The sequence below is a fragment of the Monodon monoceros genome, unplaced genomic scaffold (genome assembly GCF_005190385.1).
Source record: "Monodon monoceros isolate NGI ecotype Baffin Bay Population unplaced genomic scaffold, NGI_Narwhal_1 Super_Scaffold_9, whole genome shotgun sequence".
In the NCBI taxonomy this organism is placed as follows: Eukaryota; Metazoa; Chordata; class Mammalia; order Artiodactyla; family Monodontidae; genus Monodon; species Monodon monoceros.
Window position 1 is genome coordinate 54,999,778 of NW_021703786.1, and position 72,089 is coordinate 55,071,866.

The 72,089-nt window shown below is 37.4% G+C and overlaps 2 protein-coding genes across 6 annotated transcripts in view; one reads left to right on the plus strand and one right to left on the minus strand.

Annotated features, from left to right (window-relative positions):
• Nucleotides 1-19,156: 19,156 nt before the first annotated feature.
• SUZ12 (SUZ12 polycomb repressive complex 2 subunit) lies at nt 19,157-58,453 on the plus strand. Of its 3 annotated transcripts, XM_029210673.1 has the most exons (17): nt 19,157-19,503; nt 19,764-19,850; nt 22,172-22,218; nt 22,303-22,367; nt 26,892-26,960; nt 35,867-35,916; nt 39,576-39,661; nt 41,442-41,673; nt 42,788-42,881; nt 47,096-47,201; nt 50,605-50,782; nt 52,268-52,359; nt 52,583-52,726; nt 53,212-53,369; nt 53,753-53,951; nt 54,430-54,509; nt 56,156-58,453. In XM_029210673.1, exons 2-17 carry the CDS (start codon nt 19,802-19,804, stop codon nt 56,499-56,501), a joined length of 1,995 nt encoding a protein of 664 aa, XP_029066506.1. In that variant the 5' UTR covers nt 19,157-19,503; nt 19,764-19,801; the 3' UTR covers nt 56,502-58,453. The 3 variants fall into 3 exon arrangements, with proteins under 3 accessions (XP_029066506.1, XP_029066504.1, XP_029066505.1); XM_029210671.1 differs by having other exon boundaries at nt 19,157-19,850; XM_029210672.1 differs by lacking the exon at nt 26,892-26,960 and having other exon boundaries at nt 19,157-19,850.
• A 5,996-nt stretch (nt 58,454-64,449) lies between these two features.
• Nucleotides 64,450-72,089, minus strand: part of CRLF3 (cytokine receptor like factor 3) — a 36,697-nt gene continuing 29,057 nt past the window's right edge. For all 3 annotated transcript variants that reach the window (XM_029210674.1, XM_029210676.1, XM_029210675.1), the window contains exons 7-8: nt 67,025-67,137; nt 64,450-66,150 (exon numbers count right to left, since the gene is read on the minus strand). In XM_029210674.1, coding sequence (XP_029066507.1) covers nt 65,894-66,150; nt 67,025-67,137 — 370 coding nt within the window. In that variant the 3' untranslated portion in view covers nt 64,450-65,893. The remainder of the gene's footprint in view (nt 66,151-67,024; nt 67,138-72,089) is intronic.

Here is a 72,089-nt window from a genome sequence, read left to right on the forward strand (position 1 = left end):
GACTCAAGAACAACCCATCCATTGGCTGGCCAAAAACCTATAATGTACCCTGGCATGAAAAGATGAACTGAACTAACTTAACTCTCCCTCTTTGGATTCTGAATTAAGAAGTAAAAAGAGAATTACATGGGGCTTCCCTGGTGGCGCAGTGGTTGAGAGTCTGCCTGCCAATGCAGGGGAAACGGGTTCGAGCCCTGGTCTGGGAGGATCCCACATGCCGCGGAGCAACTGGGCCCGTGAGCCACAACTACTGAGCCTGCGCGTCTGGAGCCTGTGCTCCGCGACAAGAGAGGCCGCGACAATGAGAGGCCCGCGCACCGCGATGAAGAGTGGCTCTGCTCGCTACAGCTAGAGAAAGCTCGCGCACAGAAACGAAGACCCAACACAGCCATAAATAGATAAATAAATAAATAAATTTTAAAAAAATAAAAAAGAATTACGTGATGGGAACATGTGAGTTCAAACAAAAGAGAATCCAAGAATTAAAGTTGGAGCTTGAGGAGCCTGGCAAGGCAAAGTTGTAAGGAAGCAGAAACTGCATTAAGTAGAAACTATGAAATATAGAAAAGGCGGGGGCTTCCCTGGTGGCGCAGTGGTTGAGAGTCCGCCTGCCGATGCAGGAGACACGGGTTCGTGCCCCGGTCCGGGAAGATCCCACATGCTGCGGAGCGGCCGGGCCCATGAGTCATGGCCGCTGAGCCTGCGCGTCTGGAGCCTGTGCTCCGCAACGGGAGAGGCCACAACAGTGAGAGGCCCGCGTACCGCAAAAAGAAAAGAAAAGAAAAGAAAAGGCATACAGAGTAAAAGGGGATGGGGGAAGGAACACAGTACCTAAGAGAGAGTCACTGAATCCCATTAATAAGAGCACCCTGGAATGAGGATCCACAGACTCCGGCAGCTGAAGTCCCATTTGAACTGTTTTGAATCCAGTACTCTTGAAATTCTGGGCCCCTTCTTGCTCTCTGTGTCACTGACGATAATGCCCAATTGCTTGAGGTGCCTTAAAGAGATTGTCTCTGTAATTTACAACCCTCAACCTAACTAAAATACCATTCTTGGTTCATACAGTTGCTGTCACCTGTCAAAGAGTGAGAGTATTGCGTTTTCGTATTTTCTACTAAATGATACACTTGAGATGTTCTTCAGAGCCTTTGGCCATTGACCCTGTGAGCTTTGAACCTTTATTAGGAGGCACAGGGACGAATGTTCTCCTCAGAGCTGTTTGGCTTCCCTTAAAGTCACCCTCCTGTGGCAAGCCAGGAGCCACTTACACTGTGAATGTATCTTGCTTTAAACAGATTTGAAACTCTGGATTTACAGCAATAGATTATTATGGGGTCACTTTTAACAATCTTTTATTTATTTATTTTATCAGAAAAATCACATACTGTTAGAAATTCAAAGGCCATATTCTTTTCAATAGTGAGGATTTATGAACCACAAGAGAGCCACAAACCTCAGGTTCCCCTTGCTAACGTTTCAGGGACTACCATTGGCTTGGGTACACACAAAGCACCCAAGCAAAGGTGCTTTCTGCTTCCAAGACTTGGTCACAATCTTTCCCTTTTTCCTTCTCCATGAGTAGCCCTCCCCCATGGGTCCACACAGCTGCCACTACCCAAGGAAGCCACCTATTTCAAAATGCATTCACTACTTTGCTCAAGGGGCAGTGGGGCATCACTGTTAAGACAACCAGCTCTATTCTGAGTACATTTTGGCAGTATCTACCAACATTTTAAACATGTATGCTTAAGGCCCAGCCATTGATGCCACTCTGACAACTACAAATCTATCCTACAGAAACACTAACGAAAACACACGAACTGAAGCAATGTTTGTAATAGAAAAACATTGGAAAGATCCTACATTGTCTATCAGGCAAGTGGTTAAATGAATTAGAATACGTCCATACAATGGTATACTATGCAACTATTAAAGAGAATGAGGAGTGTGTTATGTAATGAGATGGAAATAGGCCTATGACACGTTGTTAAATCTAAAAGGCAAGTTGCAGAACAGCAGTTATTGTATAAGCCATTTTAAATGTGTGTACATGCATGTTAGGAGCAAAATAAAAAGTTAGGAGGATTGCCCATCAAATCATTCACACATTGGTCCTCTGAGAAGTGGAATGGGGACTTTCTACCATACTATATTGTTGAGCAATATAACAAAGGTGTATTATTTTTGTCATTTTTATTTAAATAAAACATTTCAATAGAGGGAAATGAAAGAAGAGGCTTCAGAATCAAACTCTGGTTCAAATTCCAGCTGTATCATCTTTTTTGGGTTATTTGGGATATTAAAACGAAAACATGCTTTATCTTAACTTCTGATTGACTTCACAGCAATTGCTTGAAATACCTCAACTTTTACTTTACACATTGTTGTTTTTAAACATCAGAGAAGATTCTGCCTTAAGGGACTTAGGATCCGTTCTTCATGTGAGGAATACTTTTTGTAAGGTGAGTAATTTCACTCCTTAAGTTATCTGTTTGCTAATAAGGTACTCATAATAAAGAGGGCAGGGTCTTCCCTGGTGGCGCAGTGGTTAAGAGTCCACCTGCCGATGCTAGGGGACATGGGTTCGTGCCCTGGTCCGGGAAGATCCCACATGCCGCGGAGCAGCTGGGGCCATGAGCCATGGCCGCTGAGCCTGCGCGTCTGGAGCCTGGGCCCCGCAATGGGAGAGGCCACAACAGTGAGAGGCCCGCGTACCACAGAAATAAATAAATAAATAAATAAATAAATAAAGAGGGCATATTCTGTGGCTTTCGAAAATCCAGCTCCCTTTTCTCCCCTTCTCACCCCAAGCCTCCACAACCTGGGAGCTGTCCAGGTACAAATTAACATGTAAAAAGACCTCTACTTGTTCACACAAGCAGCTCTATTGTTGCTCTCTCCTTTACAGCCTTGGTCTGCTCAAAAACCCACATTCAAATTGGATCACATCCACTCCAGTCCTTCCGCACACAGGTATTGTGGCAGAGAGGCTGCTTTTGGCTACAAACCCCTTTATTCATTCTAAAATAACTTCATTCATAAGGGTCATTGAACAACTAGCTTGTGCCCATCACAGAATCTGACAAAGCATTTTTGCCTACCTGTCACACTAATCCTTACTGAAACTCTGTGGGTGGGTGAAGCTTCATTTCACAGATGAGCAAACCAAGATTCCAGAAGGTGAAGTGACTTGCCCAAGTTCACACAGCTAGTAAGTGGGGGAGTCTGCTGGGAAATCTAGGCTTACTAAAGGTCACCAATGGTTCTTTATCTTTTTTCTTTTTTTGAACTAACTAGTTTTAAAAGTCAAATAGTACTCTAAAACATGTAAAGGAAAACAGCCTTCCCCTACCCCACACGTCCCCTCTCTCCTATTCTAACGCGCCTGTGCAACCACGTGCAACTTTTTCAGCTCTGTCTACTGGTTTACCGCCAGATTTCTAAATAAACGCATGACCCGTGTGTTGCACAGATTTAACCACCGTATAACCAAAACGCCACTCTACCGTCCACTCACTCTGCTCGCTCTTGGTTCCCGGGTTCACCCACCCCGCCCAGCTTGGAAATTCTATCGGGGTCCCTCTCTTCGCTCACTTAGTCTCCAGCACCTCCGCTGCGGTAACTAGGCTGGCCAGGGCCAAGGGACCACCATCGGGACACGGACCGGGGTGCGGGCTGAGCTGTCAGCCTCCTCTGGCCCCGCCCAGGCTCACCCGAGACCCCTCGAGGGCTGCGGACTGGGCTCCGGGCGGCGGTCGGTGTCTGTGAGCGAGGATCGGGCGGGGGCGAGGGCTGGGGTCGCAGGAGAGGGTCAGGGTCGGAGGCCCAGTGCCTGGCCCGGGGGACGAGGATCCGGGTCAGCGGGCGAAGAAGGTCTGGGTGGGGGGACGAGGGCCGGGGTCAGGGGACAAGGATCAGAGTCAGGGATGGAGGGCCCGGCGGGCGCGGCGGCGGAGGCGGGCGCTGGAAGCAAGGCGGAGCGGAGCGGGCGCCTCCCCGCCCGGCCGCGGTGGCCCTCGGGGGGCTCCTGCCGGCCGTCGATAGCGCGGCCGCAGCCCGGCGGACAGGACGCCGCCTTCCGCTCCCGTCCGGTCCCCGCGGCTACTCGGCGCCGCAGCCCGGGCCCAACTCGCCGGCCCTCCCCTGCCGCCCGCAGGCCGTTGGCCTCCCAGGCCACGGATTCCCCGCGGGAGGCGGCCCGGGTCGCAGCCGGCGCGGGGCAGGCACCGGGGCTCCGGATTTCCCGGCCACTCGGCCCGAAGGTCGCCCCCGAGTTCGGGGTCGAGGGTTGCACCCCTGTCCCTTCCTCGGGGGACGAGGGGGTCCACAATCCCGCAGCCTTGCTCCAAAGAACCGCTCCAACCAAGCCCTCCAGTTTTCCCTTCTGGCCCCGTTTGTATGTCCTTTCTCAGACTAAGGGGGTCCAAGACTTGAGCAGTTTCTGAGGGAAATGTCCTTTGTTTATGGAGGGGGCAGTCTATTTCCCGTTCAATGTGGTATCCTCTTACCAGTCTCTCACCAACTCTGTCCCCTTTTCTCCACACACACTCGTCCTCTCCACACTGTGGGTTAAATCAATTTTTAATTTACATTAGTATGCATTGAAAATACTTCTCACAGTGGGTCTGAGTAATATACTATGACTGTATCTCCTGTCTAGTCCCTGGAGTTAATCACTGTCTTCAGTTCTTTGTTAAGCATTCTACATGCCGTATCTCACTCATTTTTCCCAAACTGTAAATCCCCATTCATTCATCAGGTAAAATACATCTATTTTGTTTTTTCTCGGGAATCTTCCCCCCATTCCAATCTTAACTGTTGCTCACTAAGCCAATTGCACAGCTGTTGTTCTGGGCTTTCCCTTCATCGTCATCCTGGGAATTTTCCTTACCTTTTTGTGTGAGTCCCCTGTGTCCTGGATCCCATGTCTTGTTTTTCTCCCTCGTTTTGGTGCAGCACATCTTCTGCTAGCTTCCTGAGAAGGAGTGTAAAGGAGGTAATCTTTTTTTGAGATCTTGCATGTCTGAAAATATCTTTATTTGACCTCCTCACTTGATTGAAGTGATAATTTGTCTGGGTATATAATTCTAGGTTGGAATTCATTTTTCCTTACAACTATGAACTGTCTTCTAGCTTCCAGTTATCTCAACAGTTATTGTTGAGAAGTCTAATGAAATTCTTACTTTTGTACATGACCCATAGTCCTTTGTGTATTACTGTATTTTATTTCTGGAAGCTTTGATTATCTTCTATCTTTGGTGTTCTGAAAATGCCCAATGATATACCTTGATATACATCTTTTCATTCATTGTGTTAAACACTCAAGGGCCCTTTCAATTTAGAAATTCTTGCCCTTTAGTTCTGGAAAATTTCTCACTTAACTTTTTTTTTTTTCCTTGCATTACTCATTAGATCGCTCCCCTCCACACACACATACTCTGCTCCACTCCATCCACGTGTCTTCTCTGTTCTTACTTTCTCAAATTTCTGTTATCTGTGCATCAGAATCTCCAAATAATTCTAATTCTCTCATCTTTTCTCTTCCACTTCTCATGTCTTTTTTTCCCCTACTGTCTGCAGATTTCTTCAACTCTATTTTCCAAACTTTTCATTACCCTTTGGTCAATTTTGCCTTCTAAACAATGGTGTGCTATTAAATGACTAACAACCAACTCTCCAAAGGCGGGGTGTGTGTGGGGGGGTGGAGCCTTGATTGGTAGTGCTTGCCCATTTTCAAAGTGTAAATATTTGCACAGTGGCTGATTTTAAGCTACCAACATTATACCACTGAATGCAGAATTGGGAAGAGAAGTGCAATAGTATATCATTATACTAGTATTTCTATAATATAGATACAAGAGACAATCTCAAGAGCATAGGTGATAATAAAATATCAATAATAAAATAATTTGGAAGTGATGGGTTTTGAGTATTACTTTTATTTTTAATATCTTTAATTTTAACTGTATATAACCTAATTTTAAATAACAACTGTGTTTAACAAATGGCTTACAAAATTCCTCAAGATCCACCAGTTGGCTCTTGCAAGCTGGTATGAGCCAGCTCCTGCAAATTATTGTTTCAAAATAAAGGGCTCCCCTGGTGGCGCAGTGGTTGAGAGTCCGCCTGCCGATGCAGGGGACATGGGTTCGTGCCCCGGTCCGGGAAGATGCCACATGCCACGGAGCGGCTGGGCCTGTGAGCCATGGCCGCTGAGCCTGCGCGTCTGGAGCCTGTGCTCCGCAACGGGAGAGGCCACAACAGTGAGAGGCCTGCGTACTGCAAAAAAATAAATAAATAAAATAAAATATTAAATAAATTAATTAATTAAATTAAATTAAAAACCATGGTCTCTAATGTAATAAAATTAAATCAGAGTAATCCTCCATATGCAGCTCTGATCACATCACTCCCCTGAGTGAAACTCTTTATTGCTTCTCTGCCTTCTGACACCCTCAAGTCAAGGCTCAATTCACACTCTACCTTTCTTATTTGTTCATCAAACAAATATTGATCAGGTATCTGCTAAGTTCTAAATCAAAAGAGGCTGAGGATCCAAGGATGAATAATATAACACTACTACATATAACATAGATAATTAATGAGAACCTACTGTATAGCACAGGGAACTCTACTCAATGTTCTGTGGTCACCTAAATGGGAAGGAAATCTGAAAAAGAGTGGATATATGTATACGTATAACTGATTCACTTTGCTGTACAGCAGAAACTAACACAACATTGTAAAGCCAGTATACTCCAATAAAAATTAATTTTTAGGGCTTCCCTGGTGGCGCAGTGGTTGAGAGTCCGCCTGCCGATGCAGGGGACACGGGTTCGTGCCCCGGTCCGGGAAGATCCCATATGCCACGGAGTGGCTAGGCCCACGAGCCATGGCCACTGAGCCTGCGCATCCGGAGCCTGTGCTCTGCAACGGGAGAGACCACAACAGTGAGAGGCCCGCGTACCACAAAAAAAAAAAAAAAAAAAAAGGTATGTACAATGTACTATAGGAATGTCTAGCAAATGACTAATTCAGCCTGGGGGATCTACCAAGAAAAAACTCAGCGTGTTTTTCCTTGTCTGCAAGTGGGTCAGGTTTTTAAATTTTATTCAGCATTATATACTTTTCTCATCACAAGCCCTAAAGGTAAAGTGGAGTTTTCATTTTGAAAAGTGCTAGTGTATTTTTTTTTTTTTTTTAGCTACAAGAGATGTCCTCAGAAGAAACTGCTGGTTAATTCAGTTAAGTGCACAAATTTTAGACTGAACTAATAGAGGATTTCTTAAAGCTATCTATGTATGGGAAAGATAGGAATATTAAAGTATATGATGCTAAGTTTCTGGACCGTATTTACATGTATGAATAGAAGAAATGTCATAGAAATAATGTAAAACATAAATGGAAGTAATAGAATATAAGGCAGTGGATGAAATACACTTAAAAGTTGTAACTGAGCTATAAGAAGCTTTCCAGAAATCATACAGGTAGAATTTCATAGGACTAGCAATCTTCTTAGCAGAGGATCACAAAGATTTTTCTGACCCAAAATATTTGAGGCTATGATCTCATTCCAGAATAACTGATCCAGCGGAATCTTCTAATTGTGTAAAGAAATAGGCCCAGAAAGTTGAAGTGACTTTTCTAAGGCTATGTAGCTGTTGGTTGAGCAAGGATCAGAGAAGCTAGGTGACTTGGCTCCCACTTCAGTGTATCTTTCCCTTTAAACACTTTCAATATTTACCTAGGGGCAAGCTCTGATGTCCACCAAGCAGCACTGAAGCAACTTTATGTAGATATATTCATTTTTTGTTAATTAGTTCAACAAACATTTATTGAATGCCTTTTCAGCAATAGGCTTTAAAGATACACAGATGAATTAGATGTTAGCTAATAGGGTAGACAAGTACATACACTATGGGTAATTTATTCTATCTGGCAAGATTAGGCAGTATTTTCATGTCAGAGATGACATCTAAGTGAAAATGATAAATGTGCAGAACTTTGATGAGGGAAGGGGGGAAGGCATTCCAAGCACAGTAAGAAAGTATAGAAGTGTTCATGGAATAATGCTGAAACCAGTATGACTGGAGAGCAGGCAGTAGAGCCAGGAATAGAAAGAGATGAAATTCGAAAGTAGGAAGTGTTATAGACCAGGGTTCTTGGCCTACCCCAATCAACAGAAATTGACCAGAGGCCAGACAGGAAATTCAGGCAAGGCTTTATTGGGACCCCTGCTGCACCAGGGGGGAGTGAAAACAAGTAACAGGTTAGCTTGCTTGCTGGCTCCCTGAAGGGGGGCAAGCTTGTTCCTTATACAGGGTGAGGGTAGGGGTGTGTCCAGGAGTCGGGCCACAGGGGTGGCTTAGGTGTTTTGCTCACCCCTTAAGTGGTGTTGTGTGCAGAGGGCATGCACAGTACCTGGCTTTTGCTCCCAAACCTGTTTTTGCTCCAGGCTCTTCAAAAGTGGTAGTTGGGTTTTTTGGTCTCTTTGTATCTTTTGGATCCAGAATTTGCCCCAGCTGTGCCTGCATGCAGTCCCCATATAGTTTCTTTGTATTTTATTGCTCGAGGAGAGGTGTGTCCATGTGCAAGCACTGCAGCACTGCAGCAAAGGGTTCCAGGTCCCAGCCTGTCTCAGAAGGACTCTGATTTTGCAAGCCATTTTCCTGAGAAATTAGGGATATTTATTAACTTTGCAAAAGGCTCTATCATAGTGTTGTTTGAAGCAGGATTCAGTAGCTTAGGCACTTGAAAAAGTCTTCAAGACTCATGACCTTCCAGACTACTTGCTATATACCATACTCCTCGCTGAGATACTCTTGAATTCACAGTGTCAGGAGACATTTATCCCAGAATAAAATAAGTTCCCCAACTCTGTTTGGGATTTCATGGTGAAGTTCCCTCTGTTCAAGACATATTCTGTTCTCCCTTCTTCTGCTCAGACACTTCAGTAAAATTTTAAGATTTCCAAGAAATGAAAACTAGCTTCTAATAAGAAAAAAAAGGAACTCTTGAGTATATAAGAAACATAATTAGAATCAGAAAGATATAACTGATACTACAATTTTCCAGGAGCCCTTAACGTGAGAAACCTGAAACATGCCCCTTATGATGGGGACTCACGTTAAAGTAAAGAGAAAGCCCCCAGTCTGGAGAGTGAGCTCTGCCAGGAAAGAGGAAGGATAACTGAGAAGTAGACCTTCAACTAGTTTGCTGTCCCCACTGCCTCTTTCTCTCAGTGTTTGCTGGGAAGGGCAATGAGCCGTGCCACCCTTCCTTTTACTGGGGGATTTGGTTGTCATCTCTCTCCTCTGTAACATTTCAAGTTTCCTGGGAAAATGAAATTAGTTCTTTCTCCAGCATATGGCTGATTTGCTTTGTTGTGCAACAGAAACTAACACAGTATTGTGAAACAATTATACTCCAATAAAGATTTATTTAAAAAATGAATATAATGTTATATGTCAATTATATCTCAATTAAAAAATAAATTAAAACCTGCATGTTGCAAAAAAAAAAAAAGGTGGTAACACCTGTTAAACACATAAGTAATTATATTAACAGCACCATCTGGGGCTTCTTGGGGTAAGTGCTCAGGAAAGGGAGAGAGATTGAAAAGAACGTGACTACTACTATTGAAAAGCAAATATTAAAATAAAAGAAATAGAGTCAGAGACATCAGTACAAACTCAAGTTTAGCTTAATGTAATAGAGATGACAGGCAGAAATAATTACAGATTTGTGTGTATGCACGTGCTAGAATACATACACATATATCCTATCCACTGAGAGGGCCTAGAAGAAATGACACCTCAGAAGCTATGAGCATACCCAGCACCCACATCTTGGTTTCTCCATCATTTTATCATAATGAAAGGAACCAGAGCTCCTTGGAGAAATGGCTGCTCTAGGACTGGGGTAGGGAATATACAAGATGAGGCTGGCACTTGTCATAGTACAAGAAAGTAAGAAATTGCTAAAAGCAAAACACAAATGATGGTGCTATGTCAAAGGGGCAGATCTCCCCAATGGCCAAAGCAGCAACGATCTGAACAACAAATTAAATGATGTAGTACTGGATATAGCCCAAAGTATCCAAGTAAATATCCATAAATAAATGATTAAATAAATACAAAAATGAGGGAGAAAAGTCTTCTATACAGAGGAATTGTAAATAACTTACAAAGCTACTCCCCCATCAAGGAAGTGAAGCTTAATTCACCACCACAACCTCTATCACCACACCTGAGCGTGGGCTTCACGTGGGGACTTGCTTCCAAAGAGTAGAATGGAGAAGGCTGTGAAATACTTAGTTGTTCTGGTGGCTAAGGTTAACATCATCATCAATGACAATCATGTTGATAGCAGGTACCCTGGATATGAAGTGAAGAAAATGGCACTTCATCTCTGGGATCTTCCTCCCCAAGACCCATAACCCCACTCTATTAGAAAAACATCAGACAAGTCCAAACTGAGGAACATTATACAAAATACAAGTACTCTTTAAAACTGTCAAGGTCATCAAAAACAAGGGAAGTCTGAGAGCTGTCACAGGCCACAGACCAGAGGAGACTAAGGAGCATGAGGACCAAAAGTAACGTGGTATCTTGGATGACGATAGATGGATTGATAGGCAGACAGACACAGATGATTAACTTTATTTGTGTGTGTGTGTGTGTGTGTGTTTTCTTTTTCTTTCTTTCTTTTCTTTCTCTTTTTTTTTGCCACAAGTGGCTTCCGGGGATCTTAGTTCCCCGACCAGGGATTGAACCCAGGCCCCTGCAGTGAAAGCATTGAGTCCTAACCACTGGCCAGCCAGGGAATTCCCTAGATGATTAACTTTGGACACAACAGAAAATATCCATATTATTGAAACATCCATTGAACATTACAAATAATTGACCATTTGGGGCCCTGAAAAAAAGACTGGGGACTTCCCTGGTGGCACAGTGGTTAAGAATTTGCCTGCCAGGGCTTCCCTGGTGGCGCAGTGGTTGAGAGTCCGCCTGCCGATGCAGGGGACACGGGTTCGTGCCCCGGTCCAGGAAGATCCCACATGCCGCGGAGCGGCTGGGCCCGTGAGCCATGGCCGTTGAGCCGGCGCATCCAGAGCCTCTGCTCCGCAACGGGAGAGACCACAACAGTGAGAGGCCCACATACTGCAAAAAAAAAAAAAAAGAATTTGCCTGCCAATGCAGAGGACATGTGTTCCATCCCTGGTCCGGGAAGATCGCACATGCCATCATGGGGCAGCTAAGCCCGCATGCCCTAGAGCCCACGTGCCGCAACTACTGAGCTCGTGTGCTGCAACTACTGAGGCCTGCGTGCTGCAACTACCGAAGCCTGTACGCCTGGAGCCCGTGCTCTGCAACAAGAGAAGCCACTGCAATGAGAAGCCTGAGCACCGCAATGAAGAGTAGCCCCCGCTCGCCACAACTAGAGAAAGCTTGTGTGCAGCAACACAGGCCTAATTAATTAATTAATTAATTTAAAAAGAAAAAGAAGTAAAGGTAATTAAAAACAAAAAGATTTAACAAATTCCCAAAAGCAATTTATACAGGCCTTTTTTTTCTTCTTACCATAGTGTAACACAGAATTGATAGAAGATTGGTTGAATAAATTATTGAATATTTTTTAAAACGCCTAACAACTTATTTTTTAACATTCCTGTCTGTGGGCAATTCAGACTGCTCAGATCCTTCTGTATCCTCAGCATTTTTTCAGATATTTTTGTCTTAATCTGTGAAAGAGAATTTTTATATTCTTGCATGATAAGTACAATATAAACTTTCCTTTTTCATTTCCCATTCTAAATATTGTGCAGTTCACCTTCTTACCGGGCACTCTTCTACATCATTTGACATGTTTTGAGCTGAATTTGTAACCCTTTTTTGCTCCATTGGAGAAAAGATAACACTATTTGCCTTTTGTTTATTCATCATTCAGGAACCAAAAATAGAACCCAAGTTTTATGATTTTTACAGAAAAGGAACATTAGGATGAATTTAACTTTTTTTTTTTGAATTTAACTTTGGTATAGCACACTAGAAAGTGATTTCTGTGATTTTCTTGAATTAAAGAACGGGGATAACTTTAACAATAACCTATATCAGTGTTTCTTGATTTTTTTTCCTCAATATCTAATTTGATTTTTTTTAAAAATTCCTATTCCCCTACCCCTGTAATCCATGTCTATCTTTCTAGGGAGATGTGCCTTAAGAACACTGATATATGGAAAACTGTCTACCTCTTCATGTACCCACTGATAAAGAACTTTATTTTCACTGATTATAGGGTAAAAACTGCAGATAGCTTTGTTTTTGCGTTCCAAAAATAAAATTATAATGTTGAACATGATTTTCCACATTACACATGATCTACGTTCAACTTCCAGGGATTCTGTTATGGACAAAAATCACTGGTCTAAATCAATCCTTAATTTTATATTTGAGAAAAGAAAGACCAGAGAACTTAAATAACTTTCTCAAACTCACACTGTGAAATAATGACCAAGTCAAGTCTTGATTGATAGTATAATGTTCTTTCTCCCAAGTTTATTGCAAAGTGGAACTTGAGGAAAAACATAGATTTCAAAAATAGAAATAGAGCCAGAAGCATTTCTCTCCTATTAAGAAAACTCTCTTAGAAGAATACTCTCTGAAGAAAGCCCAACCAAATTAAAATTCGCCTCTGCGTGTTAATTTTGACCCTGATACACTAAAAGTACAGAAACAATTTATCTTGATATGAAGTTGAAGTCCTACTCCCCCAATCGCTCTCTCTCGTCACTTACAATGCCTCTGTGATAGAAAATGGTTACAGAATTCTGAAATCTATTGTCAAATGCTTTTATGATCTCAAGGAATTTTTTCCAGGCACGGAGAGTACTATCCCAGTGGCAACATGTAAGGTCTGTGTTGTTCTATCAAAAACAGCTGCTAAAGCACTCTGTGGTGTCTTCAGTACACCTCTTATTCAGCTCAACCATGAGGGTGGCAACTTTCTCAAATTAGTCACGTGAATAAGTTATTGTAGGGAGCCATGAGTATGAAGAAAAAAAGTAGTTCAACCAGGAATAATAGCAATGTTTCCCCAGGGTCTAGTTCCACTGAATAGTGTGCAAGCAGAAATAAAATTCTGAGTAGAGTAAGATGGATGAGGGCTTTTTTTTTTATGGAGTACATAAAAAACATCCTAAAGAACACTGAATGTATAAGCTAAGAGGCAGCTTTTCCACAAATATTTAGCCCTATAGATTCTCTCTCAGCATATACTTAAATCTCCTGTGTGATCTTGGCAAATTAAACTGTGGAACTCAGTTTCCTCAGGTGTATGAAAAGAGGCTTAACTTTGTGATCGCCTAGAGGGGTGGGATAGGGAGGGTGGGAGGGAGGGAGACGCAAGAGGGAAGAGATATGGGAACATATGTATATATATAACTGATTCATTTTGTTGCAAACCAGAAACTAACACACCATTGTAAAGCAATTATACTCCAATAAAGATGTTAAATAAATAAATAAATAAATAAATAAAAAGAGGCTTAAGCTAGATACTATCTAAGTTTCCTCTAGCTATAAAATCTGTTTTCATATAATAAATTAATTTATAAACAGTAATTCCTAAATGTATCCTTCAAACAAAAACCATATCACGGAAAGAAGAACAATATTTGTAAAACAACAACTAGCTAAAAATAAAGACCTGTATCTCTTAATTTGTTCTGATTAAAAGTAGTAATCAGCAATTGTAAAATGAAGGTTAACTTATAAACTTTAAATGGAAATCCAGACTATACCATTATTATGGAAGTGGTATAATACCTAGTTTTGTTGATATTATTTATGAAGAATGGTGACATAGTAATGCTCTTTTTCCTCAGAAAATGAAGGAAACATTTAGTTTGGAAACAATCAGTTCACACAAAGATAAGGGGTAACAACAGCAAGGCTGAATTTTTTTTTTCCGGGCAGGGCATGCATGAGATATACACAGAGTTTTTTCATCTATATTTCATTACTATTAAAGTAATCTTCATTACTCTTAGCATACTCTTGTTTTTAATGGTGTCAAATTTTGAGGTGAGTATAGCCCAGAATACATTTTTAGTGTCATTTTAGCTCATTGTTTCTCATTATCAGGTTTGGGAAGGTAGCTGAGTGTAATGCGATGGTTTTCAAAAAATATTTTTTCAGCAAGTAGATCCATTATCTTCAAACAAATTATACAACACATAAAAGCAGAACAGCTCTGACTGAAGATGAACGAAAGGGGAAGCAGAGTCCACACTGTTTCCCTTGAGGTAGCTTTTTGAAACTCTGGGGCTTCCAAAATGCTTCCTAGATACCTTTGTTATACTGAAAAACACATGGGGTTTTGAGTCCCCTGTAACTGGGTTCAAATCTCAGCTCACCCACTTAAAAGCTGTGAGATGGGGAGAGAGTTACTGAATCTCTCTGAGATTCAGTTACTCGTGTGTGAGAGGCTAACAATAGTAAATAACATAACTGTTTATGATTGTTGTATGGATAGAATGCTCAATAAATATCAATTCACTCCTGCCTTTGTTTAAAATTAAAGATAAAACCACCTGTCCTATAGTTTTAAAAATGGGCATAGTAGCTATCTCCAGATGTAGGCCTCCCAAAATTCAGGTTTAGATATTTCCAATTTGTCTCAGGTGGTTTTTCCTCCCTCAAGTTATCAGTGTCAAGTTTCTTTTTGTTTCAGGGGTTCTAACTGTGCCTTCCTAGCACCCTTATTATATCTAGTTAAACCTAGCTAAACACACACGCAAAAATCAGGGGTTTATTATGAAAACCCCATAATACACAGTGAACGTTCCATGGTTCTCATGTTTTTCTTTTCTAGACAAAGGAAACAAAAATGTGCAAGCTTTTGATTTTAAATTTCAAATAGAACTCTTAAAATTGTTCTTTCACACTAACTTTTATTAGTAGGCTATTAGTATTTTTACTTTGGAGGCTGTTCCTTTTGAAAAATCAAATTTGATTATATCTCTCCAATAATTTATCAGCAAATATAACTTCAGTTCCCTCAAAGCAAGACTTAAACATATATTTTTTCTGATATAGCTTTTGTTGGCTTAGACTCAGTGCTTAATCTTAAGGTGATGGGAGTGGATGGAGGATAAAAAGACACTATACAAGTAAAAAGGAAAACTGGGGCTTCCCTGGTGGCGCAGTGGTTGAGAGTCCGCCTGCTGATGCTGGGGACACGGGTTCGTGCCCCGGTCCGGGAAGATCCCACATGACGTGGAGCGACTGGGCCTGTGAGCCATGGCCGCTGGGCCTGCGCGTCCGGAGCCTGTGCTCCGCAATGGGAGAGGCCACAACAGTGAAAGGCCAACGTACCGCAAAAAAAAAAAAAAAAAAAAAAAAAGGAAAACTGATACCTAGGTTATTTTTCAGCAAATGCATTCAATACTGATGATCATTCATTCCAGTGCATCAGAGGCAATATTTACTAATCTTTCTTGACCTAGAAATGACACGTGCAATATTTTATATCTCTAAAGCTCTCCAGTTTTATGGCATGATGGTCAAGAGTGAGGGCTCTGGAAGCAGATTGTTTGGGTTAGAATACCAGCTCCATTACTTATCTTGTGCAAGTTACTTAACAAGGCTTGCCTTTGTTTCTTCATCTGTAAAATGGGAAAAATAATAGTTACCAACATCAGAGGGTCGGTGGGAGGTCTGAATGAGTTGGAATTGTTAAAAGCTTAAAATACTGCCTGGCACATAGTAAGTACTTAATTATTATTATCAGTATTTATATTTACGCACTGGTGTCCATTCCTATTTACCAAAACTCATTGGATGAGCCCCTATTCTATGCCAGGCACAGTGACAGACATCTCAGTTGCTAAAACAAATCACCCATCATCCCTGCCCCCAAGAGCTTACAGCCAAGTAGAAAGAAAAAGACTTGATGCTGTGACACCAAGTTGTAAATCTGTATCAAATTCAGGGAGTCTCCGAATTCAGAGGAGAAAATAAATTACATCTTTATGTACATTAACCTCTAACTGAAACTTAGCATTTCCTTCAACTACTAATATAGGTGACAAATCACAGTAGTGTTAGCAATGCCTGCGGCTTTGTTTCCAAGAGAAGTTACAGATATTTTCATATCACATTACACTTCTTGCAGTTACCTCAAAATATTATTTGCCCTCATCACTGCTTTGAAATTATGATAGTCATAAGACTGACCTGCTGCTAGATCTTATTTAGTAAATTTAAAAAGAAGCACCTATATTAACACATCACAACTTTTTTGGTTTCCCTTATAATCCAATACATTTTATATTTGTGCATTTACAAAACAAACATTTCATAGGCTTCATCAGACTGCCAAAGGGGTCCATGGCACAAGAAAGGTTAAAAATCCCAGCACAGAAGTCTGTGTAAGGCCAAGTGGGGACATTGATGAAAAAGGGCACAATAGGAAGGAGTAAAAAATGATTTTTTTTTGGTAAGAGAAGCTAAGTAGTCCTCAGTTTTTAAAACATACTTAACAGTCAACTTGAAGTACTCAAGATAACTTTATTCTGATTGCAAAAGTGCATAGAAATTGAATTTTAAAAACCTGGGTCCAGGGACTTCCCTGGTGGTCCAGGGAAGTGGTTAAGACTCCGTGCTCCCAATGCAGGGGGCACGGATTCGATCTCTGGTCAGGGAACTAAGATCCCGTATGCTGCATGGTGCAGCCAAAACCAAAAGCCAAAAACAAAAACCTGGGTCCAACTCACAGCTCTGCCACTAAATGAGCAAATCACTTAACCTCTCTGAGACTATGTTCTCTTCTGTAAAATGAAAATAGTGCCAATTTCATAGGATCATTATGACAAAGTGAGGTAATATATATAAAAGCATACTCACAACTATAAAGGTCAAAACGATTGCTCTTCTTCTTTCCTTGCACGTATATTTAGTCCTGTGCTAGGAAATATAAAAGAAATGAACAGTGGCCTTTGCTTTTTAGGAGTTTACCAATTCCAAATATGCATGAAGGCAGAAACAAACAAAACCCTGGAAAGCAATTCAAATTCAGTGGGAGTTAGGGGACTAAACATACACCTGTCTTTGACAGTGAATTGGCATTGAAAGTCTCAAAAACTGTTACCACACCAAACTTAAAAATAACAACACAAAATAAATAAGCTGGCCACAGAAGTGACCAATACTGAGGTGATATACAGACATTTTACCTATAGGACAGAGTCTGATTAAGAATACTGTAATGTAACCAAGAAAACCCCTCAATTAATTCTAATTTGTCCTAGGGTATAAGGATTTTTTTTAGTGTTCTACATACATTCTCCACAGAGGAGAATACAAAAAGGGAGAATTTGTTACTATGCCCCTCCCATAGAATGGATGGGTTTGATTCTCATGACCAGTACTGGTAAGCGACTGTACGTTAAAACCATGTCCGTGCTGAAGCCTAGAACGCTACCATGGCATTCCTAAAGGAAATACCCTTTAAGAACATCCCAACTCCTTTGGCTCCATTTTTCTGTTCATCAAAGATTTATGATAACCTGTGACTCGGTCTTTTTCTTTGACTGTACCTGTATCTCCACCCTCCCTTCACCCCAAAGAAGAACCCTGTATAAATGACGAAGACTGGTAATTCTGCCAGTTACATTTACTGTTAATTAATAAATTAGCATTCTGGTTTATAATTTGATATCTTGTGATTTGCTTAGTGCGCTTTAGTTCTCCAGACCTTGACTGAATTGATGAAACTTCATTTTCTAACCCTGTAAAGCTAAAGATGAGCAGTTTAGCAAGATCTAACACCCCACAAGCCTCTAGGGGTGGCACTAATCAGAGAAGGCTTATTTGACAAATCTAAAGAACAAAACAAAACCTCTTTTTTTTTTTCTTGGTAGGGGGGAATTTTTTTTAAAATATTGAGTACAGAACAGTATAACAAATAAGAGAGTATTCTGAACTTTTTGTCTGACTAAAAATATAGACTGTACTTAAAAATCAGCAACAGGTATACTTAATTTCAGATGTGTTCCTGAAATGCCAAATTTTATACTACAAGGCATCATTTGTAGAGCTCACTTTCTTATGTAGCAAATGCATTGTAAAATCAGCACTTTGGTTATTTAAATAACCATTCCAAAGATGCTTGCTTTGTAAACAGCGTTTTGAAGTGAACTATAAAGGGCTCAAAGCAGGCATTTAAAAAATATTATTGAAAGTATGAAACGGCTCTGTGTTTACAGATTGGAATTTTTGAAGATAATGTTTCATTTTAATGTAACACAAGATTACAGGATTTGATTTGGAAGAACATCCTTAGAGATCATCTTGTCCGACCTGAAATTCAAATCTTGAAGAGTATTAGCTCAACTCCAAACCCGTCCGGGCCTATGCATCTCTCTTTTTAAGCGAGACCGGCTAAAACACCGCATCCCCTCTCCAGTTTTTGAGCGCAAAATGGGCAGGTTCTCAAGATGGGTGTAGGTACTTCTAAGAAATCATCCAGTTTGTCCCTCTGGCCACTCCTGTGGTGTCCGGGAATCAAAAACCTAAGTTTTGCTTCCAACACGTTGAGAAGCAACAACCGCTCTCAGTAACGATCCTGATGCCTCACCGCACCTACAGAAAATCCTTTTCCTCATTTGATAGGACATTCCTGCTCCCTAGAAATCGCTCCCTTTAGTGGAGCCCAGCGGCGTCCGAGAGCAGCAGCCGCAAACCGTTGGCTGCCCCCAGTCCTCTCTAGGGCTCGCTGGGTGGGATTCGGCCAAGGGTGGCTTGAGGCACGTGGTGGCGAGGGGACCGGGGAACAGATCCTCGCCCTGAGAGCCCCTCAGACCAGAAGCGACCCGACCAACCCCCAGGCAGGCCCCTTTCTGTGAAGTTAGAGACTCGATGATCCGGCATGGATCTCAGTTCATTTAACAAGCCCCTCGACCCCCCAGCACCCGCCTCCCCGTTCCTCAGCGGCCCGCCTCTCCTCAGGGGTCCTGTATCCCCCGGGGGCGGCGACTGACGACGCTTATAAGGCGAGAAACGGCTCCCTAAGCCGCTCGCTGGGTCCCTCTCTCCCCACAATGCACCGGGGCCAGCAGGAAGGCCGCTCCGACCCCTAATTTTCCCGCGAATTCAGTTCAAAGAGGCGGCCGGGCCCGCGATCGGCAGCGCGCACGGGCCAACCAAGCCGCGCCTCCGCGAGAAGCGCCTCCGCGTGACTGACGGGGGAATCCGCGGGCCAACAGGCTGGGCGGCCGGGCGGCGCGCGCTCCCGCCGGCCAATCAGAGCGCCGGGCGGGGGAAGTGGGCGGAGCGAGGCCAGGCTAGGGTGAGCGGTCTCCCGAGCGGAGCGGGGCTCTCAGGAGGAGACACTTTTTTTTCCTCCCTCCTTCCCTCCTCTCCTCCTCCCTTCCCTTCCCCTCTCCTCCCCTCTCTCCTCCTTCCCCCCTCGGTCCGCCGGAGCCTGCTGGGGCGAGCGGTTGGTATTGCCGGCGCTTACTCTCCGGGGCCGCCCGGCGGGTAGCTGGCGGGGGGAGGAGGCAGGAACCGCGATGGCGCCTCAGAAGCACGGCGGTGGGGGAGGGGGCGGCTCGGGGCCCAGCGCGGGGTCCGGGGGAGGCGGCTTCGGGGGTTCGGCGGCGGTGGCGGCGGCGACGGCGTCGGGCGGCAAATCCAGCGGCGGGGGCTGTGGAGGCGGCGGCAGTTACTCGGCCTCCTCCTCCTCCTCCGTGGCGGCAGCGGCGGGGGCCGCGGTGTTACCGGTGAAGAAGCCGAAAATGGAGCACGTCCAGGCTGACCACGAGCTTTTCCTCCAGGCCTTTGAGAGTGAGTGTGATGAAGGCTTTGAGGGCAGGAATCCCCACTCTTGCAGCGTTAGGGGGCCGGGACACTCGTGCTGGGACCCCCTTCCTCACCTGTAGTCGGTTTGATTCGGGAGTGGAGGGCGAAATTGAGGGGGCCGTTCCGCCTTCCGGGGTTACGGCTCGAGGGGGCCCGAAGTCTAGGGCCTTTGGGGGAGGTGGACTAGGGGGTCCAGGTGAGGTTCGTGCCTCCCCGAAGATTTACACGCGAGCTGAGGCATGGGGCCCCGCGTTGAGAGCAGGCTGCTTTTTAGGTGGGGAGGTCACAGTTGGACTGTACAGTTGGATCTACCGTCAGATCTCAGGACTAGTTCTTGCTTTCTTTCATGCCTTCCGTACTATAGAAGTACAAGGCTGTCGGTTGTAGGTTTAGAGGAGCAAAATTAAGCCTGTGAAGAGAGGAGTGCAGTAAAATCGACCAAATTGTCATTAGTCTGAAATGCCTTCGCACTAACTTGGTGCATTAACATGGCACCTTTTGATGCGCTACACCTTTCACATCTTTCCACCCGTTTCATGGGTACGTAAACTGAGACAGGCAGTGTTTAAGCATCTTACTTCTCTCTAGACGATTTCGGAATTCTACCCGTTTGTAGTTGTCTTAATTTTGGGACATTTTCTGATGTCAGTTTCTGTTTTTAAGGTCTGTTTGGAGGGCAAAGCTATGACTTAATTTGGGAAGGGGGGCAAGGTGTCTGGAAAGAAACAATAGAATATATAAGAAATGTCATGACTATGAGTAATCTGAACTGTTCTTTAATGAATATTACATCCTGATTGTTTCCCTCTTTGCTTTTGTATGGATGTTGTAATTTGGATGACCTTTAATAGCTAGATATCTTACAGAGACTTGAATAAACTCAGCTCTACCACTCAATGTCTTTATTTACAATTTTTTTGTGGCATATGTTAAGGGCATGGTATCAGCTGTTCTTGGAAAGATGTATTACGTTGTTTAATACCCTTCTTTCATTCTCTCTCATTAGTGCTTCATGAAATTCTAATTGGAATTTAATACAAGGAATTTCGGTTTTTATTGAAATTAGTATTGAACCTGCTTGAGAAAGATTCACATTATTCTAGCGTTTGCTCAATATACTTTCAGAAATCTGGAGAGGCTTTCAGTTGGAAATATGGTGGAGAACTAAAGCACAGTGATGACAGTAAACATACATGTTTGCAGCCTTTCTAAAACATCTCATCTCCTTTTAGTTTATTTGAAACTAAACTAACTGAAGATTAAGTGGAAATTTAAAAAATTCTTTCTAAATGTTGTGAGAAGACAAATCCTGCAAGAAAGTTTTAGCTGTTTTGCTTTTTTGATGAGTCTACTTTAGAGAGATGAACTGTCATTAAGAGTTAGATATGGTCACAAAACAACTTGATTCTTCTCTAATATTGATCTTAGTTTCTGAGAAGTTTATATGCTTTGATGTGTTTACTAATATAGTTAGTCATATTAGGTCATTTTTATACTGCTTTATTTAAAGAAACATAATACTAACAGGCCATTAATGTAACTGGTATTATCGTACTTGTATATAAAATATTTTCTATCTGTAACCTAAGTCCTTTATAACAAGATTTTAACTAAACAGCATTAAAAACACTTCGGGAATCTGTTACTTTAAAAATGTGTGTTGAGGTAGTATTTACATACTGAGGTAATATTTACACTGAGCAAAATAGAAACTTGAACTATAACTAGCAATATTCATCGAAAATTTTAGCTAACTTATGTCTTGGATTTCACTTTGATTATATCTGTATTAGGACATCTATCGAGGTAACGGTTTTATTCCGTTTCGGCTGACTACTGTACAGACTTTTGAAAAGACCAGTTAAAAAGTGAACATTTTATTTTGTTATTTGGCTTCAATAAAGAGTTCTTTTACTGAATCCAACTACCTCATTTTAGCTACCTTTTAGAAGTAGATAGGTTATAAATAGTTTAAATTAACTAAGTTAAATGAATGTAACTACTTCTTTTCAGTTCTGCATACAGACTGGTTTAAAAATAGCTGCCTTAGAAATGCAAGGTTTAAGAACTAGATTGTAGAGAAACTTTAAAGTAAATGTAGATGCATTTTGTGAATGTATGCTATATATTGAATGTCTTTTGATCTAATTGTGCATACTTATTTTCTTGATGTAAATATTCACTACATAGTTTCACTAATAGGTTATTGGTTTATATTGGTTATAATATGGGCTGGGTTGGTATTTTCTTAACAACTTAAGTATGAGTAAATTTAGATAACTTTGGATTTTGTTTCTGTTACCTAGAACCAACGCAGATCTATAGGTTTCTTCGAACGCGAAATCTTATAGCGGTAAGTAATCAACAAAATTTACTGATATTATTTTTTTCCTAGAATTTCACCTATTTAATTTTAATATTTTAACTTTTTTTATAGCCAATATTTTTGCATAGAACTCTTACTTACATGTCTCATCGAAACTCCAGAACAAACATCAAAAGGTACGTTTTATGAATCTTATTTCAAGTTGTTCAAACCATGTTAAAATTTTGTTTTAAAGTATGATTTCTAATGAAAGATTAAATATGAAAACTGAGGTGAAAGAGTGAATTGGTTGCAAAGTGATTTTTAATAGTATCATTTTTGTAAATCCCAGTTGATTGCCAGTTTTTTCCTAACAAATGATTTGGTAGTGGAGTAAATGAAGTGATTTTACTGACTAATTTTTTTACTCTGTGCTAATAGTTATTTTCAAGTTTGGTAGAAGTTGAGGATTTAAATATTTACTAAAGGGCTCATGGGAATTATCTTCGATACATAAATTTAACAGTTAATGTCTGAATATTTCTTATATGTTCTAACAATAAAGAATTCACTTCTATGATGATAGGTTCAGAAAGTCTCATTTTATATCTTTGGTGGTTGTCTTATTAAAAGGGAAATACTTTTGAAGTCAGTAGGAGGAATGTCTTTAAAAACTTCTTAATCTTAATCACCTAGTCTTAAAGTAGAATCTGAAGGTGTCAGAGAGCTTGTTTTTGCTTTGTAACATTTAACCATATATAATTATAGAATGGTAGTTTCTTGTTCTGCACCCATGATTATTTACTGAGCATATCAAGTGAAGAACTTTAAATTTAAAGGGGAGAACCTCTACTAAGCATTTGGTATTATAGTCTTGACTTCGTAAAACCATTAAGCTTTTCAATAAACTTTGAAACTAAACTCCTTTGGAGACTCCTACTGGTTATTAAATAAGCACCACGTTTTTTTACAGCGAGACATAGTTTAGCTTTGTAGATATATCTAGATGTATTTTTGAAGGATTGAAATGTTACAACTATTTGTCATCTGGTAATCTTTCTGAATAGAGAGAGAGAGAGAGAGCGCATTGCATTTAACGGGTGAAACCTGCCAGGTGCCTAAATAACTAGGAAGAAGGTGATGGATTAGGCAGCAGAATTATGTCAGCTCTTTACCTGTCTGCTGTATGCCAGGATTCAGGAAACTTTTTCTCTAAAGGACCAGATAGTAAATATTTTAGGCTTTGTGGTCCAGGAAACGGAATTGAGGATATTAGGTAGTATGTATGTACTTATACAAAAAGAGAAAATGAATATCAACAAATTTTTTTATTGATGAAATTCAAAACATAATAATTGAGTGCAGTGTTTTCTTTTTTTTTTCCTTTTCTTTTTTTTTTTTTTTTTTTTTTGGTGGTGTGGGGGGGTGATTGCTGCGCAGCTTTTGGGATCTTAGTTCCCTGACCAGGGATTGAACCTCGGCCCTGGCAGTGAGAGCGCCAAGTCCTAACCACTGGAGCCAGGGAGTACAGTGTTTTGTAATATGTGCCTACTAGTGAGAAATGTGGGATTCTTTTATTTTTTCGGGGTGGGGTGGGAGGGATAACATTTAGCTTAATTGGGATTTAGAGTTAGTATTCTCTGTTATCAAATCACTTGCAAATGTTTTATCTGTAAAAACCATTCTTAGCTCATGGGCTGTGCAGAAACAGACAGCAGCCTGGATTTGGCCGATGGTCCATAATTTGCAGACCCTTGATTTACTCTATAAAACTAGGAGAATTTGATTAAGTAGTAAACTTTTTCTTTTAGTATTTTTAATATGGAAGATCAGTTACCATCTAGAGGGCTTCCCTGGCAGTCCAGTGGTTAAGACTCTGCTTCCACTGCAGGGGGCACAGGTTCAGTCCCTGGTCAGGGAGCTCAGATCCTACATGCTGAGGTGCGGCCAAAAAAAAATTTTTTTAAGTACTTCAGTTATCATCTAGAATGCTGCCCGGTTTTTTTTTGTTTTTTTTTTTTGCGGTACGCGGACCTCTCACTGTTGTGGCCTCTCCCGTCGCGGAGCGCAGGCTCAGCGGCCATGGCTCACTGGCCCAGCCGCTCCGCGGCATGTGGGATCTTCCCAGACCGGGGCACGAACCTGTGTCCCCTGCATTGGCAGGCGGACTCAACTACTGCGCCACCAGGGAAGCCCCCGATTTTAATTTTAAAGTGATAAAGTGTTTTCAGAATAAATTTGAGTTTAATCCATAAGTGGATTAAAAAATATACATCATATTTGTTTATTAGACTATTTGCCTCATTGTGGGATACATTTCTGTTGTCTGCTAATGAGTGGAGGCAATTTTAAAAGCATGGCAGTAGAAATGAACTTTCTTAATTTAGTACCCCTTAGGTAAAAAATTGTCCTTTGGGACAGTTTCGAAGCAGTTTGCCAGCCAAGAAACATACACATTCCATTTAGTTTACTTCCGTGTAAAAATGCGTTAGGAATCACTTAATTCTTTTGTTGTATGCCTGGCGTATATAAGACAATAAGACTGATTTTTAACAAATTATGCTACAACTTAATATCTTCAAATGAGCGCTGTCCTTTTCAAAGTACTTGGTGAATTTGGAAGGTGATGAATTCAGCCCAGTGATAGTAGTCTTTGTTCCAAATGTTTTTGGAACTGCTTTTACAGAATTGCTTTTAGTACAATACCTTTGCTCAGAATGTTTTTGGAACTCCTTTTGTACTGTTACACAATAACATAATATTCATTGTTGGAGTACACTTATCACTCCTTTTGAAGTTGTATAAGCAGGTGTAACATTAAATCTGATATATTTGTTAAACTTGCCTTTTACTTTAGTTGCACTTCATAGAGGTATTCACATTCTGTAGGCTGACACTACACTGGCACAGTGGAAATACTGGTGAGGACAGCAGCATCTTTTATTGAATCCATTTTAGTAGGTTTTATGTAAGCTGTTTCTGAATCCTCCCCAAAAAATTTCTTGAATTTTAAGAATATTCTCCTTTATGATGACCTTTTGATAACTATTTCCCTTGTTAAATCTGAGCTACAGTAGCAGTACCTTTCTAAAGAAACAAATACTTGGTGTTGGGAGGTGGGGCTGCTTTTATGTAGTTGCCTATACAGTTTGTTTTTCCTAAGGAATGCTGGGTTACCTGTATGATCTATTCAAATGGTTGTTAATATTCAGTTTTCCTATGTACAACTCCATAAAGTTGGAAGAGGTGAACCTCGTGACCTACAGTCTTAACTTTTCTTCCTACAGACAGGGTTTCTTCTTAATCATTACACAAAGATAAACATATTATTCTAAAAAGTTTTCAGTAACTTTACAACCCTCCTCAGTAGTACATTTCAGTATTTATACTGAAAAGTTCTTTGTAACTAGCCTAAAAGAATCCTACATTTTTCTTCTTTCTTCTCTCTTATCTATGGAGATTGAAAATGTATTGCCTGCCATCCTTCATAAAGAACTCCTTACTATGCTTTATTGGGTGAGACTTTGATATTGAGGTTTTCAGTAACTCTAAAGGTAAAGAGAGAAGCTTTTTTATAAAAAAAGATCTTTTGTTAATGGAGGCTATTTATTCACCTGAAATATAGATCGTATCAATTCTGCTCTTCCTATCAGTGTTTTACTACAATATATTTACATTAACATTTCTCTACTGATAATTTTTATTATAGTAGTTGAGTACAATAGCTGTTTTTGAGGAATGAGCATATTAGTAATTTCTAATATCTGAATTCAAATTTTACAAGAATACATGAATCTTTCCAAGTTCTAAATTTGAAGAAAATATATGAGTATAAATAGAAATATTTGTTTCCAGTTAACATATATGGGTCTAGTCTTTCAGATTCTAGAAAATGTATATAGTAGAGCACCTTAAGAACTAAGATGAGGCTTGTTTTAGAATCCATTCATTCTTAAATTGCTTGCTAGGTGTGTGGTTATTCTTAATATAAGCTTCTATTTTATTGGAAATTACTTTTTTCTCTTAAAGTTGTTAAGTTAAAAGCTGATAATTTTGTTATGATTTGATGGGTATGTCCTTTAAACTTCAGATTTTTTTCATGATGGTGACAACCATCTCTTTAAAATGACATACTTAACTTTAGCCATTGCTGCTAATCTTTGAGTGTGTTTTACTAACTTCATATTTGTTCTATGGAATATCCATATTTGTCAGGTTACTTAATGGAAATATGAGTGTTTCAAAATATACATAATTTGCATTTGTTTGGCTCAGTCCAACAAATGCTTGAACACCTACCAAGTATAAGGCAATATGCCAAGCACTATGTGGCTTTCCTTGAAGAAAACAAATCTCTGCCCTTCAGGAGTTAATAATCTAGTAGAAATAAAATATTTATGCAAGTTTCACATTTAGGAGACTAAATGTCAAAATAAATGTAAACCAAGTGCCATAGGTAGGGAAAAATCACTCTGGTTTGGGAATAATTACAAAAGGTTTCGTGGAAAAGTTAGCATTTGAGATGGAACTTGAAGGCTTGTTTGCTGTATTACAACATACACTGTCTCGATAGTATTCATTGTTACGGCTAACCATCCCATAATTTATCTTATTATAAATAAAATCAGATCTCCAACTTGCCTATTATAGTGACAATAAAGTGTAATCTGTTTGTTTTTCCCAGTTGAGAAGTGATTATTTTGTTTATCTGTTTCTTCCAGGAAAACATTTAAAGTTGATGATATGTTATCAAAAGTAGAGAAAATGAAAGGAGAGCAAGAATCTCATAGGTAAGATAACCTATAAGTTTACATTAAGTGACATACTTGAGGAAAGAGGAAAAAGTACAGTGATCATTTTCCTAGTGATCACCTCAATATTGTAAGGAGTTAGAATGAACCTTAGATGTCAGTTGGTCCAAACTCATACACAAATCAGGGATTACTTCTTCTGTAGCATCCCTGGCAGAGAATCAGTTCTTAAGCTTCATCTTGAATCTCTCTAATGCTGGGAACTCACTGTTTTCTAAGGCAGTTCTGTTCATTATTGTTTTTCTCTACTACCAATTTCTTGCATTCTGAATCAAAGTTTCTGTAACTTCTGTAGTTAGTATTAATCCTACTACCTCGTCTAAAGAATGATGGAGACTCATTTTTTTATGGAATACTCAATGTATACGCTAGGTGCTGTGCCAGGTGCTTCACAACATCACATCTCTTTTAAGTAATCATCTACAATTCTGAGAGAGGCTCTCTCTTTTTTTTTCCCATCTTGTCCTTGCTCTTATTTACATCTTTCAGGCAAAATATTCTTAACTTTAGTTTATATTTGAAATATGTTTATCACATGATAGTTTCAGAAACCTGGCCCTTTGGATGGAATCTTATTGTCTGTTTTCACATGTGTTACCCAGAACTAATCCCCAAATGTTCTGACTAGTCTAATATCTGCCTAGGCTACACAGTATGCTTCCATTCTTCGACAGTATGCTTCTATTTATTCTTTCATATGTAAACTAAAGAAAGTTGAATATTATTCTAAAGAGAAACAGGGACTTGGGTGGTATTTGTTTATTCATTGACTACTTTTACGAAGAATGTAGAACTAAAAATACTAGATTAAAAAAAATGGAATTGGGAAAATTGCCACATGGATTTTTCTTTTTCTCTTGAAGTTTTAAATCATATCTTACCAATTTAGATAGGATGTACACTGACTTAATGATGCTTCATTTATACTTTCTCATTTTTGTGACTAGTATAAGATATCATTTTTCAATTGCTTTTATTTAAAGTTCTCCTTTTCAATTAGGTTATTTTGTTACTGGAATTTTTTTATTGCATTTAAAATTTTTTATATCAGTATTTGCAGTCTTGTAGAACTGAAGTGTAATTTGTATTTCCATATCTAGGCAATCTTGATTTGTAAATAAACTTTGATAGTCCATTCCCAAATCTTTACCTAATCTATTATTGCCCAAGGAATACCTTACAATACAGGTTTATAAAGACTGAGAATATTCCCAGCGCATGCCCTCTCTATTCTTTGCTTGAATTTCTATTCCAGATCGTTGGCTGTTCACCTACCCTGGACAGAGCTTTTGGGATCCTCAGGGCCTTTTTAACTTAAAGTATAAAGCTGTAGTCAGAGCCTGACCTGACATCCTCACTTCTTTTCTCCTAAACACCTTAATAGTTTGCCCTCCAGGTCTTTCAGGGCTCATGTGAGAAGGAAGAATGAACCAAGAAGAAGAAAACTTGACCCTTTTCTTCATCTTCCCCATCAGGGTTCCACCTTCATCACTGCTAAACCTTACTACTATCTCATTGTGACACTGGCTTTGATAAATATTACAGAACTTCCTTTATAGTGTGTGTTGTGAGGAAGATAGATTATACTGGTCAGTTCTCTCTGAATAATCACTCACCCAATAATTATATTTCTTTTGACCCAATGGGTTCAATAGCTAGGCCAGTACCGTAACAGGGGTATTGTTAACCAACTCACAGAAACATCAGAGGGTTGCATAGAATTCCTGCTTGTAATTTTGAAAAACAACTTTTTCATTCTTTAGGATCTAGCTGGGACCAGTGAGTTGGTCATTTCAACACCCAAGATCTTTTTTTTTTGAAACAGACCTAACTCTGTTGGAGCTGACCATGCTTATTTAATACCCAGTGAGGCACTTTAGGCCCAGGAGGTACTGAGATACTGTACTAGGTGCTTCAACCACCCCCTCCGGCCCCCATCTTTATGAATGTCTCATTGTTGCTCCCTGAGTCACTAAAGTTAATTGAGAAATTGCTTCATTTTAAGTTTACCCCCAAGGCCCTATATTATTAAATTTCTTCAGTGTATTTCTCATCTCAGATTAGGCATAATTGGTTTAGTAGACCAATAGGTCTACTAAACTTATCACATAGGATTGTAAGAAGTTCTCTAGACACCAGTATATAATGCCAGCATTTTAAAACTTTACTTGTAAAATCTATGGGCAAATTCTCTGAGAGAACAAAATAAACCTTTGTTGTTCCATGTCGTTAATTAGTAGATATTAAAATCTTTAATCATATACAAAAAGGTATTTCCATCTATATTTTTATTCTTTACCATCTCAAACATAGAGATCTTGTTCAGTTTAATTGGATCCTGGGTCTGTTCAGTAGCTACTATCTGGATATTTTCCACTGGAACTCATGTTCTTTTAGTACTTCCACAGTTTTAACGTCTCCACTCTCAAACCCAATGTATTTCATTCTCAAAGTTCCAGGAGAATATCAAGATACCCCAAATTTCTGTAGTACTACAGCCCAAAGCTTAGAACGGTCAAATGCCTGACCTGTTTATGGCAGTTGTAGTGACTTATAAACAAAACCAAATTCCTGGCATTGTCTGTGCAAAATAAAGTTGGTGTCCCAGGATCTTTTTTGTGTTTTATACTCTAGATCTATATTTGTCTTACTTGTTGCAGATAATGGCAGAAATTTATTAGGGGAAGGAGCTGATAGAAAAAAGAAACATGGGACATTTCATGGTTTTCACTTCTTTAAGGTATCCATTTGTGACAGTAGACCAGAATTGCATTTGTAACCTTAAAACTCAACCATAACACCCACCAACTATGAAGATTGTTTCTTTTCTTGAACAGTGGCTTCTGAAAACTCCACAGCAATTAGCAAATTTTAGAAATTCATAGTGTTCACACTATTTGACCAGGTTTTTCACATAGTCTAGTGACCAGACCTCTAGTCTCCAGGTTTTTCCTAATCTTTCTCCTTGCTCTTTTGGTGTGGTTATGTATATTTAAAATATCTTTATTTTCTTTTTAGAATTTCTGATACAATGCCTTATATTCTATCTTCTCCGTCTCTTGTTTCTGGCATGCCAATATATTGTGGGTTTTGAATTTATTTGGAGTTTTGACCAAGCACCATGGTTTATTGGTATAAACCTCTGATCTTTCTGTAGTTCTCTGTTCTAGCAGGATCCCAGGGGGTCTCTTGGGCTATTTATCCTACCAATTTTGGAATTCTCTAGTCATATCTCTTCTAAGTGCACCTCCACTGACTGAAAGGTATCATGAAAAGATTCCCAAATTGGAATTGCTTCCAAAAGTATTTCCTGTGGTCAAATTAGAAGCATTTCCACTTAATCATTTTCTGTTCCTGGTCCACTGTTAGTAGCTGGAGAAATCCCCTCCAAAGGTAACTGAACTAGAACATCTACTAGATATATTTTCAAACCTATGTTTTTAGTAGGTTGATAACGTAAAGTACCTTTCATCACTTTTTGTTGTTGTTATTACAACCTAAACTTTTGAATTAGTAATCTTCCTTTTATCATCTTTTTGTACTGTAACAAAGTCTGGGATTTTTTTCTGGGATTCCCGTTTCCTTAGTGTACCATGTCCCAGACACTATACTAAGTCCTAGGGGATATAATGATGAGCAGAACAGATGAAGACCTTGCCTGTGTGGAACTTAACGGCATTTAGGAGAAAAAGACATAATTGTATAATAAATATAAAATAAGTGCTGGGAAAGAAAAGTACACATAGGGAAACTGGGTGTATAAAGCAGGAGAATCAGCTCTTGTTTGAGAGTTGGATTTGGGAATAGTGATGTTCAGTGAGGGCTTCCCTGAAGAAATGAGCTTAAATTTGAAACATGAATATAGGAGTAAAATGGGGATAGAGGGTGAGCAAATAGGTGATTCTCGATAAAGGGAATATTATACATAACCTCATTTGAGGCCAGAGTCGCTGACTAGAGAGAGTAGGGAGAGTGACATTTGATGAGGCTAGAGCAGATGGCCATGACCAGATAATGCAGAGCCTCGTAGGCTATTTAAGGATGTTGGTCTTTATCCTAAGAAAGCCATAAATTATTTTAAATAGATACATTGCATTAATGGTGTTTCCCTAGCCACCTCTTTTGTAGATTTAGCTGCATTTTTAAAACTTCAAGCTGCTTCGTAAGTTGATTGTCTTTTCCACCATAATAAGATCTGATGTCTTCCTCCCTCCCCTTTCTCTCTTTTTTTTTTAACAGTTCCATCTTGATTGTAAGTTTTGAAGTTGTTTTCAAATCAGCATCTTTTCAAACTTAAGTTTTGTTCGTTTTTCAGAATCTGGGCCATAGATTTCTTTGTACATACCTACTCCTGAAGATGCCTTATCATTCACCACTGAACGCATAGGATTCTTAAAATCTAAGTATTTAAGAACACATTTTTTTTCCCCAAAACAATCATATCTCTATTGACTTTCTTTTTTACTGAATGCAGTGGCTGTTTTTTTCACTCTTAAAGAAAATAAACATCTTTTAGAAACAGCTCGATACATACAGTGTGAAGCAATATACTAATAAGAACACTAGTTATCTTAACATTTACAGTTTTCATATATATTATGTATATGTATACATGTATACACTATATAATGAGGCCAGATAGGAACAAATTTTTAAAATGTTCCTTCTTGTATAATCTTCGGCTTTACAATAATCCCTTTATGTTCTGTCTACGATACTTCTGGGAGGTGATTCATTTATATGTAATGGACTCCCAGCCCTCATTCAACTTTATCTTCTCACTACAAAGTGTTCTCATCCTTAGGTCTGAACCTGGAAGGAGACGTTGGATTCCAGAATAATGAGCTTGATGCAGTCACCAATTCCTCAGCTTTATAATACATCATAGCATGAAATGTAATAGTGTAGATGCCAAATAGCTTATCATCACACTTGGGCTATTTTGAGGTGATACCACCATGACCCTAGAAATGAAGCCTTACACCTGCCACTATCAGATTAATGTGTACAAATTCAAGGCACTAATCTTGGTTTCTTTCCTGCATAAAAATGTTGGTCCTTCTGTGGGATCTGGCTGTTCTTAAAATTTGAGTTTCCTCTCATCTCAAAATGTTAGTCCCTTATGAATTTAAATTTACTTAACCTTATTCTGCAGACTTCTTTAGAATTGTCAGGTACTTGTGTTTAGAATCTTATCCCCAAATTTCACATTCCCCCTCTAGTTTCCTATTGCCATATTGCTTGCTTCCTAAGATACAGATAGGGAACACATCACAAAGTTGAACCAAATCCTTATCTGATATCTTGATCATCTAAGCTAGATCCTTTGCTGCCTAAAACTAAATAGGCCTGACCATGTTTCTTTCTTCTCTTCTTCTGATCCAGTTTAACCAGTTAAAATGTGGACACGGTAGCCACAAGAGAGGGAAGAGGGTAAATCAAAGGGAAAGAAAACGGCCCTTTTTCCTTGGACTCAGCCATCAATTAGGCCTCATTGTTACATTTTATTCTAGGTACATATCAAGAGTGTTTACTTTTAGGAAGGGAAGGAGGAGGGGAAATTATGCATAGCAAATCACATTCCCGTTTGTTTTTTAAGTTGGTTAATTGAAATTTGGAATTCCTTTTCTCAAAGAAATGTTATAATGGTGGCTGAATGTGCTTGCCATCTTATTTAACTTATAATGTAGCAATTAAAACTGTGTCTCAGACCATCCTTTGGTGACCTTTTTGTTTGTTTTTAATTTCCAGTCTTTTGTAGATGGATACTTTTGTAAATGTACTGATCACATACTTGGATGTTACGGCAATGTTAAATTTTTATGACAGTGGTTAAAGTCTTATTCTCAACTTCTTGCCTTGTTGTGGAATGGTAACAGTTTCCCGAATGACCTCAGTTTGCAGACCACGTTTTGAATAACACTAATTTAAAATATTTTCTGGGGTAGATCAATGCAAGGTATTTCTGTCATTTCACAGCTGGAACTTAGAATCACATTCCCTATAAAAACAATGTAAATAATATTATAAGTACTACAGTATAATGGGTCCTGATCCCTGAACTTAAAAATCTTATTACTCTAGGGAGGACATCATTATCCTTTTGAAAATCATTTGTTGAGTACCTTTCTGTAAGACACTGCTAGGTGCTAAGGACACTGATATGTCAAAAGAGAATGTGTGTGAAAAAATTGTGACAAAAAAGTGGTAAATACAAGTGTTTGTAAAGGAAATTAAGCTCTGGGATGTTTGGGGATGTGTCTTTGTAGAAGAGGGAGAGGATTTTTGTGTGTGTGTGTGGTACGTGGGCCTCTCACTGTTGTGGCCTTTCCCGTGGCGGAGCGCAGGCTCAGCAGCCATGGCTCACGGGCCCAGCCGCTCCGCGGCATGTGGGATCCTCCTGGACCGGGGCACGAACCCGTGTCCCCTGCCTCGGCAGGCGGACTCTCAACCACTGCACCACCAGGGAAGCCCAAGGGAGAGGGTATTTTGATGGATTGTTTAGTATTTTATCCAAGCCTCACAATCTTGAGAGAGGTTATCTCCTCATTTTATAGATATCAGGTCACAGCTAATAACTGGAGCCAGAATTCAAGCTTGGATTTTGTCATTCTATTCTACTTTCCTGTATATGGCTTTAGTAGAGGTAAAAAGGAATGGGAACCGTATTACAGACAGCAGTTAGACAAAAGATTTCGCAGTTGGGGACCCATTAGAAAATTGTAGAAAGGAATGATTCATTCAAAATCATTTTAAGAAAATTTACCTGGCCTTAGTATGTAGGTTTAACTGAAGCAACTAAGAATAGGATAGACTGGTTGTGACTAATGGATTATCTTCTAACATGGAAAATGTAGAATATTTCTTTCAGTTTTGTTTTGGAGTTTCACCAATTCTGCATTGTAGGTTACATTTATGGAACAGTTTTGATAGGAAAATGCTAATTCTCTTTTAGTAAAATGGCACGTAGATTTCATAGATGGTAGATATACTTTTTAAAAATCAACTTTGGGTATAATTAACATTCAATAAAATACACTCACCGTAAGTATATAGTTTGAGTTTTGACAAATGTATGCATTCGCACAAGCATAACCACAATTAAGCTATAGAACATTTTCATTACCTTGAAAAAGTCCTTTGAGCTCCTTTACAGTTGATCCCCTTAATGTACTTTTTTTTTTTTTTTTTTTTTTTTTTTGCGGTACGCGGGCCTCTCACTGTTGTGGCCTCTCCCGTTGCGGAGCACAGACTCTGGACGCGCAGGCTCAGCGGCCATGGCTCACGGGCCAAGCTGCTCCGCGGCATGTGGGATCTTCCCTGACCGGGGCACGAACCCGTGTCCCCTGCATCGGCAGGCGGACTCTCAACCACTGCGCCACCAGGGAAGCCCTGTACTTTTTTTTTTGAAGTATAAATTTATATGCATTCCAATTCACTCTTTGGTGTATAGTTCTGATGCATTCAATCAGGTAACAACCACTACAATTAAGATAAACCCTACAGATTCTCTCATGCCCCATTTATAGTCAACTCCCCACTTCCTTTGTGTTTTTGAAATGTATCTGATATGTGTCAGAAAGTAATATACATGAATTACCTGTTTTCAAGAATCCCGTTTTATTTTTCTTGATACTTAAGTTATAGTTGCTATTCTTAGTTTTTCCTTTCTGTGTTTATGCTTTCTAACTCTGCTTGGACCCTTACACTTCTACTCCACCATAGTCATTTTGTTCTCTACTGATATCCTAGCATACTTTTCTTAGTACTGTTTTAGAAATGCCCTTCAGGACCTCCACCCTGTAGTTTTTTTTAGCATACACTTGCATAGATTACCTCACTAAGAAAATAGAGGCATCCTCACATCTTCTGTTGAAATATCTCACTTACCTCCTGTTTGTCTAAGAAGAAGAGTCCTGGGCAAAGTTACAAAGCTAACCTCTTTATAATATGTCCTTATTTCCAGTCATTACTTGTTCCTTAACGCTCTCTTGCCTCAAAGTCTTTATATAACTCTTCCCCTCTGATTATAAATGGGTAGATTGTCACCACCATTTTAAAAAAAACAAAAACATACCCTTTATTGATCCCTATTGCCCTTTTACTGCTATTTACTTTGATTCTTTAGTCAATTTCTTGAGTAAAAGTACTGCTTCCCTTTTCCCAACATCTGTTCTGGAAAGTTATGAATGGCTCCTGATCACGAGATAGATTTCTCTTTTTCCAGTTTAAAGGTACTACAAAAGCCTGTTGATGTTTTTATTTATTCTAGCACAACTTAATAGTTTTTCCATTGGTAGTAAATATTTTTCAAAACAAAAGGATCATTATAGTTTATGCTTCCTTTTCATTGCTTCTAAAACTAAAAGTGAAAATGACAAGTTGAAACAGTAAATTACAAATCTGTAGCAGATTTGTGATTGTATATTTCATCCCTAATTGAAGTAGAAAGTGATGGTTCTGCATCATTTGTTAGGAGGTTGAAATTCCTAGCTTGAAAATACTCAAACACTTTTGCCTGGATTCAGCTACCATTTTGACAGGTGGGAAGGGAAAACCTGTCCCCATTTTATAGGTAGAACACTAATGCACAGTAAATTATCTTGCCTCTTATTTGGTGGTCTGTTTTTTTCTGCCTTGCTTCTTTGGTGTTTTTGTTTGTGTGTGTGTGTGTACGTGTGTTTTTAATGTGTATAAACACACTGTTTTGGATGTCATACTTAACAGGGAGAGCATGGGGTCATGGACTTGAACAGAGTTAAGAATTAGACAGCCAAATATTTATAAATTAGCTGAAGTAGCTTTGCTTTCAGTGTTATATTTTAAAGTTTAGGTTATTTTTATTATAGAATATTAAAGTGATAAAAATTTTTTGTTCTGTTTAGCTTGTCAGCTCATCTGCAGCTTACATTTACTGGTTTCTTCCACAAAAATGGTATGTACTTAAACATATTGGCATTCTTACAACAAAACACCTTTGTGACTGAAAAATAAAATTGCGTGTAAATTCATAAAATTATATTTAATGGAAAAGATGGTGATGTTGATAATTTAATTTCTCTTTAGTGGATTTCTCCAACAGTTTCAATTATTGCTTTATTTGGTCAATGGTGGGATATGGAGGAGGTAACTTGCAACTCATTAAACTTTAAAAGTAGTAGTTCTTAAATTTTAGTGTGTGTAGAAACATTTTGACAGTTTGTTTGAAATACGTATACCTGGACCCTACGGGGACTCAGATCTAGCAGGGTTTTGGTGGAGCTTAGGAGTCTGCATTTTAATAAAGCACCAAGGTAATTCGGAGGTACGTTGTCTGAGGAACAAGTTTTAAGAAACTCTGGCTTTAAAAAAAGAATGTGAAAAAAAAAAAAAAGAATGTGTCAATATATATGTGTGTAACTGAGTCACTTTGCTGTACAGCAGAGGTTGGCACAATATTGTAAATCAACTACACTTAAATAAAAATAAATAAATAAGAAACTCTGCCTTAAAAGTTTTTAAAAATTGTAGGTAGACTTTATACATAAGGTTGTGTTCATCGCCTGGTTTTCTTATTGCTGTCTTGCTGTCTAAGTTTTAAGTAGATTTTTAAATTATTAAAATAATCAGTGCTGTGTGGGATCACTCTTGAGAAGGTAAACGTTAGCTTCATCTGGCTCATATCTAAATAGATGAAATTCCAGCTCTTACCGCTCAACCGTACCTTTTAGGGCTCTAAGTATTGCCGTTTAAAAAATGGTGTGTAACATTATCTTACCCAACTCAGAGCCATCATCTTTCCAAAGATCGTAAGTAGAAAATAATGGGAAGGACTTGTAATGAAATTAAATTTCTTAGATTTTTTATTTCCAAAATTTTTCGAACTTTAAATTATAAAGACTTATGATGAGAATTGTAGTTAATTGCCTTAGAACCTGGAATAGGTGAAGAGTCTCCTGAGTAGAACCCTTTTCTGCATAAACATTTTGAGGTTTTTTTTGTTTGTTTTTTGTTTTTTTTTTTGCGGTACACGGGCCTCTCACTGCTGTGGCCTCTCCCGTTGCGGAGCATAGGCTCCGGATGCACAGGCTCCGGATGCGCAGGCTCAGCAGCCATGGCTCACGGGCCCAGCTGCTCCGCGGCATGTGGGATCCTCCCGGACTGGGGCACAAACCCGCGTCCCCTGCATCGGCAGGCGGACTCCCAACCACTGCGCCACCAGGGAAGCCCTTGAGTATTTTTTTAATACAATAATAAAACAACTGAAACAACCACTGCGCCCAATGGGATATATCAATGTGTTAGATATTATATAAAGAAAATTATATAGTCTTAAATGTTACTTCATTAAAAGAGGTGAAAGCGTACTGGGTAAAGTTTCAGTTGGTTTCAGAATGGATAAAATGCCTCTAGGCTTGTCCATGTTAAATTTGTGTGTGTATCCTTTAATAATCATGTAATGGAATAAAACCTTTATAAGAAACAGGTCAGGTTGGTCATCCTTGGTATTGTTTAGTAAAAAACAAAGTTCAATAATAAGCAGAATGGTTATATTAGAACAGTTTGATAACTAACCAGGTTTTTAATGTAAGAAATTTGAAGTCTGGTCATATCTGTGTTAGCAGTTAATGTAACGTTACTTCTAGTTTTGCCTTATATCTGGTCTATTTTTTTATATAGAAGTAACCTCAGTAGCATTTTCATGTTTTTTTCCTCCTAAATCATTTATAATCATCTTGTAGAGTTCATATTTCTAATCATTCATCATACTTGGTCTTCTGTGATACTTAAAAAGTACATGAACTCTTAATACTTTAGAAGCTTATAATTTGAATTTTATAGGTTTGTTAGCCCTTTGTTCTCGGACTTCTATAAAACATATAAATTATTCATCACTGAAATCATTATGGATATTAATCGAATAATATTTAATATTATTTGATTAATAGTAATTAAATTTACTTGAATTAATTAGTTGAAATTAACTGGAACATGGTACGATAAACTTTTTTCCCATCTACATGACAAAAAAGTTCAAAAATTGCACAAATTCACTTGAACTTTATTTTCTTGATATTACTGAAGTAAATGAGAAAGTAAACTCTGTTGATACTTCTATTTCCAGAAAATAATTTCCCATTATAACTTTGAAATTAGTGGAAGTTGGAAAGAAGCAGATATATTGCCTCCCTTGTCTATTCAAGGTATATTTGTAGTTTTTTTTTTAAGAAATAATATTTTTAAGAAATCAGGATAGAAAAGCAACATCACAGTCCCTAAAATATGATTATTTTTTCTTTTGTTTTTAAATGAAGACTTTTGTTTAGCAGTTACTACTTGAGACTGCTTAGAATGAATACACAAAGATTATTAGGGTACTGTTTTCATGGTGAGTATTGTTCAGAGAGTATTTTTGTTACTGCATTTTAGATATTTGGTTATTTTATGGTATATTAAATTATTTTTATTCTGGATGCAACTTTCAAGAGACTGATTGAAATGTATTGTATGTATACACCCTGAGTAAGAAGAATGTTTTCAAGTAGAAAGAAGTATTGTCCAAAATCTCAGAACAAAAATTATTTTATTTCTGTATATGTTTATGGATTTATCTATAATATATAGAGAACTATATAGAAGTACATAGTAGTTCGATATATTAGGAACTTGATGAATGAATGATTAAATATTTAAGTTTTTTGGACTATTAATGCCTTTGGGATTAAAGACAAGCTGTAGGGAAGTATTCTGGAACCTTAATTTGCAGAAGCCTTTGTTAGTTCATTGATATAGAGAATGTAGACTATTACTTTAAAATTAAATTTCCTAAACATTATAAACCAAGAGATTTCCCTAGGTAGTAAATAATATCTTGATTTTTGCTATCCTATTTAGGCATGTAAGTTTTATGTTTAATATTTTTTGAAAACTTTTTAAAATCCCTTTGGTTATAAGTTTTGATCAAATCAAAGAGCCTTTTAGTGGGCTTCCCTGGTGGCACAGTGGTAGAGACTCCGCCTCCCGATGCAGGGGACACGGGTTCGTGCCCCGGTCCGGGAAGATCCCACATGCCGCGGAGCGGCTGGGCCCGTGAGCCATGGCCGCTGAGCCTGCACGTCCAGAGCCTGTGCTCCGCAACAGGAGAGGCCACAACAGTGAGAGGCCCGCGTACCGCAAAAACAAAAAGAACAAAACAACAACAACAAAAAGAGCCTTTTAGTTTAAATATCTGAGCATTCAAAATGAAATGAAATATGTAAAATAGTAACCAGTTCAATTTAAATGTATCTTAAACTAAATAATGTTTCTAATAGATTTTAGAAGAAGGAAAAAAAAATTTTAATGTTTATTTTGTGTGTTAACCTCTCCTGAACTATTTCATTTGTGCTTTCTACTAAGAAGCCTTAACTGCATTTGTCAAGGTTGAAACTGATTTTGGGAAAAAGGAACGAGTAAACTTCTGAGAAGACTTCATTATAGGAAGTCTTTTTTGTAAATTCTCAGACCTCTTAGGAAAATGAATACTATTTTTTTAAAATAGATTTTAATCACTTCTCGGCCTTTTGGCTAAGATCAGGTGTAAAATAGATTTTAAAGTATTGATTTTCTATTTAGATAAGCCATCACAAAATTCAGAAAATGAACAAAATTCTGTTACCCTGGAAGTCCTGCTTGTGAAAGTCTGCCACAAAAAAAGAAAGGTAAGGTATAGGATGATACTGGTAGATGAAATGGAATAGTTTTTTTCATTGAATATGTTTATGCATATATATTGTTTATGCATATAAACCTTAAAAGCTTTTAAATATGTTGATGGCTGAATTGTAAATCTGATAACCTCTTTTGCCAACCTCCCATATCTTCATGTTTTTTCTAATCTGCCTGTAGGTATCTGCATAAAACTTTCTGTTACAGGAGTATGACAGTGAAGGGAAGAAGCTATCTTTTAGCATCTTAGGACATAAATTCAGTTGCTTCCTGCCACTCCAGTCTCTTAGCTTATTTGTTTTAGCTATTTGTACACATTAATGTTTTAAATAAGGGCTAAGAGAGAGTTTTTCCCAAAAGGATTATCTTGTAACACTACTCTCAGGCAAAGAAATTTCTGTTTCTAGCATTATCAGCCATTAACTTATAAATATATTGCTTCAAATTTTTATTTATAAGATGAAATCATTTCACCATGGAAACAAGTATTATGGTGGTTAAATTTCCTGGGCAACCCACCAAAGCCAACAGATATACTTTTAGTAGCCTTAAGTCCTTGGGTATTTTAAGAATGGGCGGGAATTCCCTGGCGGTCCAGTGGTTAGGATTTCATGCTCCCACTGCAGGGGGCCTGGGCTCGATCCCTGGTCCGGGAAGTAAAATCCCACAAGCCATGTGGTGAGACCAAAAAAAAAAAAAAAAAATGGAATGACCTGTATAGAGGTTCTGATTGCTCATGCTTTTCCAAAATCAATCACAGTAAGGTGATATGGTGAAAACTGTGCTAGAGCGTTGGTATGGAATAGACCAAGGTGATGGGAGACAGCAGTGTAAGCATTAAAAACTCTATAAAGTTAGTTAGTAATACTCCACGCTCCCACCCAACCCCCATACACAACAAGTATTGATGTGAAAATTCAAGATAATATTATTATTTAGGCAAAAAAATGTGCCTGTAACTATAGTATGGTCCTTTTTGTGTTAAAAAAAAAATAATAGGCGTAAATGTTTTCTTCAAAGGATATATACAACCAATTGCTAATATTAGTCTTCTCTGGAGTATAAGACCTGGGGGATGGAGGAGACTTTTATTTTTCTCATTTTATATTCTTGTAGAGCAGAATTTTAAGACCATAGCATGTATTCTGTTTGTTTTCAAAAAGAAGCTACCTAAAATAATGTACTATATTTTCTTGTTAAAAAGGTCTTCTGCATCTTGCAATTTTTCAGCTTTGCTCTTTCAGCATAACTCTAGTTATAGAATTACAGAATATTACTCATAAGATAATTAATGTTACTTCTTATAAACAATATATTTAAATATATGGATTTACTATTTCTCAGTGTTGTTGATAATGGGGTTATTGTAATAATCTTTTTTCATTTCTAACAGTCCTATGAGTCATTTTGTTAAAATAGAATGTTTAAGGGGAAAAGATTAATTTACATGAGTTGTAATATTTTAAGCATGGTTTTAGTTCTATATTTCTAACTTAAAACTTTCAGATGACCATCAGCTAAATATTAGATATACTATTATATCATTATTTTCATTATATTGAGGATATCCTCAATTGTGCTAATATTTGAAAGATAGTTGATCCAAATTTTCTTTTTGCTTCATCACAATTTTCAGACATATGGTTAGAATTTTAGCATGGCATTTGGAAATCATGGCCTATACCATATTTCCTATAGCTGTGATTAGAGGTTTTATTGTAATTCTTACAATTGCATATGCATAAATAAATATAATGATCTTTGCCTTTGCAGGATGTAAGTTGTCCAATAAGGCAAGTTCCTACAGGTAAAAAGCAGGTGCCTTTGAATCCTGACCTCAATCAAACAAAACCTGGAAATTTCCCGTCCCTTGCAGTTTCCAGTAATGAATTTGAACCTAGTAACAGCCATATGGTGAAGTCTTACTCATTGCTATTTAGAGTGACTCGTCCAGGAAGAAGAGAGTTTAATGGAATGATTAATGGAGAAACCAATGAAAATATTGGTAATTTTTATTTTAATAATTTTACTAGATTTTGTTGTTGGAGATTATTAAGGTGATCAGTGAAAATGATTGAACTAATACATCTTCGTAGTATTCATAATTGTGTACAGAATATTTCTTTTTTTAGTTATTTTCATAATTATTTAGCGGGAAAAATGGTGCAGAACTAGAAATAAATGCATGTGTTCTAGTAGCATGGCCTTTATTTGCAAATCTCTTATAGTCTAATGAGATAATTAATTTTATGGTAGATTGGCCTTGCTCTTAGACTTTTGGCTATTGTGTTGTACTAGGTATTTAACCTGTAAAATTCTCATTGTTGTATGATGAAACATTTCATGCAGCAAAAAAAAAAAAAAAATATATATATATATATATATAAACACTGGATGGAAAAGACTGGTATTTAAATTAGTCTCTCAGCAAACAATGAATTCACTCCCGCCTCAACATTTTATTGTGAAAAATTTCATACATACAGAACAGACAAAAGAATTTGGTAGTGAACACCTATCTACCCACCACTTAGAGTCTACAGTTAACATTTTATTATACTTACCATACATCTATCCTTGTATCCTCCCAGCAGTTCTGAATCCACCTTTGAGGTGATCATTCAAACAACATATAGATGCTGGGGACACAAAGATGATTAAGAAATCCAGTTCCATCTTCCAAAGGCTCATAACCTAGAGTATGGAGATAAACATAAAATATAATTGCAGCTAAATGATATGTGGTATAATAGAGGTATTTGTGAAGTTCAGGGGAGAAGCACCTAGGAAGAAATAATCATTGAGTTTTGAAGTTCCTGGAAAGTAACCATGAATGAGGAGGTTTTTTTTCTCCTTGCCTAGCAATAAAGATCATTCTGAACAGAAAATAATATTTGCAAAATTGTGGGATTAATAATGTCAATGAATATCAAAAAGTAAGGACATACACATAAGGTTGAGACATAAAGTTGAAGAGTGTTTGGATATTATTATATTGTAACTTAAGTTTATTTGTACCTCATTTGGGATAAATGTAGTATGTTATGTGAAGGGACTATATATCATAAGTATGTTTTTGCTTGAATATTTGATTCATGAGAAATGTTTGTCAAATTCAGATGTCAATGAAGAACTTCCAGCTAGAAGAAAACGAAATCGTGAAGATGGGGAAAAAACATTTGTTGCACAAATGACAGTATTTGATAAAAACAGGTAATGTTGATGGACAAGCAAGGCTCCCATGTTTTAGAAATGTTTTTATTTTGAAGCAGAATATAGTGGTGATACTGTTTCTTTGCCTTTGTTTCTCTTTATTCTTATGGATGAAAAAAGAAATTTGCAAATACTGAACTTTTCTCTTTATCACGTAGAAAGCAATAAACACATATGAGGAACTATTTGAACGGCTCAGTTAAGATTGTTTATTCAGCTAGTATTTTCTGAGTGTCTCCTCTTTGTCAGACATTGTTTTAGGCGGTGAGAAGGCAACAAAACCCCTGCCCTCATGGAGCTTAACTTCTAGTGGAGGAAACAGACACCACCCCCCAAAATTGTATCAACTGATGTCACTTAGTGGGAATACTGTGAAGAAGAATAAAGAGAATAAATGGTGGTTTTTGTAGAGAAAGCCTCTGAGAAAAGGTCATATTTGAGCAGAGACCTGAATGAAGTGGGCCCCGTGCAAATCTTGAGATTATGTATTTACTAGAATTAAGGAAGAAAAGTGTGTAATCATCATTGTGTGGCTCTGTGTGCATTTGGCACAAGGTAGCAAGGAACACTTGGATTTATAATCATCTCTGCAGTTTTCGTTTGGGAATGAAGCACCTTAGTGCCAGTAAAAGAACCTCTGGGAAGCAAATACAGCATTCTTTTTTGATAGGGTTGGAGGATGAAACCTATAATACGTCATGATTTCTTGTCCTAGGCTGCTCACTGGTAGTTAACACAGTTCACTGTTAGGTATAGGAGAAAGAGCCAAGAAAAGCAATTAGTGTTTCTCCTGCTCTTTAAAAAGTAAATTGTTGCTTTAATGTAATCCACTTATTAGCTGCTAGGGTAAAGAAAGGTTATAGGGCTTTTAATGGGAAAGCAAAGGTGATTAGGAATAATGCCATGGATTTTGCTACCATATTGTCTTAGAATATATCACTTAATGTCGCTTAATGTTACCGGCAGAAACCAATATAGTGTTTTTTTTAAAGTCAGAAATTTGAATGTGGATCAAAAATTTAAATGGAGAACAACAGAAACATATATGCTAGGAGATAGGGGTTGTGTCTGTGGGAGAAGCAGTTAGGCTGTTGTTGCACACTGGGCTTCATCAGTGTTGGTAAATGTTCTATATATTTTAGGCAGCATGAGGGGAGGGGTACATTATATTCTTTTAAGAATTCTTTCTACCTTATATTAACATATTCCTTGTACGTTAAAACAAAAAAACTGCTTTTTTTAAAAAGTACCAAGAGGAAATCATGGGAGAATTTTCTCCCAACTTTTGAAAATTTCCAAACCTATAAAAAAGTTGAAAGAACAATACAGGTAGTAATTAATACCCATGTACCCTTCACCTAGATTCATCAGTTGTTAACATTTTACCACATTTGCTTTATTTGTGAGTGTATTTTTGTGACAAACCATTTGAGGGTTAGATCATGACACTGGATTTCATTCCTTATTCATAAACACTTCATTCAGCGTATATCTCATAAGAGCAAGCAAGGACATTTCCCTCCATAACCACAGTATGCCTATCATATTCAGGAAATTTAACATGATACAAAAAATAGAATACTCTCTCCCCAGTTTCCTCGATAATGTCCTTTTCTGTTCCCCACTCACCCCAGTCAAGGATTGCGATCTGTCAGTTGCCATATCTATTCAGTCTCCTTCAATTTGGAACAGTTTTCCAGCCTTTTTTTTTTTTTTTTTTTTGCCTTTTATAACAACACTTTAAATACAGGCCTGTAGTTTTGCAGAATGTCTTTCAATTTGGACTTTTGTGATTGTTTCTTTATGTTTAGATTCGGGTTAAACATTTTGGGCAGGAACACTAACTGGTGATGTGTTCTTTGTGCACGTCACAGACACAGCTGATATTAGGTTTGATCACTTGGCTAAAGTGGTATTTACCATATTTCTCCATTTTAATGGTCCCTTTTCACTTTAATTAATATGCAACCTCTGTAATAATTAATACATGAAACTGGATAAATGTCCTTTTGCTCCCAAGTCTTTTTCTTTTAACCCAATAGTTTAGCATCCATTGATGATTCTTACTTGAGTAAATTATTCTGTGGCTGTGGCCACATGGTAACTTTCTATCAATTCTTCCATGTTTGGTTTGTTGGCATTTTTCTGTGAAGAAGAGCGTTCCTTCTCTCAACCTTTTTTTTTAAATCAGTATGGATTAACAAATTCCAGTTTTATTCAGTCTGTTTTAATCTATTGATGTTGCTATTTTAATGCTCAAATTGTCCCAAATTTTGTCAGGAGGAGCCCTTCCAAGCAGGCTCCTAAGTCCGTTTGACTTGTTTTTATTTATTTATTTCCTTGTTTTGTGGAATATTCTAGATAGTCCAGGCTTTACATTCTCCTTTTCCTACCTCTGCTCTGGAATTGGCTATTTCTTCAAAGGGTCGTAGTTCCTTTCAGTAGAGGAGAAGTATTTGCCAACCAAGATCTGAGGAGTTAGATGTTATAAAAATTCTTTTTATAATCTCTGAGAAGCTAAAGTCTCCTTAAAGAATGACCAAAATTCAAAAGCCATATTGAAAGAGTATGAAATATGGAGTGAAATAAGAAAACTTCTTCTGAAAACAAAAACGCCATCATAAGCCAAGTCAAAATAAAGATGACAAGTCAGGAGAAAATTAATTTCAACTCATAATGTATATAGATAGATGCCTCATTCCTTTAATATAAAAAGATTATACTAAGTAAAAAGAAAACCACAGGCCAATAGAAGAATGAGGAAGGGATATCATGAAAATGTTTACAAGAAAAGAAAATATATATGGTTTTTAAACAACTAAAAGGTAAACATCTGAATGTAGAAGTACACTGAGATGTCATTTTTTCACTTACCAGTTTGACAGATATCAAAAAACTTGATAAAGCACTGTTGATGAGGCTGTGGGGGAAAAGGGCCTCTTCATACACTACAGGTAGGAGAGTACATTGGATTGTAGCTATCACGTGTTCAGCCATAAAATAGAATATTATGTAGTCATGTAAACATGCAGGAGGAGGAAAGTCCTTTCCATTTTAGAAGTATATACTAATGTATTACCTATTCAAATTAGTAAATAAAATAAAATTATTTTTAGAATTAATATTCTAAAAATATTAAGTTGAACAGCCTTGTTGATATATTATGAAGTAGAATAAATTCAGTAGCACAGCATAAAGACAAAAATTCTTAAGGCTCAAAATCATTCGGTGTTAAGAGTCAGACTTTGGAGACAGATTACCTAGATTCTGTTGCTAGCTCTGGCTACTCACTGTGTCATCTTAAGGCAAGTTATTTAACCCTCTCTATGCCTCAGTTTCTTCTGCACAATGGAGTAATAGCATCTACTTCATAGAGGTGTTGGGAAGATTAAATGAACTCTGTAAAGTCTAAAATAGTGCCTGGCACATAGTAAGCACTCAATAAATGTCAGCTAATACCACCTAACAGAATTTCTCTAAGACTGATGAATAGATGCCAGATTCTTGATATACAATTAATTATTGAGTATGGTTGAAGAATGGTATTTAGGTTAGTAGTGTTTAATTGTATGGAAAAAATAACATAAACTATGTATACACACACAGATATGTACACACACATTAAAACTATACTGTGAGTATGGGTAGAATTTAATCGATTCTTTGATTCAACCAGTATTCCATTTATTCATTCACCTATGAAATGTTTATTGAGCACCTATATGTGCCAGGTGCCCCCCAGGATCTTACAGTTAATTAGTTTACTGTTCAAGTATAAAAGTCAAGAATTCTAGTTCAAGTACTTACAGTAGTTAAAGATAACAGAGACATAATTCTTAGCGGTTCCCTAAGGCAAGTATTGTAACACCGTTGTTACCTTGTTTTTAAAAGTATAAAGCCTGCACACATGCTTTATACTTAACGTTTAAAACTTAGCAAGTTTTAAGACCTTAGGCATATTATACTTTTAAGTGTTTAAAGTTACATCTGAGTAGCTACAGTAATGAAATAATTCTCTAGTAATAATTATCAGTACAAATCATTAAAATTTCTTTTGTCAGGAATGGAGTGTAGGTATATTTTTAAGTCTTGTTGGGTATGTAAGCTAGTTTATAAATTTAATAAATGCTTTTTAGTATAAATCTAAAGATGTAGAATTTGTGTACTTACAATAATACTCAGGTTACTTTAAAGTGTATGTGTTTGTCTAACAGGCGCTTACAGCTTTTAGATGGGGAATATGAAGTAGCCATGCAGGAAATGGAAGAATGTCCAATAAGCAAGAAAAGAGCAACATGGGAGACTATTCTTGATGGGAAGGTATGGACTACTTAGAAGACTGAGCACGTTATAGTTATGAACTCCCATTTTTGATTGATGTTTTCTTCCCCAAATGCAAATTCACACTGGAAGGAATTCATGTTGGAAGGAAGAGTCCTTTTTTTTATACTTTGAAAAACACAAGTCAGAATTATCTAGTCAGAGTATTTAATGGAAGGCATCATCCTTGGAACCAGACTGCCAGCTTCAAATCTCCACTCCTAGCTATGTGGCGTCTGGCAAATTACTTAATCCCCTGTGTGTCTCGGTTTTCTCATTTGTGAAAAGAGGCACAGAATTGATGGGTTAAATGAAATGATTAAAGATGCTTAGCACCGTGCCTGGCATAAAATAAGTGCTCAATAAATGTTAACTGATATTTTAAATTCCATTCATAGTAACAGCAGGTAACATATGACTAATAAATTTATCAAGAAATCTTCAAATCTTAGATGAAGCAGGCTTAAAATAACTCAGAATTCTAAGAGACTTAAAAAAATAAATAGGCATACATACATTTCTTGGATAGGCAGACTCAGCAGAATACTAATGTCATTTATTTCTAAATATATTAGATCAGTGTACCAGCACAAGCAAAATCCTGATTTTTTTTTAAGCCTTAAAAAATTAGTCTCAAGTTAACCTAGAACAATATGTAATAATACTAAGGAAAATTATGGAAAAGTTTTCTGAGAACCTTTACTTACCAGATAATAGAACATAGTATAAAGTTAAAAGAACTTAAATTTATGGTAAAATCTTAGCAATAGATAAGCACATCACTGAAGCGTAGTCTTGAAATAGTTTCCTGTATATTTTGAATTTAATCTATGATAAAATTGGTGTTAGATCTGTGTGGGAAGGATAAACTGTTCATTATCCATGTGACAGAATTGGTCTCTAGCCTTCTGGAAATAAACTTAGACCTAATAAATTCCAGAAGGCTCATAAATGTAAATGTGAAAATTAACACTATATAACTTCAGAAAAAAATATAGGTGAATATTAATCTTGCTATGAGGAAAAGCCCTTCTAGGTATGCTACAAAAGCTAGAAAGCATAAAATAAAAATGGCTAAAGTGAATCATATACTGCACAAATCTAAAGTTAAAAGCAAATGATGGACTGGGGCTAATATTTGTAACATAACAAAAGGCTAATATGAATATGCAGTTAATAAAAACATAAGCAATCTAATTAGAAAAAAAGGGTAAAGAACAGTCTGACAGTTCTTAAAGCAACAAATATAGATGACCAGTAAGCCTTTTAAAAAGATATTCAGCCTTACTAGTATTCAAAGATGCAAACAAAATCAGAGATACTACTTTTGACTACTAGTTTGACAACAGTTAAAAAGGGTTGACAGTTTCTAGTTGGAGACGTGAGGACACATGCTCTCAAATAATGCTTTAATGTAAGAATAAGTTGGTATAACCTTATTGGAGGGCAGACTGGCGATACGAATAATAATTTTAATTGTGTATATAATTATTAAGTTTTATGTAACAGTTAATTTTCATTCTACAGTTTTGTCACAAGGTAGTAACTGTTTAACTGAAAAGATGTAGATTACAAGTCTTGCCTGAAAATTTTAAATAGTGAAAAATTGGAAACACCTTAACTCTAAAAAGATAGCCATTGAAAGAACAATACTTTGACAAGAAGATCCCCATGATATTTAATTTTTATATAATAATACATCCACCTTTTATAAAATTAATCATAATAGTGGTTACCTCTAGGTGATGGGATTTTAAATAATTTTTATTTCTTTATACGTATCTACAGTGGTTGAATTTTCTGCAGGTATATTATCTTTCTGTTTTAAATTTCTTTTTTAAAGTTTGTTACGTTTATCCATGGGAAAATAAGGATTATTATATGAGTTGTTGGATTTTCCCAAGAAATTGAGGCAATATGAAATGGGTATCCTTTTAAGTCAGGTCATATAGATTTGCTTCTTTTTAACAGCTCTGTGTTATTCTTTTAAATAATGTCCCATAATTTACTAAACCAGTGTCACTTCAATGGATAATTTGATTATTTTAATTTTTTTTACATTTTCAAAAATGTTGTAGTGAGTATACTTGTATTGGATTGACCAAAAAGTTCGTTCAGGTTTTTCTGTAAGATCTTAATGGAAAACCCAAACGAACTTTTTGGCCAACCCATACATGTATCTTTTTGCACTGCAGGTATTTTTATAAGATAAATTCCTAGATATGGACTCACTGTGTCAAAATTGGTTTATATGATTACACTTTCACTTCATTCCATCTAAAATTATAGTTTTAAGAGGATTATTTGTAATAAAGATGTAGAGGGAGATTAGACTTGTGTGGCAGTAAAAATAAATAGGAGCCCATTGAAGGTTTCTGTAAAAGGGAATAGCATGAAAGCAGTCTTTCAGAAGATTATTTGGATATGGATTGGGAAGTAAAAATTAGAAGCTGGGAGAGCAGCTAAGATACTGTACTAATAAGATAGTAAAGATCTATACTTGATGATTATGTAAGAAAAGCAGAAGCAAGAATAGGGGTCAAGTGTAATTCTGAAATTTTTAGTTTAGGGTCACTAGTAGACTGATAGTGCTTGGAACAAAAATAATTGTGCCTGAGAAGGAAAGAAAAGATAATGCGTTCACGTCTAAAAACATATTTTAGTTCAGGGTGACCTTGATATCCAAGTGGCAGTGTTTAGAGCTCAAGTATAAAGAATGGAGAACCAATTTGGGATCATCTGTCTAATGGGTAAATCCTTGAGGATGGGTGAAGACTCAGGCATATGGCTAAATGTTAGCTAGGAATTAAGGAGGCCAAGAGAAGAGTGGTTTTATAAGTGACTAGAGGTGGAGGAGGAAAGCCAAGATAGTTCAGTGTCCTAAAATCCGAAGAAGAGAAGTAAGGGCAGTCAGTGAAGCTGAGAGAAGTCAAGGAAAATTACTAATTGTTTTAATAATCATTCAGTTTACACAAAAAAAGTAATTGGTCATCTAAGAGAGGTTGCAGACCAGCAGGCTTTGGGTATCATAGTTTTTAGTTTTTTGTTTTAATTTTTAAATTACCAACAAATAAAAATTGGAATATTTCTCTTGGAAACTTGGAAAAAGATCTGAAAATCTGGCTGTGTTGGGCTATTGTTTGTATGGGGCAACAATTCAGCAATTGCCAATAAGTAGTCACTCTTGTAGACAATCTGAGCCCTCCAGTACTACAGGCTCTACTGCACTGTACATTATTTTATTTGCCTGGCCATCCATGTAGGCATTTGGGGTTTTTAAGGAAAAATCTCTTAAGTCAAATTCACATTAACATGTCATAATAAATATTTTCTTTTTACTCCTACAATTTCTTTCAGTTCATTATTTGGAATCTTCACTGTTTTCATGTTTTTTCTTTTTAAGAGACTGCCTCCATTTGAAACATTTTCTCAGGGACCTACGTTGCAGTTCACTCTTCGTTGGACAGGAGAGACCAATGATAAATCTACAGCTCCTATCGCCAAACCTCTTGCCACTAGAAATTCAGAGAGTCTCCATCAAGAAAACAAGTCTGGTTCAGTTAAACCTACTCAAACTATTGGTATGAAAACTTTGCTGTCAAAATAATGCTTTGCAGAGTTAGGACTTAGGCTTTAGATTAATTAGTTTTTGTTTTGCTCCAGTAATCTTTGGGAAATATTATTTGACTTATTAGGTATATTGTGAGTAAATTAGGGTTCTCCTGTTATTAGTCCTTTATTCATAACCTTTGTGGGAATTTTGGGGTTTTTTTGGTTTCTTTAATTTTATAAGTGTGGTATAGTATATAGGATATATGCCGTATACTATTATAACACCTCCAAATGAGGTTTATAGATAGCCTTATGTCAGTTTAGGGTTTTTCCATTAAATAAATTTGTCTCCATTAAATAAATTAAATAAATTTGTCTCCATTAAATACATTAAATAAATAAACTCATGAGAAAATGATTGTTTTTCAGAGCTTTTTAGATGTTGGAATTGCAGCTTTAAAGGGCTTAGGAACTGTATGCTTTTAAAAATTCATATAAAAATTTGTTTATGTTATGGAAGTGACTTCATTATTTCAGAGTGTTTGTACAATTTTAGGGCTGGAAAAGGATCATCATAACCTGAATTTTACCAGGTTAAATTTTGCAGTAAATTTTTAAGAGGAAAAACATTTACAAATTGTAGCAGTTAGCTCTGCTAAGGCCCAGGTTGCAGTATTCTTTCATTTTGTTTATCTGCCTGATAAGAACACTGTCCTTGACCTGAGAGCATCCGTATGTTTTTATCTAAGACTGTTTAAGAAGGCAGAAGGCTTAAGACAGCTGTCTTTGATATATACCACTCATGTCCATTAATTGTGTGCAGGTCACTGTAAGTCAGATTCAAGAGATAAAAGAAATGACCCATGTCAGAGGAAAGATTTCCCAAGTAAATTGTGGTCTGGGCACTTCTCAAAGAATTCTGTGGCCAAGTAGATAAAAGAGTTTCAAAGAAACTGAGAAGAAGAGTTTTATACAAAATTGTACATATGAAATGATTACTTATGTCAGAGGAAATAAAAATCTTTATTTTTAAGTCAGTAAAGTAATACACTGGAATTATTAACAAATGATTGTCTTTTGGATTTGGAATGATCTTAGTGCAATCACTTTAATTTCTGTTAAACCAACACTTAGTGGATATCTGCTCACTGCTGTGCACTGGGAATACAAAGTCCAATCAAAACCATACTCTGACCTCAAAGTGCTGAAAGCATTACAGTGACTACATATAATAATTACTTGGGGTTACTTTTAGAATGTCTTAGGACATTATAGGTGGTTTTTAAAGGAAAAAAAAAATGGCTCCTGCCAATAAAGACCTTACTATCTGACTAGGGTTGCTGATTAAGGGGATTGTTCCCCTGAACATCAGTTGAGGGTGAGAACAAACATTGTATTAAATACCACAAGAAGAATTTTGTGAAACCTTTATTGTTTAATTATTTTCACAAGATGTATTACTTCACTTTTAAGAAGCAACTATTTTCATTAAATATAAAAGTGTATGTTTTCAGCTGTTAAAGAATCGTTGACTACAGAGCTGCAAACAAGAAAAGAAAAAGATACTTCAAATGAAAACCGACAAAAATTAAGAATATTTTACCAGGTAAACATAGCTGACCCTTCTTTTTTAAGTAATCACGAGATGCCTTTGTTTTGCATGTTATATCTGAAATATTTTGGCATATTTAAATAAAAAGAATGCCTCTGACTTGATTTTCCTTTTAAATTGTTTTAACTATTTTTAAAGGTAATATTGAAACAAAATAACTTGAGATATGTAAGTGGAGATTTGCTGTTCTTCTTTTTGTCTTCTGTTATTTTTAAAGTTCCTTTATAACAACAATACAAGACAGCAAACTGAAGCAAGAGATGACCTGCATTGCCCTTGGTGCACTCTGAACTGCCGCAAACTCTACAGCTTGCTCAAACATCTTAAACTCTGCCATAGCAGGTTTATCTTCAACTATGTGGTGAGTGACTTTCATCTTTTCTTACTCATAATATATTATACATTATAATACAATTTGACTTTCAGAAATTGTACTTTGTGCAAAATACCAAAATCTCTACACTGATGGATTGCTTATGCATGAATTAACAGTGAATGAACGATTCAGAGTTTATGTATATTTGCACAGTACACCTATAATGACTCACATAATCCTCACACCAGCTCTGAATTAAGTGGTAATTTCCTTATCCTTGCTCAGTCAAGAAATCATTTGTACGAAGTTACCAAGCCAGTAAATGGCACAGCCAGGATTATAACACAGATCTTTTTGACTCCAGGTCTTCTGACTTCCTGTTCACCATGCTGGTATGCCTAGCGTATTTTAGTTTTTGAAACATTAAGAACCCACAAGTACTTTTTAGTTAATTAAGTTGGAAGGATAGGTATTTAAGTTAGGATAATTAATATTTTCTTTTCCTAAACACCTTGCCATTTTTGTTACAGTATCATCCAAAAGGTGCTAGGATAGATGTTTCTATCAACGAGTGTTATGATGGCTCCTATGCAGGAAATCCTCAGGATATTCATCGCCAACCTGGATTTGCTTTTAGTCGCAATGGACCAGTAAAGAGAACACCTATCACACACATTCTTGTGTGCAGGTAGGTAAAAAAGTCATACAACAAAAATTTATTCTGACTTCTATTGATGATGTTGGAGGAATAAAGGGAAGCCAGACAAAGCTACATTTAGGTGGGAATCCTTATTTCAGTATTAGCTAAGTCTCTGGGGTGGTATACTGCTGTGTAACCCTCCCTCGGCTCCTGTTTCTACAGAGGTTTTCTCACTTGCTCCTTACAGCTTTTTCCTGTGTTGTTAATGTTGCTACTGCTCTAGTGGTTATAGGGGGATTCAAGTGTCTCTCAGTGGAAGTTTGTGTGTGCATACCTAGGTAGAAACCTGTGGGAATGGAATGTACTCTATTTGGGGGGGTGTGAGCCTTCTCTGTGTTACTTAACATTACATCAACATTGCTTTTCATTAGGCCAAAACGAACAAAAGCAAGCATGTCTGAATTTCTTGAATCTGAAGATGGAGAAGTGGAACAGCAACGAACATACAGTAGTGGACACAATCGCCTGTATTTCCATAGTGATACTTGTTTACCTCTCCGTCCACAAGAAATGGAAGTAGATAGTGAAGATGAAAAAGATCCTGAATGGCTAAGAGAAAAAACTATTACTGTAATTATTATTATTGTTGCTGTTATCATCATCATTATCGTTGACAATGACTTTAGAATTTTATGATTAAATGATTTTTGTTTGAAAACTAGTAATTGTTTAATATGAATTACATTTTGATTTAGTGTAAAGGAGCTTTTTCTAAATTAAGGAATTCAGGAATCTACAATTTTTATAATTGTGTCATTTTGACAGTAACCAACTAAAGGAAATACAGATTTTCTTCTTGTGATTCTGTATTGTGTTTTTTCGTTTTATTTAAAGGTAACTATTGTCATAACATAGAATTTCCCTTTTAAAGTTACTACCTAAATAGATGATTTTAAGAAACATTGCCACTTTGCTATATAAGTTGTGGTATTTTTAGTTGCAAAAACTTCCATTTTTGACATTCTCACAATTTTTTCTTAGAAATACCAATTATACTTATTCTGTATCTAACAGATATTTTTTCTTTTTCTCTTTTTTCTTTTTAAAGCAAATTGAGGAATTTTCTGATGTTAATGAAGGAGAGAAAGAAGTGATGAAACTCTGGAATCTCCATGTCATGAAGCATGGGTAGGGTATTTTTAATTCAGATATTCCACTTCCTTTACGTTCTTTTTGTTGCTTCACAGTCTATAAATCTGTTAGAATCTTACTTAAAATTCTGTTTAGATATAATTTGTCCTAAATATCCTAATTCAAGTATTATAAAGAAAAAATGGTTATCCTCAAAGAATGTTTAAGGAAGGTGCTAGCTCCATCTAACAGCAGGTTTTTATTTAATGTCCTTTTTTAAAAAAAAAAATAATCCAATGTTTATTCCTTTTATTGCTAGGGGATACATAAATAATATGCCATGTGCTACACACCTGGAATTCCTGGAAACTATTTATCACACTTATTGCCACAATTTTTAAAAATTGCTTAATTATTCAGAGTAAAATATAAGCAGCTTTTCTGATTTCTTATTACCATTTCATAAAGCTCAAGGTAGAACGATCCTTATTTCTTGTGCCTTTGTGGCTGAAGCATTGTTTTTCCTGCAGATCTGCTTCCTTCCCTATGTGAACTATTTACCTGTCAGTACATATATTTTTCTTCTCTACCTTCATTAGTATTAGATCCTCATATAAGGCTTTCTTGTATAGCACAAGCAATGTAAGGTTTTTTCATTTATAGTTAAATGAAATAAGTGGGAGAGGGCACTTTTGTTTCCTTACTCTTGGGGAGTGAAGAGGAGTTGGTACATAACTTCTAGTCCAGATGTCTGGGTGCATGGCCTATAGCCTTTTTTTTTGTAAACTGCTTTGAGCTAAGAGTAGTCTTCACATTTTTAGTGGGTTGTAAAAAATTAAAAAGAGGAAGACAACAGAGATCATATATGGCTTGCAAAGCCTAAAATATTTACTATCTAGCCTTTTACAGAAAATATTTGCCTGATCCCTGGTCTAGTCACTAAAACTTAGTTATGAGTAAAGTATGTATATGGAGGCTTGCCTGAAATCTGTTTTTCCTTTTGTCCTGATATGCCAGTTTCAAGATAGAATTCTAGTCAGATTACTTAATTGAGTTCTGTTTTAATTCCTGATCGAAATCTGTTAGCATAACAACTACTGGGTTCATGATACACTGGCATTACAGACTGGCAGGTATTTGGTAAACTATTTGGATTTTATCAGATCTGCAGGCAGGCTTTTACAGGCTCTGTTAGAGTCTCAAGTTTCAGTGGGTAACTGAGCAGCCTTCTCCAATTTTAATTTGCTTCTCTCAAATTTTATTCCTTGCTTTCCACCAAAACAATCACACTGTACCACATTTGTTGTGACATCTTCATCTTTTCAGAGGTTTACCATGAACTGAATGTAGAGGAAACACTGCTTCTGATATAGGAAACTGAGAGAATAGTATTATATAGTTAATAAAAGTGGTGCTGGCAAGAGAAAATGTTTTATACTTTTAACTGCTGAGTTCCTAATTTCGTTAGGAAAAACAGAAATGACATCTATTTAAGTTCTGGTTAAATTAAATGTTTAAATTTCTAAGACTGTAAGCTCATTCAGGTGATTGAATCTCAGATTCACTATAGTTTTACTACTTGTTAAGTCATCACTTAACTGGATTTGGATATAGTCTTAATGTTCTATAATGGTTATCACTGTGGCATTTGACAGAAATGCTTTATATTGCTATTGATGTTTTGTGTTGTTTTTATTAAATAGGTTTATTGCTGACAATCAAATGAATCATGCCTGTATGCTGTTTGTAGAAAACTATGGACAGAAAATAATTAAGAAGAATTTATGTCGAAACTTCATGCTTCATCTAGTCAGCATGCATGACTTTAACCTTATTAGCATAATGTCAATAGATAAAGCTGTTACCAAGCTCCGTGAAATGCAACAAAAATTAGAAAAAGGAGAATCTGCTTCCCCTGCAAATGAAGAAATCACTGAAGAACAAAATGGGACAGCAAATGGCTTTAGTGAAATTAACTCAAAAGAGAAAGCTTTGGAAACAGATGGTGTCTCAGGGGTTTCAAAACAGAGCAAAAAACAAAAACTCTGAAAAGGCCTAACCCCATGTTATGGACAAACACTGAAATTTCATTCTAGGGAATTCAGCCTCTAGGAAAGAGTCTTGTTTTTGTTTTTAGTCATAAGTTCCAAACAGGCACTGTCAGATGAAGTAAATGATTTCAACAAGGATATTTTTATCAGGGTTCTATTTCACTTCATTATGCAGCATTACGTGTATATCAGTTTTATTGATGTCATTAAAACATTCTCAAGTTTGAGCATGAAAAGCAATACTTCAAAGAAAGTATTTTTAACTTCAACAATTGTCTTACGAAATATATTGACTTGATAATCGAGAAATTATTTCATATATTTAAATTACAATGTTTTTTTGCAGTTGTGACTGGCTGTTTTTCTACTTTGTAATTGTGAGACATTTTCTTGGGGAGGGAAAATTAGAATGTGATTCCCTTTTTTAGAAATTGAAGATTTTTGTGAAATTATGTTACATTACTATTTGCAGTCAAACCTTGATCCTTGATTTTGAAATCATTTATCAATTGGGAATGAAAAATTATGACATATTTTACATGATGTAAGTTCATTTTACAATTTAAAAATAGCACTTCTTCATCTTACGCCTGTTTGGGAGCATGTTAATTTTTCACATTGTCAATGGTGAAATGTCATGTTGGCTTATAAGGTTACTGACCATCCATTTGTTTTTATGTGGATAATTTTGGTGCATTGCTCACCCAGTATATTTTTTTAAACTTGAACATTTTGCTGGGTTTTTTTGTTTCTTGTTTTTCTTTCCCAATTAGGTAATCACATGGAAAATTCAGCTGTCCATATCTCTTCATTAGGATTGTAAACCAAGGGAAGAAGGAGTTCGAGGTTTTTAAGATGCCACTTTTGAGGGAGGAAATGTTCTTATAAAAATGAACCAGAAAATGCTATAACTTTTTTTTTCTTCACAAGGATGTCTTCGTAATGTATTTCACGATTAGAATATCCAATACAGATAAGCTGACTTGAATCGTTTTGAGCAATTTTGCCCTGTGTTATATGTGTCTTATGCACATATTTGCAGTTGGATTTTCTCCAACAGAAAGTGGTTTCACTACTGGCACATTAACAAGCACCAATAGAGTTTTTGGTCCAACTCCAAGCACTGTGGTTGAGTAACATCACCTCAATTTTTTATTATCCTTAAAGATAAATGCATTTTCATATTCTTTATTTATAAAGGATCAATGCTGCTGTAAATACAGGTATTTTTAATTTTTTTATTTCATTCCACCACCATCAGATGCAGTTCCCTATTTTGTTTAATGAAGGGATATATAAGCTTTCTAATGGTGTCTTCAGAAATTTATAAAATGTAAATACTGATTTGATTGGTCTTTGAGATGTGTTTAACTGTGAGGCTATTTAACTAATAGTGTGGATGTGATTTGTCATCCAGTATTAAGTTCTTAGTCATTGATTTTTGTGTTAAAAAAAAAAATAGGAAAGAGGGAAACTGCAGCTTTCATTACAGACTCCTTAATTGGTAAGCTCTCCAAATGCTGAGTTACAGTAAACTCTGATTATGCCTCTGGATAGTGGATTTCGAGCATTTTTCTCGGGCTTTAATTTGCTAATAAAGCTGTGCACATATGTAAAAAGAAAAAAAAATAGATTATTTTAGGGGAGATGTAGGTGTAGAGTTATTGCTTATGTCATTTCTTAAGCAGTTATGCTCTTAAATGCTTAAAAGAAGGCTAGCATTGTTTGCACAAAAAGTTGGTGATTCCCTCCCCCAAATAGTAATGAAATTACTTCTGTTGAGTAAACTTTTTATGTCATCTTATAATAAAAGCTGAAAAAATCCCTTTGTTTCTATTTATAAAAAAAAAAAATTCTTTTCTATATGTACCCTTGTTAAGAGATTTTGAAGAAATCATGTAAGATGATAAAGCATTTGAATGGTACAGTAGATGTAAAAAAAAAAATTCAGTTTAAAAGAACGTTTGTTTTTACATTAAATGTTTATTTGAAATCAAATGATTTTGTACATAAAGTTCAATAATATAAAAGCTGTATTCTGTTTTGTTTTTGTTTTTTATTATTATGCATTGTCAATACATCCACAAAAATTGGGGCTCGGCTAAGATAGTAAGGATCCAAAAAAATTACACCCATCAGAGCTAATAAGAAATTAAGAGAAAAATTAACGTGAAATCCTGCTTTCAGTTCTAGTAACATCAGTTGCAACTAGTATGTTATTATTTATGGTATTACATAAATATTTTAAAATTTATATTCCAGAGTAATGTCAATATTAGTTAACCTAATGTTAATCCATCTTTGGTTTTTTCATTTTCTTTTGAATGAAAAAGAATTTATCGTGGCCTTCAAAAAGCCCATAGATTAAGAGTGGGATACAAATGATAACGTAAAACAATATATTATATAATAAAATTGTATACTACATTCTGTGAGGTCAATAGTTTGTTGAAATTAACTTAGAAGAGTTGAGGGAAACTTTACAGAAGTGTTGACAATTCCACTGTGCTTACTTTATTTACAAGTAATAGCTTGCCTGTATACATGTTGCTTTGTATTCTTTGAGCTGAGCACCCCCCTGCTTCCAAAGCTCACTGTGTGTGTTTCGTTTAAGCACCTGTTTCCTTTTCATTAGACTGCTAAGTCAGTCTCACTGGCCTTACTACTGCGTCATGGTCTTAGTTGGTGGTCAGACATTTGCCACATGAAGGCTTTACATGCCATGCTAAGCGACTGGATTTCAGGCAGTAGGAAGTATTTGGAGATTTACTGCACAGACATGACACAAACCATTTGTGTTATAGGTGAGCCATGGTTACAAGAATTTGGGAGGGGAGAAGCTCTACAGAGGGAGAATCACTAGAATGCTGTTGTAGTCCTCCAGGTGAAATATCCACCTACTAGATAGAACACTGCCCGTCGTGAAGTAAGTGCCCAAGAAGTAACCACTGAGTGGTGTTTGTTTCAGTGTGAAGGAATGAAAATGAATACGCAGTGACAAAGCCGAGGGAGGAGAGTTTCAAAAAGGAAACAGTAGTGCTGTAACAGAAAATGAGTACGAGATCACCTTCAAGGGAGTTTAGTGATAGAAAACAGGTTTAATGAGCCTAGTAAATGGAAAATGAGTTGGAGAAGTTCAACATGAAGATGTGAAAAATGGGGCCATAGGAAGAGGGAAACAGGCAAAGGAAGAGACCGGGGAGAGTGGATGGGACGGTTGAGTATGTATACTGAGGAAGACACAGAGAAGACCAAAGATGCAAGTTTCCAGAAAAAGGAAGGAATGAGATCAAGAACACAGATGGATTTAGCTTGCTAATAATACTGTTGGTAAAAAATGGGAAAGTGGGTACTCAGGACATTTCTGGTGGGAAAATAAATTAGTACAATCTCTGGAGACAGCAATTTGGTACTTCCCATGAAAATCACAATGCATTTAACCTTTGCCCCAACAATTTCATCTTCAGGAATTTAATCCTACAGATAAACTGGAACACATGTAAACCGACAAACTGTGACCACTATTGTAAAGAGCAGATTAGACACAAGTCATCAGTAGGAGACTGGTTAAGTAAGTTATAATCCATATAAGTGGAATATACAGCCATATAAAGGGGATCGGGAAGGTTTGTTTTTAACCAATGTGGAACAAATGCCAAGATATAAGTTCCATTTTTTAAAAATTTGAAAAGTTAATATATGCCCATATTTGCTTGGGTTACAGAATATGACTAAAAGGATACACAAAAGCAACTGCTTTCAGAGAAGATGGCTGGATGAAAGGACAGATAGGAAGGTGGCTTTTCACTGTGCCACTTCTGAAATCTAAATGTACTGCCTATTTTCTGTAGTTCGTATATTTTAAAAATCTAAAAAAATAGATAAGGGAGTTCAAGAAGAGGGATGATTTCTCACTGGGAACCAGGTATAAATGGGTAAGTGGTTAGCACAGAATTGGAACATAGTAAATTTGTATTAAGTAAGACGGGAAGTTCACTGTGAAAAAATAGTTTCTAAACATTCAATTTATATTTTCTGTTTGTTAATCTAAATAGTATGCTGATCTTAGAAAAGGGGAAATACATGAGGTTTTATTAACTATACCAAGTACCATATTAAAACGGATCGTTGATGGTTCCCAGTTGTTGACAGTGTAAAAATCGTATTCTTCCTCCCTGATGAATTCACTATGTTTTCAGTCTTATCTCTCATGTATGCAGTCTCCCCTCCAACCAGGTGAGATACCAGAGTACAGCATGGTACACACCATGCATTCTGGTGTTCTCTGTACATAGTCTACAATCCAGTTTCTGGAGCATATTCTATTCCTATGTACTACTTGTACAAGTGTAAGGTTGATTTTTATACAGAGGTAAAAATTCACTCAAGTACATTCTTAGGCAAACAAGATTGCTACTGAAGTGTCACATGGATGAATCACGTTATAAAGTTGGTTCTAGAGAACAGGGTGGCTATCTCCTGGACTACTATATTTCATCTGTTCTCTTTTCCCATTTCTGACTACCATCCTATCCACATGGCGAAGCTTCAACCAGGGGCTACCTGCAAGTGCACCATCTCCTGGAATCATATTTCTGTCCATGCTACCCCATTCTTTTTCAGAACCCAAATAGCTTCCACCTGCTCTTGTAGCATGCTACCACTAGCAGCCGTTCTGTCAATCATCTGTGAATGTGTGCCAGCACTTGTCCCAAGCACTGGGAATGAGAAGTTGAATAAGACTCAGATCCTGTTTCAAGGATTCTCCCAGTCCCCATGGATCAAAACTACAGTCAACTTCTTTCTCCTCCTGTCCCTAAACAATCATATACCTCTTTGCTAGATTTATTGCTCATTACTCCAGAGAAGGGGTGAAGTTATACAGATATCAGAATAAAACCTTTTTATATTTTGAGACAAATTTATGAATCACCTAATACAAGTACCTAGAACGTAACAGGGGTCCAATAAATCTTAGCTTCTTCACTAATTCAACTAAGATTTTCTTCTGAATGGATCCTGTCTATCCCTATTTCTCATGTGGGGGGCCGGTTGTTCTGTGCACCCCTGTAGGGAAAGGACCAAGGTTGCCATGTGGGTAATTAGCCTTAAGGAGCCCTACTTATTCGTTAAATACTTCCTGGGCGCCTACTATGGCCTTTGCCTTAAGCTAAGCATGAGGATAAAAAGGAGTAAGCCAGACATTGTTCCTGTCCTCATGAATCTTAAATTCCAGAGAGGGGGACATTCACTCATGTTTTAGTAAGCCATATTTCCAAGTGTCTAATCTCCAGTTGGTTCCCTGAGACATCGGGTAGTGTGGACAGAGGGCATCATGGTAGAAGAACTGATAGTCGATAGTCTTGGATTTGAATGCCAACTTCGGTGCCTTTGCAGCTTCAAAACTCATAGTTACTTAAGGACACTGAGTTTGTTTCTTCAACTGTAAAATGGGATTAAAATGCCCCCTTCAACAAGGGATCTAGCACAGTAACCTGCTCTTGGTTAGCATGACTGTTTCCTTTCCCGATGGCCACACGGTTTTGCCAACTTCAATCCTCAGCTCTCACCGCTAAAGAAAAACCGTATGCTTGCTCCCTCTTCCACAAGCTGTTTTAAGAACATGGAGAAGCCTCCTGAGATTACATTAACAAAGTCTAATTCTCTACAAAACTGCAAGGTTTCTAACATTGCCTTATGTAAGACTAATGAATAGAAGTGACATAGAAAGGTCACTTTTCATTTAATCAACGTGAAATTCCATGAGAGAGAGGCTTTTGTGAGAGATTAGTTTTATTTTGCTGAATATGGTTTTTGTTTTTTAAAAAGGAAAGTACTGGTCTTAGTTCAAAAGTATTTATCATATATATGGGAAATATATCGTATTTCCCATATATCAGGAAATGTAGAGTAGTAAGTAGATCCCAGACTTTTGGATTTCAGAGACCAGTAATATACATTCAAAAATTTTTTGACTTTTTGTCAGATAAGATTTATGAACAAAACAAGCAAACCTGACACCTACTGTCACGTTATAGAAGGACACAGTACAAAAAGAGCAAGAAGGATGATTTCAGAATAAAAGATAGTCTTTCAAAGAAAATTTAGATTTACAAAATAAATTACTACGGAGACTGGACTTTTGGTTACTTTGGAGCAGTTACTCCCAAATCTGCCTTCATAACAGAATAATTTCATTTCTTTAAAAAACAAAAAGTGAGCGCCACTAGTACCAATTAAATCAATTTTTGCTGTTTTTAAAAGCTCTCCAGGAAATTCTAACGTGCAAGCAGGATTGAGAAATAATTGCTACAGAAGATACAAAAGCACAAGGAATTTATAATCTAGTGGGTTTAAAGTGTCAGAAACTCATCTACCCATAGGGTCAGCAGTTAAATGAGCTATGTAGCTGAGTGTTATACCAACCTAGGAAGACAGAATAAAAAGATACCACAGTCTTCCTAAGAGAAAAAACATACAACCTACAAACAAATGGGCACCAGAACAGCATCAACTTTTGGTTGTATCCTAGGTGACAACAGAGCAATGCATTCAAATTCTGAGGGGAAATGATCTCCAACCTAGAATTCTTAATGAGTCACAGTCAAATGTAGGATAAAGAGATTTTCAGACCTCTACCTTTCAAAATATTCACCTCTTGGGCACCCTTTCTCAGGAAATGGAGGAAGTGCTCCACTAAAATAAAGGAATAATCCAAGAAGGAGGAAGACATGGGACACAGGAAACAAGTAATGCAGCAGTAGATCTGAGCTGAGCAAACTATCCATTCTGACACTGGTTGATTTACATACGTATGGAAAGTTCTGAACCAGTTTAGGAGATACCTAAATGAGTGTGCGACCGTCAATCACAGTTGTCACAATAGTTTGTTCTCAATAATTGAATAAATCTCACTTCTTGAACTAAATCCTTCATATTTAACACAGGAGCTAGATGCTTACTCTGCTCCCTCTGCAGGAAAACCCCTCGTAAGAGATGTATTTACCTTTCATCTCTACTTCTGTTTTTGTTTTGATATTAAAATCTATTATATAGCTTCAGAATTTATGCTTCTGAGAAGATGGAATAGCATAATTTCCCTATTCCTCCTGCTAAGTACAACCAAAAACCCTGGAAAAAATATAAAACAAACATAAGAAGATTCTGACAGATGGCCGAGGAACCTCAAAACTCAAGGAACTCAGTACTGTGCGTTCCTAGGGTTCTCTTGTCTTACGTGTCTCAGACTTGGGGCTGAAGAAGCCAGCAACATGCAAATACCAACAGACGCAGACAAAACCCCAACAAAAGCCTGCTCTCTGTAGCCAAAGGACCAGGAAAGTGGCAGCCTAGCAAGACAGAAACTTACAGCCAACCCACCACTCCACTCCAGCCAAACACCATCGTCAGGGTTGAATGGTGGTGGCCCACAAAAAGACATGTCCACACCAGAACCTGTGATAGTGATTTTATTTGGAAAAAGGGTCTTTGAAGATATAAATACATATCTTCTTTGAAGATATAAATTGAGGATCTTGAGATCATCCTGGATTATCTGACTGGGTCCTAAATCCAAGAGAAATGTCCTTTTAAGAGACCAAAGGAGGGAATGCCCTGGTGGTCCGGGGGTTAGTTAGGACTGCCGCAGCCCAGCTAAAAACAAAGCCCAAAGGCCATGGGAAGACAGAGACTGGAGTTATGCAGCAACAAGTCAAGGAATGCCTGCGGCCACTAGAAGCTTCCAGAGACAAGGATTCTCCCCTAGACCCTTTGGAGGGAGTACAGTCTTGCCAATATATATGTTATATATGTATATATAACTTATTCATTTTATATATATATATGGATCCTCACACTTAAAAGTGAAGATGACTTTTCTCCCTCTACTTAAAAAAGTAAACCTGAATTAATTAAATCTCATGAAAGAAAAAAATACACACATATACCTTTTAGTTTTTTATTTTGTTTCAGACAGTTGGACGAGGCATCTACATTCTAGCACATCTTCTTAACAGTCACTAAGCAAGTGAAAAACAGCTTACTTATAATATAAAAAGGCAAGGGGAAAAGGTCATGATTGTCTAATAGGGAACTGGAATCCCCAAATAAATTATCTCACAAAAATATCAAACTTGCTTTTCCACTTTTCTGTTAAAAATGAAAAAAAAAATTCACATTAAAGAAAAAAGAACTTAAGCTGTTATATAGCAAGATAATCATTTTTACATCCTAAGTCCTTCAAATAAATATTTTAAACAAATTTAAGTTTTCCAAAAAATAGGTCAAGTATTTACCCTACATTTGTTTGGTCCACTAAAAGACCATTTATGAAACTGACATGAAACCGGACTGCAGCTCAGACCCTAGGAAGAACAATAATACTGCACGTCACTGAGGCTGGATATGCACCTGTGCATATTTCAAACATGGGACATGGCTAACACTGCTGTGCATACTACTTCCATAAGTAGTTTTACCCTGTAAAAACCCTCTAGCCTATCGTGAATTGAACTGCAAGGAAAGAACAAAAGAAAACACCTTGCCTGTTGTAGACATTTGCTCAGTAATTTTTTTTTTTTTTTTTTTGCGGTACGCGGGCCTCTCACTGCTGTGGCCTCTCCCGTCGCGGAGCACAGGCTCCGGACGCGCAGGCTCAGCGGCCATGGCTCACGGGCCCAGCCGCTCCGCGGCATGTGGGATCTTCCCGGACCGGGGCACGAACCCGTGTCCCCTGCATCGGCAGGCGGACTCTCAACCACTGCGCCACCAGGGAAGCCCAGTAATTTTTTAAAATACAAAAATTATCATGCTTTTGGGACTTAAAGATTACTGAACATGAGATAAAATTCAATACTGCTTACAAATCCCTGAATATGAAGAGCATATTCAACACTCCTGTGGAGAACACACAAGAGAGTGTATATTACAGCGTACATGGTGGCACATTCTACCTGGTCTCTTCTTGCCTATTCATTCTAAAGTCTTGGATGGCCTTGGATCTTTAAAAGATAAAGATTTAATAAAAAAAAAAAAAAAAGTTACGTTACATTTCTGTGTTCTTACAGCCAACTTTAAAAAGAAGTACAGTGGAAAGGTACATAGGGCTGTCTATATCGCCTCATACTTTTAAAAGCCAATTTGATTTTTATTGTGATGTGATATTCCAATTAACACTATGCTAAAAATAAAATGGACTGCATTACTGTTTTGTCCACAATATTCACGCCTCTTATTGCTAAGATATTGGAAAATAAATCCAGTAAATAATTTCTGTTTCCAATGACTTAACTGAGAGATGAATCTAACCATTTTTTAAACCAATGACAACTGAACTGGGCTGAGGAAAGCTATGTGAAACCCCTGCAAACCCAAAGCCAATCATCTGAAAATCTAGAATACCAGCACTTTCCACCCAGGGTAGAAAAACGAGCATCCAAAGTAAAGAGAACCACAAGACTGATCGAGCAACCAATCAAACACCACTTCTCTGTTATTTGAGCTAATAGTTACTCGAAGCTTGATGTTTCCGCCTTCGTTATTATTGCTGGATCCTAGAGTCACAGCTTCAATGTCAAATGTGACAGTGGACCCAGAAGTAACTGCGGGCAACTGATTAGTCATTTCTTTTCCATTTACAAAAACTGCACCTAAAATGTTAAGGTAAAGAGTCATTCATATGTGAGCAATAACTAAGAACGGAAACAAGATTCTAGATTATTGGTGATACAGCTAATTTCCTAATTCAGATAAAGAAAACATTTTGGAATGCCAACTGGTCAAAGATAAATGCAGTTAAGTATGTTAATTAACCCCCATCCCCAAGGCAGAAGAAGAAGTTAAAGCTTTAATAACATTTTAGAGTTCTGGTCCAGGGTTCCACTCTTTTGAAATACAGACCATGAGTTTCCCATATGGATGGCATCAAAAGAAACTTGACTCCTTTATAAAATTACATCCTGTGGAACAAGACTGTTACACATGGAATAAACAAGAATCTTGTGCTACCTACTGTTTGACCCACACAGTAAAATATTCATACATCTTGGTAGTGATTTTTAAAAGTGTGATTACTGCAAAGTAAGGGACCAAAGAACACTACAGATGTAAACTCTCTCCCCGTTTCCCTAATCTATGCCGAATTTATGTTGTCTAATCTATGTTGAATTCAGATCATCCAGGCACACCGAATCCAGGGGTAAACCGCCTGGTGAAAATCCCAGCTCAATCACCTCCAAGCTATGTGAGTTTAAGCCAGCTACTTCACCTCTCTGTGGCTGTTTTTATCAACTACAAAATGGATATAATACTACTCCTCACTTCAAAAAGCTGTTAAAAGGATTAAATAATGTGTTATTTTTAAAGGGTATAGAATAATGCCTGGTACATAGCAGCCACATAGATATACCATTAAGACCTAAACTTTTTCATCTTCTGCTATAAATGTGTGATATTGAAACTGATTCAAATCTTACTACAGTGAATCATAGATTCCAAAGAGAACAGCAGTAATTTCCCTCTTACCATTTGTACTAATGCAAACTGCTTGATCCCGCTGCAGGGAGTCATATCCGTTCTGTTTTTCTGCACACACTCCTATACTGTCTCTTCTGTCTGGCTGTCCCACAGTTTCAACTCTGTCAATGAGGTAGAAAAGGTCATTTAATCTTTTTTACTTAACGGGATATCTAATGCTTAAAAAGAGCCATCTCATCACAATTACTCTTAAGAATAGCTAACGATGATTCAGGCAGGACTTCCTAAATTCCAGGCACTGTTCTAAAAACTTTGTGTCTATCTATCTATAAATCATCTCATTCAATTCACATAACAACCCATGATGTAGGTGCTATTAGTATCATACCCAGTTTATACATGAGGAAACTGAGGCACACACAAAAAAATAAGGTTAAATAAACTGATGCTGATCACCTAGCTGAGTGGTGGAACTAGGACATGAACTCAGGCATTCTGACTGCAGAGTCTACGTTAACTATTTATAACTATGACAGCACATTTCTATTCTATATTCTGGCTCTAGACGTGTAGAAAATGTGTCATATTTGCCATTATAGTGAATGTGACCATTACTGCCATCATCTAAACCTTCAGTATGAGAGTCTATGCAATGATTAGATTACTGTTTATCAAGAATTTAAAAACAAACATTATCATCTTTTTAAAAAGAGGATAATATAGTTATGGACATATTTTGGTTGCAGAACTTCATACATAGAAAGTTTAAGCATTTCCTTTTGTGTTTTAGTCTCAAATAATACATCATCACGTACTCTAGAAATGGGAAACTTACGATATAAAGGTCAATCTACATCCCTATTACCAGGGTCATCTTTCCCTGCATTCCAGAAAGCCAGACTTTGCAAGGACAGGAAAAGAAAAATTAGCAAGGAGCAGAATGTAGATTTATCAAGGGAAGATGAGATTATTTATACTCAACGTGGCCTCAAAATGTTTTTCTTTGTAAAGTGGCAAACATACAGGTTCATAGTAAACATGTGGGTGCGTTTCTTAAGTCATTTCACTTCTAAACCAGCAGCATAAAGAAGTACGGGGAGGAGGAGAACGATGTCAGCAAATAACAGCAGAATTGTACGTCCCAGGACTCATTCTACCACAGAAACACCACTTTCAAAACGATATACAGACCAAAATACCTTTATGAGATTTCCAGAATCCAGTTAGAAAGTCCCAAAGGAGCACAAAGATGAAAACAGCTGTACTGAAATGGATAAGAAGAGCAATTTCACTGGCCCCACGTCAACCCCTCTTCCAAGCTACCACAGTTTGGCGCCAGGCAAGAACAGCCCAACTCCTGACTTTTCCTTGAGAGAGGAATCACAGGAGTGGAGTGTGCCTCCAGCATTCTAGCTCTTTGGAAGGCTGCCTGAACGACGGGTTTCTGACATGACTCATTTGGAGCACTGACAGAACTGGCATAGCACGGATGCCTGAATGCTGCAAAGACCAAAGAAAAGTGAGGGGTGGCATCCTGCAGGCAGTGCAATTTGGCATGGGAGGGAAGGAGAAGAGGAAAACTTGCTTCTGGTGTACTAGCCTTTCACAGAGCTGCTCAAAGGAATAGTATCTGTCTCACCTCATGGGGAGCCAGCATACCCTGGAGGCCTGAGAGAGAGCGAAGGCACCCTGCTGCTGTAGCACCAGAGAACTTGCAGTGCCACAAACAGGCACCAGAGGGAGCAAAAGATTATGAGCACCTAAAAAACCATCAAGCTTCTCTAATTGAGAAATTGCACACACAAGCCCAGAGAAGTCACATCCCACCAGAAAAGGTTTCAGAGGCCCCCCGGATCTTTAGCTGGGCTCATGTGTGAGGGTCTTCTCCTGTATGAAGCAAGGCCATAAAGATTTGGAAAGGTGGCTGTTTTTCCATACGTGCAGATCCCAACACAAAATTATGAAACATGAAGAAACAGGGAAATCTGGCTCAGACAGAAAAAAAAAAAAAGAGATCTTCAGAAAATTATCCTAATGAAATAGAGGTATATGAATTATCTGACAAACAATTCAAAATATCCATCATAAAGATGCTCTACAGGCTCAAGAAAATGAGGCATGAACAAAATTAGAAAACCAACAGAGACAGAAAATTTTAAAAATAACTGCACATTTTGGAACTGAAGAATATAATAACTGAAAAGTTCATGAGAGGAATTCAATATCAGACTTAAGCAGAAGAAAAAAACATCAAACTTGAAGACAGGTCATTTGAAATACCCCAATCAGAAGAACAAAAGGAAAAAAGAATGAGAGTGAAGAAATTCTAAGAGACTTATGAGAGAAGAGAGAGGAAAAGGGGCAGAATGTTTAAAGAAATAATGGCCAAAAATTCCCCAAATTTGGGGAAGGAAATGGACTTTCAGATTCAAGAAGCCTAAAGAACTCCAAAGAGGATGAACCCAAGGAATCATACTGAAACTCACTACAATCAAATTGTCAGAAGTCAAAGACTGAGAATTTCGAAAACAGCAAGAGAAAAGTGACTTATCATGTACAATGGAACTCACATAAGACTCACAGTGTATTTCTAATGAGAAATCTTACAGGCCAGAAAGGAGTGAGATGATATATTCAAAGTGATTAAAGAAAAAAACCTACCAACCAAAAATACAATATTCAGCAAAATTGTCCTTTAAACATGAGAAAAAAATAAAGACATTCCTACATAAACAATAGCTGAGGGAGTTCATCACCACTAAACCTGCCTTATAAGAAATGCTAGAAGGAGTTCTTCAAGTTAAAACAACAAGACACTAAACACAACATGAAAGTATGTGAAAATATAAAGCTCACTGGTAAAAGTAAATATATAGGCAAATAAATACTGTAATACTTTAACAGTGGTGCATAAATCACTTTTAATTTTGGTGTAGAAATTAAAAGACAAAAGTGTAAAAAATATAACTATAAAAATATGTCAGGGCTTCCCTGGTGGCGCAGTGGTTGAGAGTCCGCCTGCCGATGCAGGGGACACGGGTTCATGCCCCGGTCCAGGAAGATCCCACATGCCGCGGAGCGGCTGGGTCCGTGAGCCATGGCCGCTGAGCCTGCGCGTCTGGAGCCTGTGCTCCATGACGCGAGAGGCCACAGCAGTGAGAGGTCCATGTACCGCAAAAAAAAAAAAAAAAAAAAATATGTCAATGAATACGCAATATAAAAAATGTGTAATTTGTGACATCAATAATAAGTGTGGAGGAGGAAGAAGTAAAAGTGTAGAGTATATGTATTCAATTGATGCTAAGTTGCTGTCAGCTTAAAATAGATTGTTACAACTACAAGATGTTTTATGTAAGCCCTAGGATAACTACAAAGAAAATACTCATAGAAGATACATTAAAGAAAACGAGAAACGAATCAAAGCACATCATTACAAAAAAATCAGTGAAACATGGGCTTCCCTGGTGGCGCAGTGGTTAAGAATCTGCCTGCCAATGCAGGGGACACGGGTTCGAGCCCTGGTCCGGGAAGATCCCACATGCCATGGAGCAACTAAGACCGTGCACCATAACTACTGAGCCTGCGCTCTAGAGCCTGCGAGCCACAACTACTGAGCCCATGCACCACAACTACTGAAGCCTGCATGCCTAGAGCCTGTGCTCTGCAACAAGAGAAGCCACTGCAATGAGAAGCCTGGGCACCGCAACGAAGAGTAGCCCCCACTCGCCACAACTAGAGAAAGCCCGCGCACAGCAATGAAGGTCCAACGCAGCCAAAAATAAATAATTAATAAATAAATTTATTTTAAAAAAAGAAAAAATAACCAAACTACGTTGGTTTTTTGAAATGAGCAACAAAACTGACAGACTTAGCTAGATTAACTAAGAAAAAGAAAGATAACATACAAATAAAGTCAGAAATGAAAGAGGAGACATTACAACCAATTCCAGAGAAATAAAAAGGATTATAAGAGACTCTTATGAATAATATATACTAGGAAATTGGATAATCTAGAAGAAATGGATAAACTTCCACGAATATACAACCTACCAAGACTGAATCATAAAGAAACAGCAAATCTGAACAGACTTACAGCTAGAAAGTAGATTGGATCAGTAATCAACCACAGCCCAGGACCAAGTGGCCTCACTGGTGAATTCTACCAAATGATTAAAGAAGAATAAATAACAAACCTTCTCAAACTCTTCAAAAAAAACTAAGGAGGAGGGAATACTTCCAAACTTATTTTATGAGGCTAACATTATCCTGAAACCGAAGTCAGAGAAAGACACTACAAGAAAACAAAACTACAGGCCAACAACTCTGCTGACAATAGATGTAAAAATCCTAAACGAAGTACCAGCACTGTCGGTGAGAATGTAAATTTGTTCAGCCACTATGTAAAACAGTATGGAGGTTCTTCACAAAATTAAAAATAGAACCACCACATGATCCAGCAATCCCACTTCTGGGTATATATACAAAAGAATTCAAGGCACTGAGAAGAACACAATATTACTTCTATAATAGTTCTGAAGATGCATAACCTGAATCTAACCACCAGGAAACAGAAAAACCCAAATTGAGGGATATTCTATAAAATACCAGACCTGTGCTCTTAAAAAATGCCAATATCTGGGCTTCCCTGGTGGCCCAGTGGTTGAGAGTCCGCCTGCCGATGCAGGGGACACGGGTTCGTGCCCCGGTCTGGGAGGATCCCACATGCCGCGGAGCGGCTGGGCCCCATGAGCCATGGCCGCTGAGCCTGCGCGTCCGGAGCCTGTGCTCCGCAACGGGAGAGGCCACAGCAATGAGAGGCCTGCGTACCGCAAAAAAAAAAAAAAAAAGCCAATATCATAAAATTTAAGAGAGGCAAACTGTTCCAGATTAAAAGAGACATAACAAATGTATATACACATGATCCAAGATCTTTTTTTTCTGTAAAGGACATTAATTGGGACAACTAAATCTGGTAAGGTCTGTAGGTTAGATAATAGTATATCAATGTTAATTTTCTGATTTTGATAATCTCTTTTTACAAAATACTCACTGAAAATGATTTGGGAAGAAAAAGTAGAGGACTTCCCTGGCGGTCCAGTGGCTAAGCATCCAT

Bases quoted from the DNA above. Each gene is read 5' to 3' on its own strand.
- SUZ12 (XM_029210671.1), top strand. From the start codon at position 19,577: ATGGCGCCTCAGAAGCACGGCGGTGGGGGAGGGGGCGGCTCGGGGCCC. The intron at 47,202-50,604 runs GTATGGACTACT...TTTCTTTTTAAG, and splicing joins AGACTATTCTTGATGGGAAG to AGACTGCCTCCATTTGAAAC. The intron at 54,510-56,155 runs GTAGGGTATTTT...TTTATTAAATAG, and splicing joins CTCCATGTCATGAAGCATGG to GTTTATTGCTGACAATCAAA.